Genomic DNA, 72089 nt, shown 5'->3' with positions numbered 1-72089 from the left:
ATTATAACATAGATATGATTGCTTTTAATAACAAAATAATGCTGTGCTAGTTCCAGAAGTTGATTATAAATGAAACCTACTAATGACTATATAGAAATAAAACTCTGAAGTTTTTATTAGCTAAGGTACAGCTCTGAACTATTAAGGATATTTGCACATCAAAGTAATATTAAGAATAAAATGACATTATCTAATTTGCTCTGAGAAAAAACAATCAGTGTTGATTATTTATACTTAGGAGTTTACACATAGAGAATTACTTTATAGTGACAAGATATGATAACAGTAGGAAGAAAGTTTTTATGAAAAGCAATGAGGGCCTCCTGAGATGTCTTCGGCCTCAGTTCCTGACAGACTGAGATCTGTCTTCAGCCTCAGTTCCTAGCTCTCTGAAACTGGGACCTTAAAAACTACTGAACAAAAAATTCTCTGAGAACATAGTTGATTTGTCCTGCCTCAGTTACAATGAAGCACAATTATAAATGTGGGTAAGATCATTTTAAATTATCTCTAACAATAGTTTCCTATTTTAAACACTGATATTTACATCTTCTCTATCAAATCCAGTGTAATTCCGGCATTCCTATGTACTAGTTCCATGTAGTTGGCCTTTTGTAACTATTGCTTTCACATTTGTGGATTCAACCAAACATGGATTAAAAGCACCAGATAATTTTTTATATAGACTTTTTTCTTGTCATTATTCCTCAAACAATGACATAAACAAATAGTATAATGTCTGCTTATATAGCATTTGCAGCATGCAAACTAAATAATGCAAAGATGATTTGAGGTACATTAGGAGATGTACTTAATGTGAAGAAAAAGACATTGTATGAGAGAGTCTTGAAGATTTGTAGGGTTGTGTCAGCCTAAGGCTCCTGACACCAATCCCCTGCAGGTGTTAATAGGGTGGGGGAAGGTATGGCCAGTTGATTACACATTGGGCAGAACACTAACCAATGCCTAATTTGTAATTCAAGGCAATTTATATTTTAAGATTTTATAATTTGAAAATCTTTAGGGTATAGAGTAAATAAATGTAGCTATCAGTACAACAGCCAGTAGTCTAAGATTGTTTAAGGTAACCTTGTATATATTTTTTAAAAGAAACATCTACAATTACACTCCCAATTAAGATTAAACTAGCCTTTATAACTTTTCTATTCCTTTCATGTGGTTCAATGTTTAGGATTTCACAGATGAGGAGGGACGGCTTAAAAAAGGATTGATTTTAATTCTCCTCTACTTCTCCGGGAGGTAAAAAGAACCTGGTTTATTTTGTAGTGTAAAGGCTCTTGCTCAACAAAGATGAGGCAAAGAAGCAAGGTCTTGAATATGTCTGATCTTCAGCATAAACCTCATCAATGTGATGGGCAACAGGAATGCAAACAGAATTTGCATAAAATTTAAATGTGGAATCTGCATCTCTGTAACTTACAGTCCGTCTCTGCATAAGTTTAAACAAAAGTGGAATTTCCATTGAAGCAAAGGCTACTGAAAGAAAAGTGCAGGGTGCTCTGTGCCCCCAGGCTAGGTGCCAAAATGGGGTGGTTTCTTAAGGAAAATTGTCAGTGAACTTAACTTGGAACAAAGAGATATTCCAGACCTGTGTTGTGGGCTCATTTAAACAAGGAGAAAGGCAGAAGTCCAAAGAGTATATCAAACAGTGGTATGGAAGGTTAGGGCTGCCTTCTCCTTCATTGCCTTGTGATGACTGTTAAATACAGAGTCTTTCCTTTAAAAGAATGTGGGTCTGCACAGTGTGGCTTTAGTTCATTCATATAAAATTCCAGCCAGTGTGGTGGCAGCATGTGTGGGGGGTTGTCCACATAAAGATGCCTTCTGCTTTCCAAAGTATATGCTTTTAAAAGGACTTGGAAGCAGTTCAATGTTCTTTTGCTGACTCTGTTGTCTGCATAGTGAATTAGGAAAGACAGTGTTGGTCTTGCTAGATTTTATCTTAATCTTCAGATGGATTCTTTTATTACCTAATGTTCCTGAAGAATGGACCAACACAGGATGCCAGAGTGTCTGTTTTTTTTTTTTTTTTCTTTCTGTTCCTTCTTCACCAATCTCCCCACAACTCTGCTCCCCCGCCCCTTCTTTGGCTGTGCACACAGAAAGCACAGCAAACAGCAGGTTCTAATTTATTATATTTTTTTGAAGAACTGACCTTAAACATAAACTCCACTTTTAAGTTAGATATATTACCTATAAGAAGGGTCTGCCATTTACAGTTGTGTGTATTTCACAAAACTCTGCAGGTGGGTCTCAAAAGACTCTTTTTATTTCTCAGCTTTGATAGAAAGTTGCTGATATTAAACAAGTGATTACCCCACGAGGGCCAAGTAAGGTGGATTTACCAGACACATATATGTAAAACATGAACCTAATTCACAGGTGGAAGAATACATGAAATTTCTATACAGTAAATTGCTAGTGAAACAAATACATCTATTCCAAAGTTTTTAAAGAATTCAATGCAGTTCAAAATATCTGCCACAAAACCTCATTGTAATGACATAACATGGCACAAATTTATAGTCCTAGCACCTATGTGCTGAGACACAGAATTGTAAATGTGAGTCTGAGGCCATCCTGGCTATAAAATGAGAGTCTGCTTCAAAGTCACTCTCTCCTCAAGAAAGAAAGGAAAAGAGAGGGGGTAGAGACAAAGAAAGACAGACAGAAAAATGAAAGGGAGGAAGGAAGGAAGGAAGGAAGGAAGGAAGGAAGGAAGGAAGAAAAAAAGAGAATGAATGGACTGTAATTATTAAAAAAAATGAACCATCAAATTTAATTTTTTAACAGGCATTTCTAAGTACTTCAGTACTTTAACAATGTCTTCATGTAGAATACACTCAATTTTCCCCCAATGACAAGCGAGTGCTTTACCTGCATGTCCTCCTCCCACTCCAAACAGCTTCAGTTTCATTTACATGTTTTCCTGATTTTAAAGTGTCAGTATATATCTAAAGGTAAGATTGGGGTATTTAGTAACATAATGAGGTCTTTAGGATTTCCTCCCCTCATCTCTTCTTTCCCCTTTGTTCTCTTCGTACTTTAGCACTCACATGCTAATATTAGCACTAATGCCTCGGGCCTAAATAGCAATAATTACTGGATGACATTCTGGTTTCTATTTAAGTTGACAACTCAATAACTTGACATATGCATTACATCTCTATTACATTGAATCTGAATGGCACTTTGTGAAGCATTGCTTTTATATATAGTTCACCGTCTGATCACACTAGAACTTGTGCTCCTTGTGTGTCGGTTAAAGACTAGTAGAGATGTCATTATCTCTAAGTTCTCACCACTGGTAGATAATGGGTAGCTGTAGTTACTGAGAAAAGAGTTCTTAATAATGTGTATTTCTTGGAAAAAATAGAGATGAAAATAATTTTATTTGTGCAATATAAAATGTGGTAACTTTAAAATACTTCGTTGAAAAATGTATTCTGGCATATGAGGTGTGTCTATTGAATGAAATAATAAGTCTACTCTTTTGAATTGAAAGTGGAAAGACATTCAATAAACAAATCCACTTTAGAAAAATGTTTGTTATGATTTTAGGTCATTTTTTTAATTATAGCTGTATTTCAATTAGAAAATTGTACAGAAAAATAATTATAAAATGTTTCTATTTACGTAAACTAAGCTTCAAATTGCCTATCCTAAAAGAGAAGAGAATTTATAATTGCTTTTGTTCTCATGCCAATCCTCTCCTTCTCTGCCGGATTTCTAAAATAAAATCTCCTATCTCCTCACCTCATCTTCTCATTTCTACCTTGAAAGACATTAGCCAGGGGTTGCACTGGTGATGGGCAGATGGTGAATGGAAGCCATGAACTCAATTGTATGTAAAAATGGTGAGCAGTCCTGTGGGATTAGCCACCCATAAAGGCTTTAGCAAATATGTAAATACATTAAAGCTAACACAAACCAGATTTCTCACCACTGTAGTTCAAATGTTGAGACTGGGGTGTTGGAGCACTCCATTAACAAGGATTACACCTAGTGTGCATTGGACTTCTCAGCCTTCAAGTTCTAAAGAGAACCAGGAACTTTAGGAACACTAACTGATACAATAGGACAGAGTACATGAGAAAAGGTCTTCTTGCTGTGCCAAGCCACTCAGTAGGAGTGAAGTCAAGGGAACCTGTCAGTATGTAAGTAAGTATGAGGAGGAAAACCATATTTACTGTGCCAAGTTACTACCATGCAAAATTCTCATGAGTTAGAAAGAAAAAGGACAAACCAGGCTAATAACATCATCAAAGGCATCACCAGTGCTGGGATGGAAAATGTGTTCTACCTGATAAGATAAAATAAAACAGACACACACACACACACACACACACACACACACACACACACACACACACACACACACACACACACGCACACACTGTTGCTTTTCCTTAATAACCCTGACTAAAATATATAACATCAGTCTATTTATGAGGAGTAATCTGAAAAACCCAATCAGAAAATAGTCTAGAAAAATGATAGTCTTTAAAATCGGAAACCATGAGTGTCATAAAGTTGAATAAAGAGTGAGAGCGGTTCCCAGATGAAGGAGACCATGACCAGTGCGTAGGTCTATGTTCCTGGGCGGAGAGCTTGGTTGTGTAGGACAGAAATTAGATAGACATTTCAGAAGGGCTGTGAGTGGCTCCTACACAGCATGACTTTGTAGTAGTCCAGCTACTTTTCAGTAGGTTTGGAATTATATCAAAGTAAACACATTAAAGAGAAAACGGTCTACTTATTGATATTACTAAATGCTTTTAAATTGTGTCATTGAAATATAACATCTCACATTCTAAATTAAATGCATTCGATAAGCTCAGACACGTATACATCCATAAAATTATCACCTGCGAGCAAGAGAATAAACACCACCCTTTCCAGCTTCATGCTAAAAAGTTGAAGATAAATTTGTTGAAGTTTACTCTCTTTGAAATTTTTAGGCACAAACATACCAAATTGTTGAAGAGAAATCCCCTTACGTTTGCTTCGTTTTTATTTTCATTTTGTATTTTAAAAGCTTTGCCTGACAGGCGGGTTAGCTTTTGCCTCCCTCATTTCCAGCTCGTGCTCATATCCATGCTTCCCATGACATAGCAATAGAGATACAAGATCAGCAGCCATGGGAGGAGCGCTTTTGAACTTCCCTTTATTTCCTTTGACCTGGACACCTGCATCCGGGATGGTATCGCCCTAAATTCGTCATGACAGTTCAATAGGAAATGGCAATCTTATCGAGTTTCCTGGAGAAAGTTCCTCCACTACGGTTCCCTTTCATTACCTCCCTAGATATCCTCTCACAGTGAATTTCACAGACACCCCGAAGCAATGTTGTTAACCTCATGCAGAAGGCTACATCAGATCCATATTTATTAACTGCCCTTCCAAGAGAGTGGCAATTTCCCTTGAGATTGCCCTCACCAACAGCAGAAAATACTGTCAAACTCTTCATGTAAGACATGTCATTAACTGCAGAACTATCTATCATGTGGTCAGCCTCATTGTGTGTTCATTATTTTGCTGATGCCAAATGAACACGGAATTTCCCAGAAGGCAGTAAACGGAATACCGAAAGCACACAGTACGGAAGGCAGTTCATATGCCTCAGAAAGTGAGAAAGAAGGTGGATGAGGTCAAGAAGAAAACAAGGCTGAGCGGAACGTGGAAGCTGAGCTTTGAAAAAGACTAAGAGGCAATGGGAAGTATGTATGTGTGAATTACCACAGCTGATTGGACATAACGTTTTTCTCTCTGGCAGTCTGAAATCGGACAGCAAACAGCTAACAAGCAGTTTGAAAATTATCAAAATGTATCTAAGTGACAGGTGTTGGAAGGCACCCTAACAGATATAATGAGAGGTGGTAGATAGGTTCATTATTTAAAACTCACGAATGCCACACATCTGCACTTGTGAGTCGCCTATTGTTGAAACAGCATGGGAGCTGGTAATGTTTATTGAAAAATTAGTGTGGTATAATTTCTGAGATCACAAAGCTTTTTACTACAATGTGGAAAATTAGATATTCCTTTGTGTAAGTCTGTGAACCTTCAGAATCATGTATTTTTGAATGACTAATTCAGAGACCTGTTGTAAAATTTGAACAAACCTGTATATGCCTGTCGAAAAAGGTGACTTGGAAAGAAGTAATTTGGGGTAGATACTATAGACAGTCGAGTTAGCAGGGTAAACACCCTTTTGTTCTTTTATTAGTCACTTGAACATTATTGAGTTTGTCCAACCATCAAGTCAAAGATAAATAGTGTGTATAACAAAAACAACCAACCAACCATGGGAGTGAGTCACAGTTTGAGAGCAAGGAAGAAGAAATTAAAGCTGGTCAACTCCTGTGTAGGCCAGTGTTACTGTTATGTCTAGTCTATTAAAATGTGAATTACAATCAGAAGACCCTGTTCAAATAGTACCTCATGTGTACCCTCTCCCCTCCCATATTAAGTAGCTTCCCAGCATTCTATTGTATAAGCCTCCTACTAATAAACATTTTGGTAGAGTTTCTGTTAAAATTGTATCTTTTTTTTTTAAATGAGTCAGTCAGTTAAAGGTTTTGGATTCATTTTTGTTCTGATATGTAGCTCAAGCTGATCCAGACCTTGGCATGGTTCATTATCCCCTTAAGTGCTGAGATTATAAGTGGGCATCACTATGTATAACTTATGTTACATTAAGATTAGAAAGGCTCTAATCTGTTGTCCTCAGGCATAAACCACAATTTTCATTTCAATCCTGATCGACATAAAGGGTCACCAGGCAAAAACTTGATTCTTCCTAGAGAAGCATTTTCTGATTCTCCGATGCTTCCTTTGCCCATATGTGTCTGTTTCTATAATAACTGTACAAATAAGCATGTGTAGTTCAAGAGCTTTGTAAGGAACAGTTGATCAGTGCAAAGCAACGGAAGAAAACTCTTCATAATTATCTATAAATAACCAGCAGCCCTCTCTCAAAGTTCAGATACTGATTGACAGCTGGTAAAAAAAAAAAAAAAAAAAAAAAAAAAAAAAAAAAAAAAAAGATCATGTGGAATTTCCAAGATTACACTTCACATAGTATGTGTTTGAACGGAAGAATAACAATCTATAGCAGGAAGAATATTTTCACAGTTATATGCCATGATGTTTGCTTGTATAGCTGGCTGGTTTATTAACAGGGACTCTAAAAAAAAAATCAAGGCACTTTTGAAAAAAAATTAGGCTAAAATGTAATGCACCCAAAGGGTCAAAAGAACTGCAGTCTCAATGGGAGACTAGAAGCTAGACAGACTCCATGTAGACACACAGATAGGGAGAGCAGCATAGCTTGGTAATAATGGTGGGGTGGCCAGCTTCCTCTTCAGCCGCTGGGATTCACAAAAAAGCCTGTCAGCTTTTGTCTTTCACCAGGGGCTGCCTGCTAACCTGTTCATCCAGTTCCAGACTCATCAGGACTTGGCATACCTCAGTTCTAGCCAGTCAACCATGCTATCCTCAAACTGACACAGCCTAAATTAGAGGGGAAACTCTTCAGGCTTTAAAACCCCAATCACGGAGTGGATATTTAGGGTTCTGAAACCTGCTTCTAATTTGTAGAAGATCTTTTGGTCTCTGTGATTGCTCCCTGTGTGTTTCCTCACCCCCAAGAAATGCCTTTCAAGGGCAGATTCTGTCTTTGGTGCTTGAGATTTTTCTACTACATGTTAAGCTTCAAATTCTCCATGTCTTTTAATTCTTTAAGTGGCCAAGCAAACAGAACAAACATGATGGACAGACAGCTCTACACAGTATCACCAACAAAAGTTCTTTTGGAAAACGCAACTGTAATATCCTGAGTGCGTTCATAAATGCAAGGCTGCAGAGTGCTTGTTGCCGACATGTGAGGCCAATGCAGATTTAGAAATTCTTGGGAAAAACGTAAGAATCTGTGCACTAAATTACTCATGCTAATGGTTATCCCCCACCTCGTGTTTCCATAACACATGTTTGTATTAGAGATCCCAAGTTATTCATAATGATAGCTACCCTTGTCAAATGATCAAAACTGTGCTTAGATGTGGAAGAGCTGAAGACTCACAAGTCACTGCCATACACCTTCAAGCTAGTTTAAATATATATTAACTGATTTCCACAAAACATGGATATGTGCAAAATTTTCTATAAAAAGCAGATACATAATTTTCCAGAAAAAAATTTCACTATATTTTCATTTATTATTTTCATTATTCTACTTATATATTCCATACTCTGTATTAGTGTGCAGGCAATTCCACTGGCCTGCTCTCAGGGAGCCAGCAACTTCTGCCATCCTGGTTCTCATCCAATAAACTCATTTTGAAGTGTATCTGTTGCATGTCATACTTTCTCAGGGGTACACTTTGACACAGATTGCCAAAGATACCCCCTCTCCAGCTTTACATTTTATAACACATTGCCATCATATTTGAGAATAACATCAATGTGAAATAAATACACACAACATAGGCATTGGTTTTATATTTCTGTCTTCTGATAATTGTTTGGCTTAATTTTTTCTTTTGATATTGGTGTCCACTATGAAGTCAAGGTTAGAATAGATTGCAATACGCATTCATGCTGGCCTCAAATGACTGTCTTCCTGCCTCAACCTCTGGAGTGCTGGGAGTTACAATTTACATCACAATGCCTGACTCAGGTGCTTCTTGTATTTTGTGTTGGATGTTTCATTCATCATATATTTATTTATTTTATTTATGTAATATATGTTAATAATTTCATATATTATGTATATGTTTATATAAATATAATTTTGGGGCTAGGTAACATGGCTCAGTGGGTGAAAATTCCTAAGAAAAACTAATTCATGTAATCCTTTAAGCACTCCTTAGTAAAGTAAAAATGAACCTTGACTTCAAAAAATTTATTTACCAAGCCATAAAGAGACCTCACAGTCCTTGCTATGCTCATCATCTTGTGTGAAGATTCCTTCTTCCTTTCTTTGGCTCAATATGCATTCCTTTGTTCTGTTTAAGCTCATGTAAACCTGAAACATGCTCACTAGCTCAATGGCAAATATTTATCCAGCAGACAGAAATGGAGTGCATGAACTCCATCTCGGTACATTGTAGGGGTGCACATGGCTACTAAATTCAAACTGCAACTGACGTGAGTGATGGAGCCAAACACAACATACATCATACTAGAGATGTTCCCGTTTTCTCATTCAGTCAACTTCCAAGTATACATAGGAACACCCAGTTCCTCGGCTCTGGGGTATTCTGTAATAGAAATCGAATTAGACTTCGTTTTGTCTTTTGTTTTTTATTATTTATTTACTTATTGGAAGAGTTAAAAGTTTCATGAATTTTGATTTCTTTTGTTGTTTGATAGAACATTTCATAATGTAACCCAGACAAGGCTAAACCTCATTAATTGTCCCTGACAGGGCCTGAAGTCATTGCGAACTTCCTGTCTCCGTCTCTGTAGCTATAGGGTAGTGAAATGAGTCGCCATGTCTGCCAGTTGCTTTCTGATTCAACTTTCTTAAGTCCATTGTATCTTTTTCATAAGACTGCTGTCTTCTGTTTCTTTTGTCTCTTGGGTGTAAATCCTTCCTTTCATGTTCATGCAATATCTGGTAGTAAAGTAAATAGATATGTTCAACCCAACAATCCCTGAAATTCCTAGCTATTAATTTTACATAAGAACATTTCAGAGCCAAGTTTTACTTTAAAGATCAGGTAAATTTTGGTTCATCTTTTATTGGAAGTTACTTGCAGAAATGCCCTTCTGATGTCTTAGGCATTATTCTGTCAACACTCAATTCTATGACTACATAGAAGAACTTATACGAAGCAGGGTAGAAGTGTGAATCTATTTGAGTTCTAAACGACAATAGACCTGACTTAAGAATCTAGGAAACAGGGAGTATAATGTAGAACTGATGCTAGAACGAACTCTAGGAGAATTGGAGAAGTAGAAGTAGCGAGTATGTAGCTACAACATTAGGGAAAGAGACACTGAAAATCTCAGCTTAGAGGGCAAAAGAGAGTAGTTGTCAAAATCTTAGGGAAAATCTGTGTATTCTCAATAATACAAGAACCATCTCCTCACTGTCTTACTCTACAGCTGTGGAGTACATAGTCCTCATACACTTGTATTTAACTTCTGTATGTACCTATTTCCAGAGTGTTGGTATACAATATATTTCCCTCACCTTCTGGATCATACTTGAGCACATATGAATATCAAACATTGATTTAGAACCACAAAGAGAGAATTCTCACAGTGCAGAGGGATTTTCAGGAGGTGAGCTGAGTTAGCAACCGTGGATCCACATACATTATAAAGGCTATGTGTTCTAGCAAGTCCTGTGGTTGTAAGCTTGTTTACAATGGTATTTGTGGGAATCCATAATAACAGGACACATCTAGAGAGCAATGATTAACTGGGAAAAGCTAGTGAGGGGGGAAGCACAAACCAAAAATATTTCTTTCTATATACATATGGCCTCTGAAATATTCTTCCCTTTAAATTAAGGTCAATTTTAAGGGTACAGCCAAAATAAACAAACATACAGAAAACAAAAGCAAAAATCTCCTTCATACATTTTTTGGTAATGAGCAGAGAAAGTTAAATTACTGTTGAGAAAGAGAGGGAAGGCAACTCATTAACTTCTGGCACTGAGCTTCCAGCCTGGTGCTCACGAGCAGACCAGGCAATTCGGGAAAACAATCTGTTACACTGTCAACCTCAGACAAGACTATTCCAAGGCTATGATGAAGTGAGACAAAACAAAGCTAGTTCAAAACTCTGTCTAAGCCTGACACAAACAGGGTCACTGTGCCAATCACAAAGACCAAACACCTCATGTGTTATCTTCAGTGATTGCTTGCTTATGATTCCTTAGCAATCAGATTTATCTCAATTCTAATGTCTTCCTAAGACTAAAATGTATGAAAGACCCATCACACAATTGCTGTACTTTCTATGGCATTCAGTGTAAAGCAAACTCTCCTACCATGACTGCCTTCTTAAGCCTTTGCCAAATCACTCAACCAGAACTCTCACAATTCTGGAATAGATTTTTGCTAACATGCTTTCAACTGAGACTCCATGATTACCCATTGTGGTGGTTAATTTTATGCTTGGCTAGAAGCCTGATTGTTTGGTCTAACACCAATGTGGATATTGCTACGAAGGCATCTTTTTAGATATGATTAACATTTAAATCAGTAGACTTTGAAAATCCAGATTAGTCTCTGGGATGTGACTGGGCCTCATCCCAAAGTGTCTGTCCTCCATGCTTTATGAGGTAGTAAATTCAGTGTGTTCAACATGTCTGTCAGTGATCTTTTATTGAGGACAATTGCCATTGCTCTTTCTGTGTTCTGTAAAGTTATCAAAAGTATATGGAGCTTAATTTGTCTTCCCATTTAAACCAGACAAACTAGAATATTGGGATAATCTTTGCTTTTAGTTTTTAATTGACTCCTCCACAAAGAAGAATTTTTAAAAATAATTATGTATAAAATTTAGATGTTTTGTAATCTGTGAACCCTCAAAGTTAAGATTCATTAAAAACTATTTCTTTAATTACCGTTGTATGCTAAATCTTCATTATTTTATTTCCGAATGTGCATATTAAGGATCTTTATCTTGTCAAGCCTGATGAAAATACTGCTGAGCAGATTAACTGGTCATCACGAGGTATGCTGAGAGTAACTCCCAGAAAGTAACAGAATTCTCATCAAGATTCCCACATTTGCCTGTCAAATCATCAGCAATATTACAGGAATAACACATTTTACTGAATTCTGTTCACTGTATTTCCTCTGTCCTGTACATTTTTATTTGTATTTCCTGTACACATAACTTGGACAGTTTGTAACTTTCCAGTCTGTCAAAGGACATTTAAAAAAAATGAGAGTATTGAGGTCTATGGCTTGTGTTGAAAGTCAGTCCTAATGGGAACTCAGTGTATTTACTTGCAACCAGGAAACTAGTAAGGAAATTCTGTTTCAAGAACTTCCATTTGCTCATGTGTGTGATTAAGTCACTCTTTACGTAGCCATTAGTAATAACAAAACTTGCTTCCAGAGTATATGTGGCTCAGTACCATTCACCACACCCTGTGTTCTTATCAGCTCTGGCAAACCATCTATGTCAGAGATCTACATTTCCATGGCAACCTTCCAAGAAAAATCCAGGTGCTACAGGAAGTGATGTGGGTGATGCAGTGGGTGCTGATCCGTCCTCTGAGTCAGCTCTGGACCAATTACCAGGAGGCACGGAAGCACGCAAGCAGTGCTGTGTGACAGCTTGTCACCAAACTCAGTTCTCTGGGGTACACAATTTCTTATAGCTAAGTGAAGCAGTTCTGTGCACTGTTGATTTATTATGTCTCCTGGGCAAAATTTTATATATCTTGCATCTTGTTTATTATCTCCATATTTAGTAAGAGTTATAAAACTTGACAATTTAAAGTTTAACCTTCAGTGCTGGTAATGGTCTCAAAGGATCCTGAGGAGTCATTGAGTAGAGCCTTAATTCTGCAGCTAAAAGGATCTCACTTGTGTGTTTTGGGACTTGGCCTATGTTTTCTCACATTTCACTCAACTACTGGGTCCCTGCTGTCTCTCTTCTATTATATTTCACATTTTTCCTACTATGATCTTAACAACTTTATTATTTTCAATTCCAAATAGTTTCTATTATAGGCACTTAATAAATAAGTAGTACAGTTGTTACTTTTACAACATAAAGGACTACACATTATTTTTTCTGTTTTGTTTCTTGCAATTGAAAACCCCATACTTCGTTTAGTATGGGTTTTTGATGAAATTTAAATCTCTAATAGAATCACTTATAACTGACAATCATTCACTTATTTCATCAGAGAAACAAGGTAAGATTTTTTGCATTCATTCAATGCAATTTATTCAACTGGAAATTATTTGATTCTTCTTTAAAAGGAAAAATATAGAAAGCCATTACTAATGTTTATACTTCTACTGAACTCAAAGATGTTTAGGAGATGAATAATTATGAATATCTTGATATTATAAATGTAAGCAATTATGATGCCTTAAACAATAGGATAGACCAGTAATGTTACTAACTAGTTTCTGCTAAATGAAAAAGAACTGCAAAAACAGCTTTGAGTTTTGTGATTATTTTAATTAAAGAGATATGCACAGGCATTTGAGATTAAATTTCAGTGCAATCATTATGCATAAAAGATTCCAGAGAAAAAGCCAGTAATAATGGAATGTCTCACTGGTACATGGCACAGCCTTTTTATTTTGCTAAGATGAAAGTAAATAAATCAGACTGAAGACAACAGATACTCTTTCATCTGTCTATACAACCAGACTGATAGATCCACACGCCAGATTCATTATGGCTTAGGGTCAAAATGATTGGAAATTCCCACATTGTTTTTTATAAATTAGCCTGCCTTCAAGTGCTTTTTCATGTATTGGCTTATTTCAACTCTAGCTCAGTGTATGTATATTTTCAAATTATTTACAATGATATATCTGGTTAGGGTCTTTGACCACACTTTCTGTTATATGGAAATCTTTAGTATAGATCTGTCTATATAACACAGAAATCTATGAATAAGATCTATAAATTAATGTATGAAGAATGTTCAAAAGAAAATTGGAGGGCTGGGAATATTGATCAGTGTATAAAGCACTCACCACGTGTCCTGGTTTGCTTTCTGTTGCTCTGATATAAATTAGCCAAAAGCAACTTGTGGTGGAGTAGATTACTGGGCTTACATGTTGTATTCTATAACCAAGAGAAGCCAAAGCAAGAACTCAAGTTGGAAACTATGAGGTAGGAGCTGAGACACAGACCATAGAAGAATGGAGGAATGCAGCTTACTTTTATAGCCAAGCCCATCTGCCTAGGGATGGAACTGCCCATGTGGGCTCAGTTCCTATGTCATTCAGCTAACAGGAAAATGTCGCTATAGACACACTCAGAGGTCAATATGATAGAAGCAGATGTTCTAGTAGGGTTCCTTCTTCCAAGGTCTGTCAAGCTGATAATAAGTATTACCTATCACACTATAAAGAGAAGCATGGAAATCTGAGATGAATTTCCAGGACCCATGCAAAGCCAGACACAGTATACATCTCTCATCTCAGTGTTCTGTGGCAGGATGGGAGTCATAACAGGAGACTCTCTGGAAGTCTGAAGAACAGCTAATCTGGCAAACACAACAGTGAACAACAACAGAAACAACCGAAAGACCTTGACTCAATCAAGGTAAGAAGCAAGGGCTGAAAATAAAGGTCGTTCTATGACCTGAATATAAACACGGGAACATATAGACATATGTATATGTAAACACACACACACACACACACACACACACATACACACACACACACACACACATACACACACACACACACACACACACACACACACACACACACACTAATAAAAACAGTGATAGAGGAAATTCCTGTAAGGAAGTGGTGGAAAATGATTCAGAAGAGTATGTGACACCTTCTACTCTGACTTGGATGAAGTGAAATCTTAGGTAGTTTTGATTCATGCTTTTCTCATGATTGGTGAATTTAAACATTTATTTTTACAAGTTTGCTGGTCCTTGTGTTTCAGCTAATAGCAATATGTATGTTTACGTATTATCCCAGTTTCTGATTTGTTTGCATTATCTGTATTATTGTTGTTTAGCCTTTTGAACTTTTAAAAATATCTTACATATTAACACTATGTCAAGTATATAACCTGAAACAAGAAATAGCCCCTGTAGAGAAACAAAGAAGAATAAAAAGAGTTGAGAGGGCTAAGAAAAAGGAAGGAAAAAAGATAATGTGCGAAATATAGAATATAAGTGCACAAAAACAATAAATATATTTTAAAAGATAGCACAATGATTCAGAAGACAAAAATTATTTTTTAAAGAATTATTTTTGGTTTTTGTTTTCTGTCTTTTTTTCTTTAAAGATTACTTATTTATTTTATGTATAGAAGTACACTGTAGCTGTCATCAAACAAAGCAGAAGAAGACATCAGATGCCATCACAGATGGTTGTGAGCCACCATGTGGTTGTGGGGAATTGAACTTACAACCTATGGACAAGCAATCAGTGCTCTTAAGTTTTGAGCCAGGAACAGAGACTGTAGGAATGGCCATCCAGAGTCTGTCCCACCTAGGGATCTACTCCATCTGCAGATACCAACCCTCCCCCCAACTATTGCTGATGCCAAGAAGCACTTGCTGGCAGAAGCCTGGTATGACTGTTTCCTGAGAGGTTCTGCCAAAACCTGACCAATTCAGATGCAGGTACTCACAGCCAACCATTGGACTGAGTCTGAGGAGCCCAATGGAAGAGCTAGAGGAAGGACTGGAGGAGCTGAAGGGGATTGCAGCCCCAAAGGAAGAACAATATCAACTAATCCGACCACTCAGAACTCCCAGGGACTAAACTACTAACGAAAGAATATAAATGGAGGGACCCATGGCTCCAGATACCTATGTAGTAGAGGATGGCCTTATCTGACATCAATGGAAGGGGAGGACCTTGGACCTGTGAAGGTTTGATGCCCCAGCATAGTGGGATGCTAGAGCAGTGAGGTGGGAGTAAGGGAGTGGGTGGAGGAGCACCCTCATAGAGGCAAAGGACAAGAAGGATAGGGGGAATAAAATGGGAGGGTTGTGGAGGGGTAACAGAGAAGGGGAATATCATTTGAGATGTAAACCAATGAAATAATTAATAAAAAAGAATTTTTTGTTTTATGCATTCAAGTACCTCATTTGCATGTTTATGTGTGCATCATGTCATAGCTGATGCTTGAAAAGGCCAGAAGAGAATATCAGATCCCTGAAGCTGGAGTTATAGAGGGTTATGAGTTACCAAGTGGGTGCGGGATACCAGGGTTCTATGGAAGAACAGAAAGTGCTCTTGACCACTGAGCAATCTCTCCAGCACTATCAAATTCTTGTTTTGAGAATAACATTAACATAAGGATAAAGATAAAGGAGAAAGTTTATTGTCATCTAATATTCACCTTACAGAGGCATACTTCTGAGGGGATAACTCATAGATATAAAGAAAAATGATCACATAATCATTTATGCTTCACACATGGTCCTGCAATGTTATTTAGGTGGTCATAGATTCTCATTGTATTAGCTCAATTAAAAGGAGGTAAATTAGTACTGACTTCCTGAGAATAACATGAATGATAAACGGAAAATACGCAATAGTATTAAAACAATGTTGACCAGTGTACTGGTTATTGTAAATAGTAATATAGCTCAACAGAGCACTTGAAAGTAAAATTTCTCACAAAGTTTCTGGAAATAAACCATACATATCAGCCTCAGAATTAGAGGAAGGTAAAGGGTTTTTCATATCTTATCACTTAAACATGTCTTGCATTTTAGTATGAAAGGATCAAAGCCTATTATTAATTTTATTGAAAACAAACAGGAGACATGAAATTACTGCCAATAACATAAAAATGTTCCTAGCTACTATTATTTATAAGAATTATATATAGCAATTATAATGAAATATATCTTTTTGTATGTCTATTCAAAATGTGTTTTCTGAATATTTTGACATTGACTATTGCTTTGTTTCATTTTATAGAATTAATAATTACTTAAAATATGAATATTTTATATGATAAGCAATTTACATATAAATGGAACTGTAGTAGAAAATATTTCATTTGATTAATTTGTTAATAAATATTTAGCTTTGGTCCTTAAAGTTGTACTATTTTTCTAAGCTGAAGGGACTTTGGGATACTTCATACAATGCTTCCTGTACTGAATCATGAACAAGAATGTGCAATATGTTTTCTTCTCTAGATGAGCAGTCGTAGATCCATTAAAAGGCATGAGGAATGCATTTTTTTCCATGCCAAATCCTACTGTGAAACAACTCTATGTGTTTCAGTGATAAAGCAACACATAAAAGAAAATCTCAGCCCATATTTGGTGATGATCTGTTGAGCAGAAAGTTCAATTGCTTTGTATTTGATTAAAACGCGAGAGTTGAGATTTTTGCTCCTGAAACTTTTTATTGTAAACCATATCATTCCCACTGAAATACTGTGTAAATGGGTATTTTGGGCTGCAAGAAGAAGTTGGAATTTATTGATTCTAGATTCATTTTATGTAAAACAATGAGCACTATGTTTTAAGCATTGATTACCTTTTTTTTTCTCCCTGGAAAGACTTTACACATTATTGGGTTATTACATCATTCGTGCATTATTAAAAATAGTTATTTTTATTTGAGTTTAGAGGATGATACTGGCATGGTCTCTCTCTATACATTTGGGGAGTATAAAGAAACTGTACCAGACAAGTGCCTGACATTCAACTTCATGAGTCAACCAAGATAACATTATGGAAAACGGGACTAAAACTTCAGGACCCATAAATATTCAAGACAAAAATCTATGGAAAATGAACTCAAGTCAGCAGATCTTCCAGGATCTTTAAATATTGCCAGTGGTGAAATATCTATTGCATTTCATATAATGATGCATAGAAGCTGTAGTGAAGAAAATAATCTCAAATGGTCCTTAACACCACTTTAGGTCATGTATCTAGGTTTCACTAGCCAATATTTTACATGCACTTTAGAATTTCTTATAGAAATAAACTCAAGTTAATCAACCAATCAAAGAAGCTACAAAACCATGATGAAAAAATTAAAAAGTGCTGAAGACAGCACACAGAAGACAGTCACATTGCCATCTAGGTTGCCCTCTTGCTCTGGTTTAACATAGTCATCTTCCAAATTTATGTTTCCATTTCTTTTTTCACTGCAAAAACATGAGGTTTAATGATAATAAGCAGTGCACTGGGGTTCCCTCGCACACAGGCAAGAGGAACCTCGAGCTGAAGCTAAGAGCAGTTTTTATACAGTTTAAGGGGTGGACTAGAGAAACAGTGATTAGGCACAATATGATTGGTGGAACAGTGTGACTTTTAAACTGATTGGTCTTTGGGGATGTTTCCATTTCTTTACCTAGTGTCCACTATCCAACATAACAGAAGTCCTGTGGGTCCGTGTCATTGTAGTTATGTGATCTTATACAAGATCATTTTGTTAATTCCATGAGATTATTCCACTGTGTTCACTGATTGGGTAACCAGTGAAACTGACCAACTCTAATCTTCCTCTATGCACAAGCATATGTAAAGTTTCAAGTCCAAAACATACAAATGAATAAGGTAATCTGTCAGTTATCGATTCCAAATTTGAATACACTGCCCTTATTCAACCCATTCTTCTTCTCACTTGTTCCTTCTATGATTTCTGCACCCATTCATGTATTTCAGATGACTTTTTCATTTTTTACTCTCCTTTAAATTTCATGCCTCCCACCAAGCCCATCAGTGTTCTTTGAGCACTCACTCACATTGTCATTATTAACCCTGCTTCTTGAGATATTTGTCATCTAGAATGTTTTTAAGTTCCTTAAACATTTCTAGTTTGCACTTATCCTCACAGCATTGTTCATGCTAATCAGCATTACTTCTACTATCTTGAATTAAATTATATACTTTTTTAAAAAAATAACAGATTTAGGGGCTGTAGATACTCTTCTGATGTTAAGAGTGCTTGCTGCTGTTGCTGAGAACCCGAGTTCCATTTTAAGCATCCACATTGTTTGGCTAATTTGCTCATAAAAATCTGTATCTATGGTTTCAAAGGTCCAAAACTCTTTTTATGCACACACACACACACACACACACACACACACAAACACATACACTCACTCACACACATATGTGTGTGCATATGTGTGTGTCTGAGTATTTATGCACACAACTAGTTCATTAATTATAAAAATACAAAGAGCCATCAGCTTTTTTTAAAAAAGATAAACTTTTATTTAGTCATAAAGTGCAAACCATTAAATAAAAGATACTTGACACTGTCCACTCATCTCTGTAATGATTTCAGTACCTTCATCTTGTTCACCATCCAACAGTCTACAATTTTAACCATTTTAAATGGCTTTCACTTAATAAGACAGGGTATGTTCTTTGATCACTGTGTAGTGAGCTTCTATTTCCTGGAACAGTTTCTCTGCCTCATTGCTTTTGTTTTTTTTTTTTTTTTCACCAGTTTGTCTCTTTGCAGATGATGTGTTGAATTAAATATTTAATAGATATAGATAAGTCCCATTGGAGTGTTTGCTACCAGCCTCAAGGTTTACGTTCCTGAATGAAAGACAGAGAGAGAAAGACAGAGAGAGAGAGAGAGAGAAAGAGAGAGAGAGAGAAAGAGAGAGAGAGTCTTTAATTTTAATATACCTTATACAGCTTAAAAGCTGTGTCATTGTCTAATCACCAGTTGGTTAATCCCGAGTTATTACTTAGTAAATTCTGTGTTTTATCTTGGCTACTCAAGACCCAGAGGGCTGCTCAACTGGGCTTTGCTCTAGGCCATGCTCTCCTGGTTCCTTCACATGGCACCCATGTCTCTCTGTCATGTACTCTTGTCAGCCAGTCTCTCCTCTCCTCAACACCCATGTGCCATGGCAGATGTCCTTCTTCCTCTACCTCCCTCCAGGTCCCAAGCCCGAAAAAATTTCAAAAGACCACTTCTGTCTGCCTTTTCTAGCTATTGGGTGTTAGAATTTTTATTTACCAATCAGAACAAACTGGGGGCAGGTTCCCAGAAGCTAAGTGCAGATGTTAGGGATTGGTTCTCTGCTTTGACTTAATCTAGGTGCCAAAATCGGGAATCTGTGTGTCTAATGTTTAAGGTCCTTGTCCCGCAATTTGTTTTTAATTGATCAATAAAGGGCCAACGGCCACTTGCTGGGTAGGTAGACTGAGGTGGGACCTTAAGGATTGCCTCGGCACAAGGAAATAGGCTTCAGGCAGGAATCTGATATCAGCTAGAACAAAGAAGTAATCTCAGGCAGGAATCTAAATGTTAGGCTAGAAGTAATTTCAGACAGAAATCTAAATTTTAGGCTAAAAAAAGGAAGTAGGCTTCAGACATGAAAATGACCTTGGGCTAGGACAGGGAAGTAGGCTCAGATACTTTGATCATCCTGAGAAACCCTTAGAAACAGTGATCACGGGAGTGTTCACGTAACTGGGTTAAATGCCTTGCTTTCCAGATAGCTTTTGGTCGAGTGTGTACATGCGGGTGGTTGAGAGCACAAAGTGCACAAAGCAGTTTAACTAATTAACACTACACGCAGACATCCGTGTAAGCAGTTTTGAAGACACAAATTAACATAGAATACAAGCAGCATAGGCCAAATCCACTACAATGGTGCCTCCGCGCTTAATTTTTTTACGTCCAGTACCTGCCTTATTTCCTCATGAATTTTCCTAATTTCACACCAATTCTACATTTTTTAAATGAAACAACCCTATATTATGTTCCTTATTCAGTACGATCAGTGGGGTCCATTGACCCCATGGCACAGAGGATGTCAGGTATTCCACAGATCCATAGAAACTAGAGTGCACATAACTTTTCCCTAACTATAAAATCAATTCCAATCTACCACAATCATGGCAAAAGAAAAAAAAAAAAAAAAACAGAATAAGTTACTCTGCTCAAATACTATTTTCATATATATAAAATAAAATTACAAATTATGAAAAAAAAAACAAATAATGGTACTAAATTTACAGCTCACTCTTAGTATGGACTAAAGTAAATAAAAAGGAATGTTTGGAGGCTTCTCCTGAATCAATGTTTTGTAGTTTTAAGCTGAGAAGTAAGATCATTCTAGAAGTTAACTCAATTTCGATCACTACAGAAAACAGTAACGAGATGTTTTAAAAATAATTCTTATAAACATTATCATTGCTGAACTGCTAAATAATTTTATAGCTTAAATAGAACAATTTTTAGAAAAATATTTGGATGCTCTTTTGTCATTTATTTGAACAAGCCTCGGCTCATTTATTTTGGATTCCTTTTAGAAAGATGGCTTTGGCCTCTATGAAATTTGCTATGTTGTTAGATATTGAATTTACCATTTGTTTGCATGTCATTTAATACTCTTGAATAGGTCAATCTGAGAGACCAAATTTTGGGTTCGAATTCCATCTTAGAGAATCTGACCTAAGTTTAAACTCAGGTAAACTAACAGGCCAGTTTCCATGTTACCACTCAATAAAACCTAGCCTAGCTCCAATTTCTAGGCTAACCCCAACAAGACTTGAGTCTCCATCTCCAGGTTAATCTTCCCCAACAAATCCAGCATTTCCAGGTCAATCTCCAATAAGTCTGCCCCTGTCTACAAATGCAGAAAGAAACAGAAGTTAAGTTTATGGTTTGACCCCTAGCACCAGCCAATTATGCTAAAGACCATAGTAGCATTACAATTAGATGCTTGTCAGGCTAGAAACACTTACCCTCCCCCGACTTGCTGCTTTCTATAAAATGTTGCCCCAGTAGTTGTTCAGGGATCCTTTTCACCAAAGCCTTCCTGTGTGTTGGCACGGGCTGAGCCCAAGTTAGCTTGAATAAAGGCTGTGGTGTGACTGCATTGGATTGACTCCTGTCTTGTCTTTTGGGATTCACTAACACATCCTTGGCACTATAAATCCAAAGCTAACAATAAGCCTACAAATATTTAAAATTTAATGTATTAAAATGTAAGATCAGTAGTTATTAAAATTATTGCCGACAAGAATTGTATCATATAGGATACTGCTTAAATTCACTTGAGTACTCTGATAAAAAGCAGTCATTTTTCAGTTAGCCATGGGATTAGAGATTTTGAATAAAGTCATAAATATGGGGCCACGGAGGAAGTAATACTATGGCAATAGATGAAGTATAAAAATGTGAATAAATTACTAAGATACATTATGAAGGACTTTTTTAGCATGCTCATCTTGACCAATGCCTGTGATTAGTGAAAACTCAACTTAGGTCAATATTTTTATAATGTACAAAATTATATCCAGCATTGCTCATTATAGCACAGGGATTAATGTAGTCAATAAAGAAATATAGAACTTATAAACAGTCATTTCAAATACATTCTCTAATATGTGAATCAATTTCGATTACTATGGTCAAATTTATATTGTGAAAAGTCTCACATAAAGAACATACAAAGTTAGGACTGGATGCTTACTTCGTAACTATTAATCTATTAATTTTCTCTCTCTCTCTCTCTCTCTCTCTCTCTCTCTCTCTCTCTCTCTCTCTCTCTCTCTCTGTGTGTGTGTGTGGTCTGTTTGTGTGAATATGAGTCCACATGGAATCTCGATGTCAATCTTGAGAATATAACTCAGGGACAATTTCCTCTGCCCCCAAATTTTTGAGTCAATGTTTCTCACTGAATCTAGAACCCGATGATTATCCCAGGATTGCCTCTCTCTGCCTCCCCAGCTGTATTTTAAGTTGTGTTAGCAAACTCAGATTTCTGCATGAATGATAGAACCCTAACTCAGGTCCTAATAATTGTGAGCAATGACTTTACTGCATGCCCTTTATCTGTAGCTCTCGGCGTTCTGAGATAGGGTTTCATGTAACCCAGGCAGGTCTTCAATTAGCTTCATAGCTGAGGAACACATTGGACTCTCAAGCTTCACCATCTCACTTGCAAGGAATAAATCCATGAGCAAATGTACCAAGCTCAAAATGTGTTTTGAACCTCCAAATGTGTTAAATAATTGGAGTAACTGAAAGAATAGAGATGACAAGAACACAGCCTTCTCTTAGATCTTAAATATTCCACAGGTGCTCACAGAGCAGCTGTGAATCAATGGTTATTCAGAGTAAAAGATATTAAGGCAATGGCAAAGAATCTGCCAAGAACTCAGATTATATTTAAAGAGATAGTCTAGCGCAAAGGAAAAACAATAAACAGATTCATAAAACTAATTTTTTGTTTATTTAATCAATACTTTAGAAATGTGGGCAGAATTAGTAAAACTCCTCTGGATAATAACAAAAACACTGATAAGATGAAATAGTATAGCAATCAATATTGACATTAAGAAAATAGAAACACTCTAATAAACAGCATATCATTCTTAGGAACTACATAAGCGTGAATAAACTAAACAAACATAATGAGCAATGAAATAACAAAGATCACAGTACAAATGTATGAACTAGAGACTAATAAAACAAATTACTGATCAATGATAAAACCATAAAAATAAACAATTGTTTAGCTAGACTCAATATAAGAAAGAGAATTCAAATAAATAGATTCATACTTGAAAGAAGAAATGTTACATAAAAGCACATAAATAAAACTGACAAAACTGATCATTTAGAAAAAATGGAAATTCCCTGGCACAGGCACCTTCCAAGATTCAATTTAGAATCCATGCAAAAAGTAAGCACAATGATAACAAATAACAAGATCAAATTAGAAGACATCTTAGTCTTTTCTCAAAGAAAATTCTGAGAAACAACTTCCCGTCTGAGCTGAAACAAATATTCAAAAGATAATTAATACATATTCTTTGGTTAATTTAAATATAGTATCAAAAAGATCATATCTCAACATGTTCTATGAGACTAACATTACCTTGATATTAAAAACAGATAGAGATACAACAAAAAAGAAAAATTATAGGGTAATAGGCTCAATGAGTATGATGTTAAAATTCTCAATACAATAATGCTAAAGCAAACCAGACAGCACATTATAAAGTTTATTTATTAGGATGAAGGAAATGTTACCCCACCTTGCAAGAAATTTCCAAGTTTGTGAATCAATTACTGTGATTTTTTTATATCCACAGAGTGTAGGGCAAAAGCGTAGTGATAATTTCAATAGATTATTAAAATGATAGCTGGTAAAATTATATCAATTCATCATAGAAATGTCAAACAAATATGGTATCAAAGGAATACATGTCAACACAATGAAGATAATTATGTTAAATCAATAGTTTTCTACTTAACTGGAAAAACTTGAAACTTTATGAGATATAATACATGGCTACCCATATTTTAGAAAAGTAATTAACAAGAAAAAGACAAGAAAAATTCCAAATTGGAAAACAGAAAGCCAAATTGTTATTGTTTGCAGATATCATTAGCATTTAAACAGAAGGTCACAGGTCTTAATAAGACCTTTCTAGAACTAGTAAAGTTATCAAAGTTGTAGTATATAGAATAGTCAAGTAACCTTTCTGAGTTCAAGTGAGAAACATTTTTTTAATATGTAAGGTAGAGTCTAGTAAAAGACATTTGATATCAACTTCTGACACCTACATGTCCTTGTATACACAAAGCAAATACACATGTACCAACATACCATTGCACCTATGTCTATACATTTGTATATACATGGAAACATACATACACCTATGCACACATGCCACATAAACTCACACACATCACTTATTAAACTTTAATTTATCATGGCAGAAGAGCAGAAAGTGGACCACCAACAGAGTATGTGACGTTCACATGATCTCTACCCTCCATAAACTAAACTTAGAAAATATTAATGTCTTTATGTACATACCTTTCTAAAGCCTCAAAAAGGTAGCTTTTCCTTCTATAAACTCTTGGTATTATGGTGGATCATGAGGGTAGAAACAGCATGTAAGTTACCACAGTCTTTTCTTAACTCAGCGTGGTGTGGCATGCCATAGCTTGCATTCTGGCAAACCCCAATTCAAATGAAAATCACAGTATCCATTCCTTTCTTTACAATTTGTAAAATGAGGATGACAATAAAACCTACATAATTTCAGGAATTGTGCAAACATGTGTTCTGTCTCTAATGTTTCCTGGCATATATGTGGTATGACATAAATTCAGGATGCCATTATTTTAACCCAGAGCCGTTCGTGGCTCTAAAGAATGACCTGATTATGGCAGTAAGAGAATGAAGAAAAGAAAGTCAGATGGAAATGAGGACAGAATAGAAGCAGGAAAGGGGCGGGCGGTCTTGGTCCTAGATCATATAAGTCTCAGCTATTCCTACTCCCAACAGAGAATTTCAGAGTGTTTATTACAGAATTGAACTGAGAGATGTGCTATTAGATGCAGATAAATATTAGATAGTTATTAGAGCAGGATTTATGGTATACAGTTGGATCAGTTTCTATAGTGAGGCAGTGTGGTGGTTTGAATACTCTTGGCCCAGGCAGTGGCAGTATTGGAGTTGTGGCCTTGTTGGAAGAAGTATGTAACTGTGGGAGTAGGCCTTAAGAACCTTGTCTTAGCTTCCTGGAAGCCAGTTTTCTCCTAGTGACCTTAAGATGAAGAGGGAGAACTCACAGCTTTTCCTGCATCATGCCTGCCTGGACACATCCTACCTTGATGATAACATACTGAATCTCTGAACCTGTAATCTCACCCCAATGAAATGTTGTCCTTATAAGAGTTGCCTTTGTCATAGTGTCCATTCACAGCAGTAAAACCCTAAGATAGGTAAGCTTCAGTTGATAATTTTCTGGGAGGAGGAAACTATGGTGTGCATTTTCTGCATGCAGTGTCAATACTGGCACTCTAGAGTGAGGAAGGCTTTGACGTTGATCTATAAGCATCATTGCAAGTAGAAGGCTTTGTCATTTCTGCCATTCACACACATTTACTCAGGACTTTAACCATTCATGGCTTTTTCTACTTCCTACAATTTCACACACACACACACACACACAGAGAGAGAGAGAGAGAGAGAGAGAGAGAGAGAGAGAGAGAGAGAGAGAGAGAGAGATAGATTGATTGATTGATTCTGCCATAAAATAATTATGCATATGCTCTAGGTTTTAAGGTGGAGACAGATGGAGAGTCACAATGGCATGGTTTTTGTTGGTGCTCTTTCAGAATCAACATTGTTGTATATTTTAGCATCCCCTTTCTTCTTTGGATCAATTTTCAGCATTGTTTTATTTTTATTTAGAAAATTTTCTTATTCTCATTCCAGAAAATATTGGTCAGACTATTCAAGTTGCCCCTCTGTAACCAAGAAGGAACTCAACAAGTATCTTGGGCTTTGAACACTTAGAATGTTCAAAAATGAGAAAATGTTTAACCCAGGCTTACTCTCAGCAGTTTCTGTAAATGACATTTGTGATGTGCCCTCCTATGCAATTTTGAGTCTACTCTAATTTAAGCTTCTTTCAGTTTGTCTTTTTGATTTTTGGGAGTTGTTTCAAGTATTTACAGTAATTTTTCATTTTGCTAGCCTTGACTGAGTCTATTGATTGGAGGCAAAACAACAGTGTACACTCAGTGGTTGCGTGTCATGTAGAATGTATTCTAAAATACCTCAGAAAAATTCAGAAACTCTGATAGCACACAGTGGATTCTAACTTCAGGGAATGTGAAAGTTGTGGAACTTCCTGCGGAAATTCAAATATGCACAAACATCATAGTATTGCAAGAAATCTCAGATAGTTCATGAACACCCTGCATCCCTTCCTTACAACTCCTAGGTGCCGGAGAAGCACAAATTAAGACCAGTTGTCCAAATATACAATTCCTTCCATAAAGTAGTAAAACATAAAAGGCATGGTTTACATTTATTTTAATCCTAAAATTCCCTTCAAAATGTAGGTGGTGAGAAAGAATCCAGAAGACAAGAAGACAAGAAACAACATTTGACCTAAGATAGAAGAGTATCAGAAATATTTTTAATGTCAGATGAAAGGGTCTTTAAAAAGAACTTAGAGCAATTTCTTTTCTTCAGGAAACACTTTAATACTTTTTACTTTCTTTTACACAATGTTATTGTGTTTTACATGAAGGTATCCAGATCAACTAAGGTAATATCAAGGATTTAACAGGAAAAGTTGAGTTTGACTTAGAAGCATGTGAAATATATTATCTGTTTATAAGTAGTACTCTACAAACATTCTGCTGTTCTCTGAACTGGGGACATGAATGTAAATGTATTTTGATGTTAATGTAAATACAAAAGGAGAGAACAAATAGGAAAGAAGAGAAAATTGTACTGATGTTTTCTAAGAAGCGTGCTACTTTTCCAAATTTGATACCTAGCAAGTATTAGTCCTGCGTTAAACTAACTTCTGATTATTGGTTCATGATATAATTATATAACTCTGACATAACACATGATCCATGAAACTTTGTAGTGATACGTCTATTATGACTAAAATGTGGGAGATTGGGAAAATTTGGAGATCCTCACATGGGAAAAAGGGGAAGTTAGTTATTTATCATGGCAAAGCTGAGGCAGCAGTTATGTCCTTGTGTTTAGATACACAGAGACACTTTCTCCATGAGCCTGTAGCCATACAAAACACTAAGTTGAGTGAATATTTTAAAAATTCAAGTTGTCTTGTAGTTATATTTAGTTTGTTAAATGTCAAATACATTTAACTTTTATGTAAGTATATATACAAATAAAATATGTATTTAATTTCTCATATTTATTTTTGCTCATATGCAAATTAAATAAATTATGCCTGACCATCTTTGTGGTAGGGCTCGGTATCACTACATGTTCAAAATACATCACATCTTTTTGACAATCATGAAAGTTGTCAATGTTGTAATTCTATCACGTATTTAAAGTAAATATGTAAAATGCATTTCATAAGACATGCCACATATGCAGCCAATGGAAAATAAAGATTGTTTCCGTATGGTGGCTCTGTAGTCAGACTGCATTCAAAAAGATAACGCAGACCTACTAGATTAGGATCATTTTACAGCCTAGATGGTAGCATTTGGATTTGGAACAGACAAAAAAAAACAAAAAAAAAAAAAACCCTGCTTATTAAAGTGACTATGTTACAGCCACTGTAAGCTGTACACAGGATCCTGGGGCTTTGAAGCCAAGATTCTGTGTGCTGAGACAATGCTCAGAGCCATTATCTGTTCTGTGCTAAGCCAAGAGCGCTTGTGTTCCACAAGACAGATGTGGCTCAGAATACAGAATACAGAAGACAGAATACCGATCTGCAGCTCATCAGAAAACGTCTAACATTTATTTTCTTTTTATAGTTAAATCAAACTCTTTTCCAGAGATTTGTGAGGTTGCAAGCCCCTCCAGACTATGGGGAAATACTTGTAAAAATTTTCTTTCCTTCTTCACCTGTTTGAATTAAAAACAATAAACAAGGGCAAAAGTGTGTTGATATTTTACATGTGAAAATCAGGACTTTGCTCACAAAGAAATACCAATCAAGATACACAGAACTAAAACATGGTTAAAAGCATAATCCCTTAGTTGGAGTAGTTCTCAGACTGACAAGACAGCTGAAAAACATGAAAAAGAAGTTATTTAATCCCTAGACAGTGAGCAGGCATTTTTTAGTTTAGAAACTTTTCTCTAAGAATTTTTTTCTGATGTATGGGGAAAGTAGCCCTATTATTTTTGCAATAAAATTCTATTCTTTATTTCACAAACCTCTTCATTTTCATTGTAATGTCTTTAATCATGGAATGGCTTCAGTTTTAGTCTGTGATTTCAGGAAATTGCACAAGTGATTGTCATCACAGACACAGCTTAATTTCTACTGTCATGATGATATAAGAGCTTGCCTAAGGCCAAACCCAAACAGAACATTGTTTTATAAAATGGTGAGTGGTTTCTTCTACTGCTTGATAATTCACTATGATAATAGCAGAGGATGCTAAAAGAAAATTGGGAATGTAGTTTACGTTCCATGTTAAAGCTTTAATGAAATTGATTTCATATTTAGCATTACAATGATGCAAAACTTACAGTTTCCCGCCTCACAGCAATTTTAATTTTTAAAGAAAGATATATTGTTAAAAAGCAGTACATAAAACCAAGACAAGAAAAGCCATTAAATACTTATATTTAACATTATCCACAGGTGGACGTCAAGGAGAATTTGATTAACTTCTGTACTGTTGTTCATTAGCAACAAAAAATTAATAAATTTAAATTAGGGTTAACAATTTTGATATTGTAAGCTATAAAATTAGATTTAAAAATGTCTATAAAATGTTAGCTTAATATTTAGCACTTATTATATATACTCCAAGTGATAATGAGTGTATGATTTTAAAATGATACCATAAAAAGTACATGTGTGTGTATGCATGTGCATGGACGGTTTTTATATCTGTCATCTGGGTGATGAGAAGGAAATCAAGGTCAGGTATATGATATATGCACTAGTGATTGATCTTTGAGACTTATTTATATATTTGGTAGAATTTAATTCCCTTTGTCTAATAAAATTTGAAATGTGTGACACCTAAGATACAATTCTTAGAAACAAATATGTGTATTCAACAACCTAATATATTTTAATCTTAATTAGAAAATGTTCTTTGAATGAAAACAAATTCTGGTTCTACCATACCCCACTCCTTTCTTTTCTCTTTGATGCCTTAACTCCTGGATTTCATTCTCTACACACAGTTGACACCTTATTAATGATTATTGACTCATTTTAAACAAAGGTGTATTTCATTTGTTAAATTTAAAAAAATAACAGTTGAGGACATCAATTTTACATTAGTAAGAAAGTGGAAAGCACAAAGAAAATATACAGAAAAGTAAGCTGTTGAAAGCACTCACAAAAAGTAATGTCTGTTAAAAGTCTCCAGAAATATGAAAACTTGCAGGCTTCAAAAGGAGTTTAGAAGGTAATTTATTTTGCCTTCCTTCCTTACACTAATGTTCTCTAAACAAGCTTAGTCATTTGGCAATCTTTGCCTTGAAAGAATTCCAAGCAGAACAAATACATTCTGGGTAATCAGTTATAACACATGGTCATTTTTAATCCATTGGTTAATTATATGGCTAAAGAGCCCTGTAGCCATCTTTCGTCGTTGTACACAAATACCAAAGAATCTTAAAGGAGTAAACAAATTTTTGGTTCATGCTTTAAGAGGTTTCAGTCCATGGTCAAGTAGCTCCTTCATTGGGTTTATGGTAAAGTAGAATAACTTGATGGGAGTACATGATAGAGATTAAAGGTGTGTAACATTTCTGCATTCTAGCAGGATCAAGTTTTTGGATGTGATTCCTTGCTAAAGAAGCCATGTTGTAGGATTAAAATTCCTCTACCTGTCTTTATTCAGGTTTTACCACCTGTGTTCTGACTTCAGAGAAGTGAATGTTTTGTTTGCAAAGTTATAATTTTTTTTCTTGATTAGATTTGCACACAATAAATAACATTTCACAGGAAAGAGAATTTAGTAAAAATCAAACAGAAAGTTGTAAGTGGAAAAGTAAAATATTTATTAAAACTCACTAGGTAGAAAATTATTTGCAGTGGCAGAAGTTGAATCAAGTTGAAGTTTCTGGAAAATGTCAGGGTTTACATGTAATTAGAGTCCTGTTCAACAACGAGCTTGGAACTTGTCACTAGGCATTTTTTCAACCCAGACAAATGGCTGAAAGACCCCATCATGTCAATGCATTCAACTATTTTCACATTATTATTGCTCCTAGCTTCTAAACAGTGTTGTAAAAAACACTCTTATATATAACATCAAGGAGTCATTAACATCTCTGAGTGTTCAGTATGGCAAAGCTTCACTTTCCAATATGCAAGTTTCTAGACAAAGTAATAAGTCGAATTCAACATCAAATCTTAATTATTTCTAACATAATATAATTTCACATTATCAATATTCAGGGTATAGTAGTTTATTAGATTTAATTTTTTCTAAAAAAATGCAGTACTTTTAAAGGCAATAGATAATATTTGAAAACAGATTTATTTACAACTTGCCTTTAGTACATTTCATAGCTCAGAATATACCTCTTTAAATATTAATTAAAATTACAATTTTTAGAATACTTTAACGGGAATATATTTTCATTTCATCAGTTTAATGTTAAGCTGTTGATGACTAGATAAATTAATCTTTGAAACTATTTACATTATCACTCCCTTAAAGAAACAAATATTAAAAGACAATATTTGTTTACAGTAATAAAGAGAAGGCTAAGAAAAAATGCAATGTACTATATCAAGATATTACAGAACTTATTAATTAATAAGAGCCCAAGAATATGCTACAATTGGTACAAAGATTACTACACATATGGGGAGGATTAAAAATGGTGTAATGTGATCTTTCAATCAATTCTAAACTGAAAAAGTTGTTGCATGTTTCTAATGATATTTATTGACTTCCACCAAACTTAGCTCATATTTTTATTTAAAATAATGATTGGAGCTAAAGAGATTTCTTAAAGTTATAAGCAGTTTCTGCTCTTCCAGAAGACAGGGTTCAATTCTTGGCATCCATCTTAGACTGCTCATAATCCCCTATAATTCTAGTTATACAGATCTTAAAACATTCTTCTGTAAATTGGTATATGCAATGTGTGGAATATATGCACATGGACATACACATGTATAAATTTAAATAAGCTTAAAAATGAACCAACTTGGGGTCATGTGAGTTTTTTTTCATTTTTAAAAAATTTTATTAAACATATTTATTTACTTTACATCCCAATATCAGTGTCCTCTCTTCCCTGTAACCCCTCACTCAGATTTTTCTCCATTCTTCCCTTCATTTCTCCTATGAGAAGGGGAAGCCACCCACATTATCACAGTACCCAGATACCCCCACTCCCACCCTTTGTCACATCAAGTCCCTGGAGAACTAGGCCATTCTCTTCCACTGAGGCCAGACAAGGTAACCCAGTTGGGGGAATAGGATCCACAGGTAAGCAGACAACAGATTGAGAGACATCTCCCATTCTTTTTGTTGGGGGACCCACATAAAGACCAAGCTGGTTATCTTCTATATATGTGCAGGGGGCTTAGATCATGCTCACTCTTTGGTCTGTAGTCTCCCAGAAATGCCAGTGGGGTCCACCTGAGGCGCAGCCAGCAAAGTCCAGTCCCCTGATGTCCTTTGTCTGTTACACAGCTTCTCTGGCCTTCCTGAGAATTCCTATTGTCATTATGATCATCTAGCCAATTCCAAGGAAAACCAGATGCCTAAAGGACAGTGTAAAAGAATACAATCAATGAGAAAGTACTGGGCCAATATGGCATCACCAAAGCCCAGCTATCTTGTTACAGCAAGCTCTGAATATCCTAACAAAACTGAAGTACAAGAAGAAGATCCTACATCCAATCTTATAATAATGATAGAAGCCATCAAGGAGGAAATGAATAAATCCTCTGAAGAAATACAGGAAAGTGCAATCAATTAGGTAGGGGTATTAAAAGGAGAAGCAAATAAATTTTAAGAAATATAAGAAAATACAATCAAACAGGTGAAGGATATAAATAAAATTGTCCAAACCTAAAAATGGAAATAGAAGCAATAAAGAAAACAAACTGAGGAAATCCTGGAGATAGAAAATCTAGGAAAGAGAGCAGGAATTACAGAGATAAGCATCACCAACAGAATAGAAAGAATGGAATAAAGAATCTCAGGCATCAAAGATGTGACAGAAGAAATCAATACATTGGCAAAAAAAAATGCAAAATCTAAAAAGTTCATGACACAAAACATCTAGTGGAGGAATCAACTTATACCACTTTTGTTCCAAAATTGGTCCTGTGTAAAAAAACAAACAAACAAACAACAGAAAAAAAAAAAACCAAAAAAACGCAGGGACAAAGATACAGCAGAGAATGAAGGAAAGGCAATCCAGTGACTGGCCCATTTGGAGACCCATTCCATGGGCAAGTACCAATCCCTCACAATCTTAATGATGAAAAGACCAAACCTAAGAATAATAGCAATAGAAAGAAAAGATTCCCAGCTCAAAGGCTTAGAAAACATCTTCAACAAAATCATAGAAGAAAACTTCCCTCACTTAAAGAAAGAGATGCTTATAAAGGCACAAGAGGCTTATAGAACACCAAATGGATTGGAACAGAAAAGAAAATCCTTCCACCAAATAATAATCAAAACACTAAATGTGCAGAATAAAAAAAAGAATATTAAACAATGCAAGGGGAAAGACAAAGAAACATATAAATACAGATATGTCAGAATTATACTCACTTTCTCAACTGAGACTATAAAAGCAATAAAGCTCTAGGTAAATGTTTTGTAGGCCCTATGACACCACAGATGTTAATCCAGACTACTATACCCAACTAAACATTCAATCACCATGGATAGAGATACCAAAATATGCCATGACAAAACCAAATTTAAACAATACGTTTTTTTTTTTTTTTTGTTGTTGTTGTTGTTGTTTTGTTTTGTTTTGTTTTCGAGACAAGGTTTCTCTTTGTAGCTCTGGCTGTCCTGGAACTCACTCTGTAGACCAGGCTAGCCTCAAACTTGAAATCCACCTGCCTCTGCCTCCCAGGTGCTGGGATTAAAGGCGTGTACCATCACTGCTCGGCTAAACAATACCTTTTTACCTTTCCACTAACCCAGTAGTACAGAGAATACTAGAAAACAAAAAAAAAAAAAACAAAAAACAAAAAAGTTAACAAACCACCAACTCAATGATGATAACTACACTCAAGAAAGAACACACACACACATAAATTCACACCATTAAAACTAATAAAAGAGAAAAACATACACACACACACATTCACACAAGTAAGCTGGAGTAACCATTCTAATATCTAATATAATAGATTTTCAATTAAATCAATAAAAAAGACAGGGAAGAACACTTCATATTTATAAAAAATAATGCAACAAGAGGACATCTCAATTATGAACATCTATGCCCTGAATGCAAATGTAAATGTACCTTCATTCACACACACACACACACACACACACAAAAACCACAATTACTAAAGCTTAAAGGACACATTAAACCACACATTAATATTGGGAGTCTTCAATATCCCACTCTCCCACATGGACCAGTCATCCAAAAAGAAACTAAAAAGAAATAGTGAAACTAATGGAGGTTATGATTCAATCAACCTATAACATCTACAGAACATATCACCCAAATGCAAAAGAATCTGTTCTAATGAAACCTTCTCCAAGACTGACCATATAACAGGTAACAAAGCAACATGGTAACAGGTAACAAATCAACAGATACATGAAGATTGAAATAATCCCTTGCATCTTATCAGATCACTATATATTAAAGCTGGACTTAACAACAGGAAGAATAGAAAGCCTACATACTCATGAAAACTGAACAACTCTCTACTCAATGATCACTGGAGGGGAGAATTAAATAAAGAAACTATAGACTTTGTAGAATTCAAAGAAAATGAGGGCATAACATACCCAAACTTATGGGACACTATGAAAGTAGAGCTAAGAAGAAGGTTCATAGCACTGAGTGCCTTCATAAAAAAATTGGGAACTTCTCATCTTAATGAAATAAAAGTATACCTGAAAGATATAGACCTAAAAGAAGCAAACACACCTAAGAGAAGTGGATGACAGGAAATAATCACAATTGGGGCTGAAATCAATCAATTAGAAGCCAAAAGAACAATATAAAGATCAACAAAACCAAAAGCTGGGCCTTTTTACTTCAAAAATGAAATTTAGATTTTTCTAGACAGAGATGAATTACTAACACTAACAGTAAACTATCTGAATAGTACTATACATCTTAAGGAAAAAGAAGCAGTCATTAAAAATCTCCCAGTTTTTTGTTTTTTAAAAAAGCCCTGAGCTAGATAGCTTTAATGTAGAATTCTACCAGACTTTCAAAGAACTAATGCTAATATTCCTCAAAATATTCCACAAAATAGAAACAAAAGGAACTCTGCCGAATTCATTTTATGAAGCCACAGTCAACCTCAAACCTAAAGCAATAAAGACTCAACAATGAAAGTTAATTTCAGGCCAATTTCCCATATAAACATTGATGCAAAATTATTCAAAGAATACTCATAAACCAAAGCAAAGAACACATCTAAAACATCATCTGTCATAATCAAGTAGGCCTCATCCCAGGGATGCAGTCGTAGTTCAACATATGTGTGACAAGGATTAAAATATCGGTATACCCACTGTATAGAACATTATTGGGAGTATTCTGAAGTGGATGTTTACTTTATGTGGTATGAAGTAACATCATGCCTTGATTGTCTGCCTTGCCAGTATGGGAGGCAAAATTATTGATGTGGAAAAGAATATACCTTTTTAATAGTAGTATATATGAGACACATTCTTAAACAGTTTGTGATATATTTTGTATATACCTTACTGTGGGCAATAAATAATACATTTGAAGATGAGTAGAATGCCTATGGAAAATTTGCCAATGTAAGGAATGAATTGTAAAAGAAAAAGAACATATGAATGCTGTCTATTGCAAGAGATCTTGATTTGTTAGAGTGAAAAAAAAAAGATTTTAGATGACAGGGTATGGGAATCCAGGAGAGCTATTTGATCACAGAGGATTCAGAAAAAGTAACATATTTCTCTCCATTTCAAAAGATTGCTTGTATTACAACTGGGATATTATACTCTACCTATAACCCCAGTTATACTGCACATTATTTCTTTGCAAAAATGTACTTGTAACAAGTTTTTTTTTTGTTTTTTTTTTTTGTTTTTTTGTTTTTTTTTTTTGCTAATCTTATGACATTTCAGTAGCTAGATGTAGATAATGGAATGGCAACAGCTTCATTGCTGACACAAAATTTGTAACAGACAGAGAGCATGCTCCTGTAGTATGCATGGAAAACTATAGTATAGCTTTTCACCAATCTTTTCAACAACAGTACATTTTTAAAAATATACTATTTTTTTCATATGTCTTCTGTGAACTATTGTTAAATCTTAAAATTCTTCCAGGAGCATACTACCCCATTTGCCGTTCATTTAATTTTCTGAAAGAACTCTGCTAGACACAAATTTTCCAACATTCACCTTTGCATCCTGGACAATCTGCTTTCTTTGCTTTGTACTTCTTTCCACCCTGAGCAAGGCAAAACAAAGTGGCCTCAAAGAGACCATTGCAGGTGGAGTGATGTACACTCAGTCTCTCAATATCACTGAGTGAAGTAGCCAGGTAGCTCTTGCAAAATTTGTGTAGATTCTGAAAGATAAGATGTGACACTACCTCTTATCCACGCTACCATACTAGACATTGTTACTCTATTCTGAGTTAACTGATCCTAGTAATAGGAGCTTTTTGTGATGTTTTGGACATTCATAATATTTCTTCCTCAGTCACCCAAAGCCAGTGGGACAATACTGGAATAGATTGATGTGTGCCTTCGGTATCCTGTGCACTCTTTGTAAGAGAATTTTTTAAAAATAATGTTGACATTTAGTATCTTTCTGATTTGGAGAAACATCTGAAAGGACAATAGAAACAGCAAATGAGAAATTTGAAGAAAAATATTATATATGAATAAGAAAGAAATTTTATATTATTGAAGATAGTGTTAATGGAGTGTTAACATCCCTGTGAGTTGTTGTACATGGAAGTCCCTGAGGCCCACAAATCATACAGGTTATTGTCACTGTTGCTTTCTTGCCAGAGTTAGATGCCAAGAGTATATTACTATTAATACTCCATGTTTTGGTTAGAGGACCTGGAGAAATATGAAGTGGTTTGTGTAAAAGGCCCCTCCATATTAGCTGGCTTTTATGATGCCAACATATGTATTTTAAGATACTGTGAAACAATTGCTGTTTACAGCTTAGTTTGGATATAGACTCTGAATGCTACACTGCTACAATGCCAAGGAAAATGGGCCTATACCTAAAATAATGTCATTATTGTTAAAGATGCAACCAATAGGTTTACAATAGGCTCAAAGCATACATACATACATAGAAGGAACTTACACTTTGTAGTGTAATACAAAAGCTATGTCCAGTGACATGATACACTCTAAGAGGAAGGGAAGCAATTGCTGTTATTTTGTTAAATGTTTTCTGTAGATCTGTTAAGTTTCTGTCTAAATTTTGTTGTATGTTTATAGATTATTGTTGTTAGTAGCCTCATTGAGCCACAGAAGTGAACTTTTGTTGAAATGTCTTCGTTTGTTGTGATTAAAATGCCCTACAGGGATTCATACCTAGTGAAGATTTTGAGAATAAGTAAATACTACTGTGAAATATTGCTTGGTCATGAATTGAGGAAGTCAGATTTGAGTTGCATTATTCACTTGGTCTCTCATTGATTCCCTCCCGTTGTCAACCAACTGGTACTGTTCACATTTCTTCAAGAAAAGTCACACAACAGAAAAAATTTTCATGAGTGCATAATTATCATATATATATTCATTGGTCATACATATTCATGGTCAATATGAACTCATGAATATTAATTATTAAATCTGATAAAACAGTGATCTTCTTCTATAGAAAACCTACTACTTGCAATATAACTGCATCTAGTTAGAATCAAAATGATATAGTATTGCTGTTCCACTCAACTTCACTTGGATCCTAGTTGCATCCTGAATTATTTTCCTAGAATAGTCATAATAAATAATCATAAACCTTATGGTTTAAAGTGATATAAGTTTATTATTTTATAGTCAAAGAGCCAAAACACTGAAATCAGTGTCAGCAGGGACATCCTCCATATAGTCTCTAGAGAGACAGTGTTCCTGCCTCTTATACTTCCATGTTCCAGTAGATTCATTCAATACTTGGCTTAGGGCTTCATGACATAAATCTTTGGCACTGTCTTTATGCAGCCTTTTCCCATGCATTCTCCTTTACTCCCTGTCTAAAGTCTCTGAGCTTCACCTTTAGAAGGGTTTCTGATACTAATTCTACAGTACACTGAGGTAATAATGGATGGTTTCATTTTGATATCAAGTTAATCACACACACACAACAACCCCCTTGGAAAGTCATACTCAGGTTCTAGAAGTCTAAAGTGTGAATAAATTTTGGAACCAATTATTTGTGTTACTGCATTTAAGTAGATGAGTGCAATATATTAACACTTTTATGGAGGATTTTGAAAGAAGAGAAAAATGCATCAAGGTTTGTCTGGCATATTGTCAAAAAGATACTTACTTTGCATATCAGGTTCAAACAGGAAACAGAAACCATAATTTGAAAAATAGCATTCAAAATTATTAACTATCATAGTACATACGTGCAATAGGAGATTAGCTTACACAAAAGTTAAGGTGAATTGTTATTGGTGCAGGAAAGGCAGCCATATTAGAACATCTATTAATTTTTGGGTTTTTAGAGAGCACACACAAAAACACACAGAACACTTTTATACAATACAGTAGATGTGGACCCCCTTCAAGTCTTAAAGAGAGTACATCAAACAGTGAAGGATTGGTCTAGTGGATTAATGACAGAACTTTCTAGAAATTTCCTACTAGTATATGACAAAAAGCCAACCTAGGGAAGAACTTCACTGAAGTCTTGGAGCATGAAGAAGATGTTGAAGATGAGGTGTTCTGCAAGGGGCCCTAATCCTAGCAAAGTATACCACAGAATGAGATCAGATAAGGAAAAGCAAGGTTATACAAGCTTTATGGATAAGCTAAGAAGAATCATGGTACAAATCACCTATTAACAATAAAAGTGGTTTAAAAATTAGTTGGAAAATATTTTAATTCTTCAATGAAGTCTGCTCTGAGACATTCAAGAATCATGTTTTACTAATCCTGCTATATTTTTATACCTTTGTAGTATGAATGGGTAGGTATAGTCAATGACTTCAGTATTAATTAGCTATCTATTTTCCTTTCATCTTTTGATGATACCTTGCTAAATTTGTCTAAAAAGGTCACAGTTGGGGCTAGAATTTAGTTTTCATCATTTATGCTAGGAAATAATCAATCCTGCTTAACTCCCTTCATAAGACTTCAGTGGCCTTGGAATTGAAGGGCAAAATGCTTTTCTGCTTGATAGGATAATAAACAGTTAGTGAAATGACTTATAAAGTATATAGTAATTTGCCAAGAAAATTGATTCTTTAATAATTTTTACAGAGAAAACTATTCACCATGTCACTTTTAATTCCAATCAACCAAAGAACTCATTTCTTATCTCACAAAAGAAGTTATAAACAACAAAAGAAGTTATGAATAAAAGAAGTCTTATGAACAAATATCATTTTTCCTTGTTCATAATTTTTTTAAAAGAAAACTGTATTGAGATGGGATTTAGTATGGTGCTCTCAGTCACAGTCGTTTTCTAGTAACCTTAGAAAAAGCTGATAAAGTTCTTGTGTCTTGATGGTAAAACCCACCCATACATAACTGTGGTGTGTTAAATGAAATATAAAATTTATAATTCTATTTCTTGTCCATACTGGATACATTTTGTTGTGTGTAATTTTAAAAACATGCTTCTGTCTTTCCCTGGACCACTGCCTAAGTTCTCACCTTAGTTCTGAGATCTGCTGCTGCCAGCTCCCTCTTGTGACTTGCCAGCTCTTCTCTGTTTAGCTCACCAATGGCCAGCTTCTACCTTTCCTGAGAGCTGCAATCACACCTCTAGCCCCTCCTGGCTTAGGTCCACCAAGACTCCAGCTACTGCCCCCAGCAGCTCTCTTTCTCTGTCCACCTTTGCTCCACTCATGGAAAATATCAGACAGCTTTATTATTTTTAAATTAGCCAGATAGCACAATTACTGGGCACTGAATCTCCTGCACAATTTATCAGCTAGCTCCTACCAATCTCCACGGTCCCCCCTTGTGGTGAAGGCTGCAGGTCCTAGGGACCTCAAGGCCTTACATGACTGCAGCTTTCTTCTCCTTCCAAAGCATTACTCCAAAAAAAATAAACCCTTTCTCTAAGTCCTCTCCCTTCCTGGGAGCCGGAAATCCCACCTTTACCCTTCACCCAGCAATTGGCTTCCATCTTCTTTTATGACCAAATCAAGAACCATTTAGGGAGCCAGATTTTAATATCAGCTCCTCTCCCTACAGATTTGATATTTCTAATAGCTACATAAGGGTAGTGCCTACAAATTTAAAGAATACTGTACTAATGTGAAGAGTCTCATAGGTCAAGTACATCATTTTTTTTGTCTTTCAAATTTATTTTTTTTAATTTTATTTTATTTACATTATATTTACATTTCAGATTTTATCACCTTACCCCATTCCCCCCTCCACCCAGGAACCTCTTATCCCATCCCCCCTCCTCCTTCTTCTATGAGGGTGTGCCCCCACCTGCCCCCTACTCCCACCTCCCCACCCTTGATTTCCTCCCCGATTGGTGTACAGCCTTCATGGGACCAAAGATCTCCTCTCCCACCTATGCCCGACAAGGCCATCCTCCCCTACATATATAGCTAGAGTCATGAGTCCCGTTCTATGTGCTCCCATGCTGGTAGTTTAGATCCTGGGGAGCTCTGGTTGGTTGGTATTGTTGCTCTCCTCTTGGTGCCACCAACCCTTTCAGCTCCTTCAGTCTTCTAATTCTCCTTTGGGAACCCTTGATCAGATCAATGGTTGGCAGTGAGCATCTGCCTCTGGATATGTCAGACTCTGGTAGACCTCTGAGGAGATAGCTATATCAGGCTCCTGTCAGCATGCACTTTCTGACATCCATATCAGCATCTATCTTTGGTGACTGTACCTGGGATAGATACCAAGGTAGAATGGTCTCCAGAAGGCCCCTCCTTGAGTTTCTGTCCCATATTTTGTCTTCATATTTGCTCCCTTGAGTATTTTGTTAATTCTTCTAAGTAAGAGTAAGGCATCCACACTTGATCTTCCTTCTTCATGAGCTTCATATGTTCTGTTAGTTGAATCTTGGCTATTTCAAGCTTTTGGGCAAATATCCGCTTATCAGTGAGTAAATACCATGTGTGTTCTTTTGTGATTGGGTTACCTCACTCAGGATAATATTTTCTAGTTCTGTTGGAGGCCAACTTTTAGCAGAAAGCGGCTATCAGCTTTGCAGCCATCTTGAGCCACATACCCTGACATGAGACTTAGATTACAATAGCCTACAACAGCTGAGCACACTCCGATAATCTTGGTTTAGATACCTTGAGATTAAAGGTGTGTGAGATTAAAGGTGTGTGACTTAAGAGTATGACTTAGAAGTATAGAGATCAGAGTTAGAGACAAGACCTAAGGGCATGATTAAAGGTGTAACTTAGAGGCGTGGCTTAGAAGTGAGACATATAAAAGCCAGAGACAGAACAGATCAGAAATCAGACTATAGACAGAGAATCAGACACATCAGACATTAGGTAGAGTCTGCCCTCACCCTCGCTCTTGCTGAACCCCAACCCGTGGACCAGAGTGGCAGCTTGGGCCGGGATACAGTGGCCGCCCAAACGTGGGTCTGCCGGGCCTCAACATTTTGCCTGGGCTTCAACGTTTTTTGGCCACCCCAATGTGGGGCTAGTGTGGACCCCAACATAGTTTCATCCATTTACCTAAGAATTTCTCAAATTCATTGTTTTTTAATAGCTGAGTAACACTCCATTGTGTAAATGTACCACATTTTTTTTTCCATTCCTCTGTTGAAGGATATTTGGCTTCTTTCCAGCTTCTGGCTATTATAAATAAGGCTGCTAGGAACATAGTGGAGCATATGTGCTTGTTATATGTTCGAGCATCTTCTGGGTATATGCCCAGGAGTGGTATAGCTGGGTCCTCAGGTAGTGCTATGTCAAATTTTCTGAGGAATCACCAGACTGATTTCCAGAGTGGTTGTACCAGCTTGCAATCCCACCAACAATGAAGGAGTGTTCTTCTTTCTCCACATCAGTGCCAGCATCTACCATCACTTGAGTTTTTGATCTTAGCCATTCTGACTGGTATGAGGTGGTATCTCAGGGTTGTTTTGATTTGCATTTCCCTGATGACTAAGGATGTTGAGCATTTCTTAAGGTGCTTCTCAGCCATTCGAATTTCCTCTGTTGAGAATTCTTTGTTTAGCTCTGTACCCCATTTTTAATAGGGTTATTTGGTTGTCTAGAGTCTAATTTCTTGAGTTCTTTGTATATATTAGATATTAGCCCTCTATCGGATGTAGGATTGGTAATGATCTTTTCCCAATCTGTTGGTTGCCGTTTTGTCTTATTGACAATGTCCTTTGCCTTACAGAAGCTTTGCAATTTTATGAGGTCCCATTTGTCAATTCTTGATCTTAGAGCATAAGCCATTGGTGTTCTGTTCAGGAACTTTCCTCCTGTGCCTAGGTATTCTAGGGTCTTCCCCACCTTCTCTTCTATTAGTTTCAGTATATCTGGTTTTATGTGAAAGTCCTTTATCCACTTGGACTTGAGCTTTGTACAAGAGGATAAGAATGGATTAATTTGCATTCTTCTACATGTTGATCTCCAGTTGAGCCAGCACCATTTGTTGAAAATGCTGTCCTTATTCCACTGGATGGTTTTAGCTCCTTTGTCAAAGATCAGGTGACCATATGTGTTTGGGTTCATTTCTGGATCTTCAATTCTATTCTATTGATCTTCCTGCCTGTCTCTGTACCAATACCATGCAGTTTTTATCACTACTGCTCTGTAGTAAAGTTTGAGGTCAGGGATGGTGATTTCCCAGGAGGTTCTTTTATTGTTAAGAATGGTTCTCACTATCCTAGGTTTTTTGTTATTCCAAATAAATTTGCAAATCGCTCTTTCTATCTGTATGAAGAATTGATTTGGAATTTTGATGGGGATTGCATTGAACCTGTAGATTGCTTTTGGCAAGATGGCCATTTTTACTAAGTTAATCCTGCCAATCCAGGAGCATGGGAGATCTTTCCATCTTCTGAGATCTTTTTCAATTTCTTTCTTCAGAGACTTGAAGTTCTTGTCATACAGATCTTTCATTTGCTTGGTTAGATTCACTCCAAGATATTTTATATTATTTATAACTATTGTGAATGGTGTCATTTCCCTACTTTCTTTTTCAGCCTGTTTATCGTTTGAGTAGAGGAAGGCTACTGATTTGTTTGAGCTGATTTTATATCCAGTCACTTTGCTGAAGTTGTTTATCAGGTTTAGGAGTTCTCTGATGGAAGTTTTAGGGTCACTTAAGTATACTACCATATCATCTGTAAATAGACCAATCTAACTTATGAATATTGATGCAAAAATACTCAATAAAATTCTTGAAAACCGAATCTAAGAACATATCAAAACAATCATCCACCATGATCAAGTAGGCTTTATCCCAGGAATGCAGGGATGGTTCAATATTTGGAAATCCATCAATGTAATCCACTACATAAATAAACTCAAAGAAAAAAAATCACATGATCATCTCACTAGATGCTGAGAAAGCATTTGACAAAATTCAACATCCCTGCATGTTAAAAGTCTTGGAATGATTAGGAATTCAAGGTCCATACCTAACATAGTAAAAGCAATCTACAGCAAGCCAGTAGCCAACATCAAACTAAATGGAGAGAAACTTGAAGCAATCCCACTAAGATCAGGGACTAGACAAGGCTGCCCACTCTCACCTTACCTATTCAATATAGTACTGGAAGTCCTAGCCAGAGCAATTAGACAACAAAAGGAAGTCAAATGGATACAAATAGGAAAAGAAGTACATCATTTCTTAATTTTCTTCTTTTTACATTTTAAAATTCTTTTACTTCTCACATGGGAGTACGCACGTATGTTTTGTGTGTCAGCACACTCGTGTGTAGGTGTATGTGCAAGTATGAACCTCCTTGTATACCAACAAATTTGATAGCAGGACTCATCTTTAACTGCCTTCTTAATTTGTTGTGGCAGGATACTCCAACAAAACCGGAGCCCAGTTTTTTAATATAACTGCTAGGCAGATTGCTTTGGGGAGGCCCTGTCTCTTCCTTTTGATACTGGCATTGTAAGAAGGCTGCCCTATCTCTCTGGCAGTTCACTGCATTCTGGGGTTCTGACCTTTAGTATTTAGACTTGCACACTAAGAGCTTTAACTATTTCCCAGTGTTAAGTTTTTTTCTTTTAATTTTTTAAATCTTTTTTTATTGGATATTTTATTTACATTTCAGATGCCATGCCTTTTCCCCTTTTCCCCTCCCTAGAAAACCCCTATCCCATGCCCCCATACCCCCTTCTCCTTTTTGCTTTTATATGATATTTTTAACCCATGGCTTTATAAATTTGGTACTGCTCAATATCAATCAGAAGTGTAACCTAATACCCAACCTAGATATATCAATTATCTTTGCGTTAAGTTTTTATTCATCAAAAGGTTGGTCTATAATTTATATCAGATGTGGCAGATTTATGTGTTTATTTATTTATTTAAACATAGGTTCTGATGCAGGATCCTGAAATGTGGTTGCAAGAGTGCCTAGAACTTGCTATTTAGTCCAGGTTTGCCTCAGACTCACAAATACTTTTCTTTTGCCTCCTAAGTGCTGATTATAAGTGTAAATCACAAAAACAATTTATGGTATTATTTTTATATATTGCTGTGAGTATATATAATGTTATACTTGTTGTGTTTTATAAAAAATAAAGAAAGAATCAGGATATCTTTGGTAGAGGTGCAGTATCGTGCATGGGCCCATGCTGAGGCATCTCTTCCCCTTAGGTACCAACTACATGAAAGATATAGTATAGAATAGAGTTTATTGAGGCCATGGGAAGGGAGAGCGAGAGAGAGAGAGAGAGAGAGAGAGAGAGAGAGAGAGAGAGAGAGAGGAAAGAGGAGGAAGAGGAGGAAGAAGAGGAGGAGTAAAGGCCAGCCATGAATACTTGGAGAGAGAGCAGGAAGAGGAATGCTGAGAGAAAGAACAGAGAGGAAAGAGAGTAAAAGGGTAAGAGAGTAAGAGAACAGGGAGGGTTGTTCATTCCCCTTTTATAGTAAGCCAGGCATTACCTGGCTGTTGACAGGTTATGAGGTAGAGCCTAAAAGGAATGCCAACATTCCACCATTTTGGTTTTATAGAAAAAAGGAAAAACTAGAAAGAGGGGATGGTGAAGCAGAAATAGTGTCATCGTGTGATTTTTGGCTACTTCCTACTGAGTTTGGTGCTATGAGTCTCTGGCAAATCTAAGAAAATGTGCATGGGGATGTTGGTCCAGTCTTAGGAGAGTTGGCTATTTCATTGCTGTCCAGCATCTGTGGAACCATTTGTGGATAAAAAGGAGCAGCTTCAGGAGAACCATCTGTGTTTGTGAGATAGACTGAAGCATCTGTGGGTTGTTTCTCTGGCACTGTCCTGGATGTAGGTTTTTGAGTAAATGCCTGGACTCGGCAAGATGATGAAACACAGACATGTATTTTAGAGGTAGAGAATAAGGTTCATTTGGGAGGAAAAAAAATTAGGTGTACACTTGAAAGTACATTTAAAACACTTAGGTCTTGGTTCTTGGGATGAGGGGAGTCCCAAACCCAGGGCACAGGAATGGAATCCTACCCCCTGGAATAGGTGACAGGTAGGAACATAGGCTATTGATTGGTATGTGTACTTTTCTGGATGTAGTCTATTTGATCTATGAGAGGTAGATCTGAGTGGGTTTCCTATAGCTTGTAAGTTTACAAAAGAGATAAATTTGCTACCAGCATTAACAATCTTTAAGATTAGCTTAGAGAAGACGAAAAAACTTTTGTGGAGTAGGAGGAGCAAGAAGAACCTTTTCTTTTTGTCTAGAAGACTGAATATACATACATTTAATAAGGTGAGAAACAAATTTTGAGTTTACATTTAAAAGACAAAAAAAGAACTCAAAACATTGACCTCATGAATATGATAGTTGATTATATTGTTTAGCATGAAAATACTTTAAGTTTATAGTTAAAAGATCATCAAAGGAAATTTGCATTTGTAACTATGATAGCTGTAGTATGATTTAGCACAAGAAAAAATGTAAGTTTATAGCTAAAAGGCAATTAAAGGAAACTTAAAATCTGAACTTTTGATTATGATGGTGGATCACTTAGTAGAATGTTTATTAGGGTTATGCTAATTTATAATAACTTTATTGGTTAATGTTAGGACAATGACATAGCAATTAGAAGAAATATGAAGCATTTAGTCACTGGACACTGAGATTAGATAAGGAAGTATCAGAAGGTTACATCTGTGAAAGCTTGTGTATTTTTATTGTGAAGCTTGTCAGCAAGGCAAACCAGTCTATCTTTTTAATAAGAGATCTAGTAGTCCTAGCTAGTTAACAAATTGACTAATGAACTAATAAGGTGATGGATTAACTTGGGGTAAGAATCTAGGTCTGTTTTTTAGTTATCAAGCTGCAGTTAGCTAAGCTGTCAATGTAGTCATAAATCTGAGAAGAATAAATTATAATCTAGGAGTCATATAATAATTAAAATGACAGAGGTTGGTTTATAGTCCACTACCTAAATATTCCCAGATCCTTGTGGTCTCCATTGTAACTTAGTCTGAGTCAGTCTGGCCCATAGGCCCAAAAGACAAAAAGCTTGTGTGAGAAATGACCCACTTTAACTTAGGCAGTATGAGGCATCTAACTCTCTGGGCATCCTCTGTTTGTCCACAGTGTAGGCAAAGCCCTGGCAGCAGGGAAAGCAATGGAGCAGTGTTTCTCAGTGCTTATTATACTACAATCCAGGTAGAATCTTGTTGCTATGTACTTATCTTCTGAGATGTTAGGGGGTAAATGTGGTTAATATTTAAAACCGTGCCACCCGATCTGGCTAGTTTCACCCCCCCCCGATGTAATTTTTTTTTACATTTTAGATCCCATCCCCTCTCCCCATTTCCCTTCCCTAGAAAACCCCTATCCCATCCCCCCTTCTGCTTTTTGCTTTTATACAATTTTTAAAAATGTTAATCAAAGGCTTTATAAGTTTGGTAATGCTCGATCAGAAGTGTAACCTAATACCCAACCTAGATATATGAACTATCTTTGACTGGTGGAGACACGTGAACATCAGCCTCCATGCCTCCCCCCACTCTCTTTTTCTTTCCCATCACCTAGCTTCTTCTCTCCTTCATCTTCTCCTCTCCTTACTCCATCTCTTCCTCTCAGTACTCCTTCCCCCTTAGTTCCTCCTACATATCACCCTTCTTGTTAAAATAATATTTTTTCTCAAAATACAACTAGAGCATACTTATTCCTAATTGTACCAGTGAGGTACAAGATAGTCCTAATACCCAATCCATCATTTTGTTGACTAACCAGAACCCCTGTTATCTCTCCTAACTAAAACACTTAGTTTTGAACCTGGCTTTTTTCTTGGCTTTAGAATGAATGGCAGCTGAAAACCATCCACTCAGATCTTTTCTTTCAAAGTAAATGGCCAGGATTGGCTATGAGACTATAGGTCTTCAACCTCATCAGAAATCCAGAATGACTGAGTTAACTGAAATTATGGGAAGCACTAAACATAGCTTCTAAGACTTAGCCAATTTATAGAGACCACTGAACACCTAGAAAGCCCCTATACTACCGAACATTGGAGCATCAAATCTTCAGCCTTCTGGCCCAGAATCATCTGACTTTAGTGATGCAGAATTATTAAGGGCTGATTACTCTGTCTAGGCAGATATAATCAGTCAACTATTCTGCAAGTGTGTCCTTTTCTGGACAGTAATTTGTCTGTAGATGGAAAGAGGCAATTCTTGCCTAGTGGCTGTCACCACACAACTGGAGTAACTCCAAGGATGCTCAATTTCTTCTTAGAATCCACAACAGAAAGCTGTCAGGAGCAGACAGGTCTCTAATTAAAATGAACATTAATATATAAATATTTGTAACATCAATTCTATGGATTTCTGACGTTTTGAAAACCAACTATGCATGTAAGATAACCTGGACTGTTGTCTGTTAACTCTTCTCAGCTATTTCCAAATAAAATACGGAAAACACCCTAACATTAAACTCAAAACCATGAATATGCTCTAGTCCCTTAACTCATAGGCTAACCGTCCCAAATCAGTTAAAAAAAGTTAAAGAAGAACTGGGTCTAAGCCTTGTATTCCTAAATGTGTTATACAGGCACAATGCCCATGAGAGTACCAATATTCATCTCACTTTTATATCAATAAGAAGCTAGTACCAACGAAAACCATAACTTTGAAATCAAAGTAGATTTTGTACCATTTAAGAAATTATAGCTTCATCTTGATATTAATTATACAGATTTCTACCAGTAGGTTATGGCTATGCAATAAGTCCTAGCTAGTCCTCCCTGTTCCAACAAAACCATTACTTTCCCCTAGAAAGACAGACCAATATTAACCACCTTAGTCCCCAAGCCCAGGGAATAGGGGCGCTGACTCTTCTTTAACTTCTTCAAGCTGATTAGGGGCATTGAGATATTAGAAGGGGGGGGGGGAGAGTAAATTGATAAGCCTCTGATGCTGTGTCTTCACTGCATCCAGATGGAATTCCAGGACATCGGAGGTTCGGGCCGGTCTGCTCAGTATGCTTGATGAGTAGATACACCAAGGCTGTGTATTCTGCAATATTCAATTCTCAGAACAGGTTTTAGTATCAAGAAAAAAAAATTATTTTCCTAGAGGGTTGACATTTTTTAAAGATGTTGGTTTTAACAACTTTTTTTTCTTCTTTTCTTTCTTTCTTTCTTTTTTTTTTTTCCAGATCCAGAGAGGAGCAGAAGGGCCAATCTGGCTTGTTCTTAAGCAGCCACCATGTTCCAGACTAGACAAGGCCTGAGGCCACGAGCTGCAGCTGCTCTGCTCAGATCACGGCTCAGGCAGGGCCAGAAGCATCAGCCTTGGCACCCAAGAGACACCATCATGGTGGCTAGATCAGCCAATCCACCACGCTGTCCACAATGCTTGGCTGAGCCCAGACCATCCCACCATCCATGTGGTACCAGGTAGAAATGAGACTGTTAATACTTGAATATTATCCAATATTTATATAATTGGAAATGCTCAATTAACACAATTACAGTTGCTACCCAATACCTATCCTTAGATAAAATTTGTTACCCAGGACTGTTCTTGATACATCCGTAGCTCTCCATGGCTGCTACGTCTCTGCTCCTCCTAGCTCCTCCTCTTCCTTCCCCTTCTCTCTCTTCATTCCTCCCACACTAGCTCCTCCCCAATCGCTCCACTGCAAACAATGTAGCAGCAGCAGGAAACCATCCTGCTACAGGTAAATTGTCAGGATTTGGGAGTCTCTGTATACCATAAGTTTAAACATTTAACATTACATTGAGAAGATTTCTGACAAGATTGAGAGACCTTCTATTAAGCAGTTCTGTGTTAAACAACCTGTGTTTGTTTAATTACTTGTTCTAGAATGTATGTAGCAAATAAAGAGAGCACACTGGTTAGATGACAGTAGCAAAAACAAGGCTAAAGATATATTTAAGACAGGGATCTTTAACTTTTCACTGTTTAGAAATCACTATTTACCAAGAAAGGATAGAACAAAGACCTTATCTTAATTGTTAAGTGACTTTGGAGACCTTATGTCAGGTTATACTCCTGAAGGCAGTGAACTGAGAACCACCCAGAACAAAGAAGTTGCTAAAGCTGCAGCTAGCCATGTGACTGTCCTTATCTAAGATTGTGCTAAAGCAATAACATGGTGAAACCTCATCTGCCTACAACAAAGATGGGGGACAGTCACAGAGCTGCCCCTAGTTAAGATGGTGCTTGAAGCTACAGCCCTGCCTAGACGAAAGTAATATGTTTGTTATATCTTAGAAGAGCTGAAACAGCTATGTATCAGAATAGTAAAACACATAAAGACACGAGAGAGAGAGAGAGAGAGAGAGAGAGAGAGAGAGAGAGAGAGAGCTGAGTTTTGTCTAGTACACACTTTGCTTAGAGCTGATGTGGACTAGAGTGGAAAGAAACAAGAGATCTGACAGCCATGGTGCAGCAGCAGCTCCGCTGAGCCAGGTACTAGGCAGAGACAGAAAGCAAGTGTGCCTGGACCATTTCAGTCCCCTGTCATGGAGTGGCTTTGGGTCGAGTGGGACCAAGGACAGATCGAGGGCAGATCAAGGGCTCCTGGTTGGGCAAGATGGTGAGAAAGCAAGTGTACCAGCCCATTTCCTGGCCTATGCTTGGGAGTGGCTGGCAGTGGTTGCTGGAGCTTAGAAGTGGAGGTAGAGGCTCTGCTTGGTGTGAGCCAGAAGCAAGTGAGTGGAGCAGGCTGAGAGCTAGTGCCTGAAGTAGTTCTCTTAGACACCTAGCAACTCTGCTCCAGTGAGAGAGAGTGTAGAGAGAGGACATCTGGAGCTGCTCTTTCTGCCAGCAACTCCATGGGGAGCAGAGACAATGTGTTGCTGCAGAGGTGGTGGCAGGGAGCAAGTGGTGAGAGAATGAAGGGGAAGGTGGAGACCTGAGGACAGTCAGGAGGTAAACACTAGGAGTGAGAGCGAGAGGCTGGGTGAAAGTGTGCTGCAGGGACAGAATTAGGGGAGCTTGGAACCTAAGTGAGGAAAAAGAAGAAAGAAAATGAGGGGGGAGGGGAGTGACCTACTGATTCGTAGTGAGAGAGTTGACAACGTTTGTTTGTAAAATGCCAGTTACGTGGCCATATAAAGATATTGCTTGGTGTGTATAGGGGCCAAAGTAAACCTGTGAATTAGACCTGGAAGCATCCCATTAGGGATGAGATGGTGAAGACATTTTCTTTTTAGGTGAGCATAGAAGAGGAGATAGCAATTTGTCCATGTTGGTGTCCTCAGGAGAAATGCAATGCCCTAGCTAGAAACAACACCCCAACTAGTTCATCACAAGATGAACTTGTGGGTTGAGTTCTGGGCCAATGCCCTGAGAGATGGCGGGAGAATGATTTACCTAGAACCAGCATAGGATTTTTTCAGCAGCATGTCAGAAAGAAGCTGGGAGCAGGTGAGCTGCTCAGATCCTGAGAATAAAGGTTTACTTAAGTGTATGATTTTTTTTCAGCAGAATGACAGAGAGAGAGAGAGAAAGAGAGAGAGAGAGAGAGAGAGAGAGAGAGAGAGAGAGAGAGAGAGAGAGAGAAAAAGAGATCACCCAAGTAGAGGTCCTGAAATGGTCAATGAGAAGACCAGTCATGACTGTGAATGCCTCCATCCTCAAGGACATCACAGGGTGGTTGAGAGCTCAACAATCCTTTGGGTAGATATGGCTAGCAAGCAATTTGAGGGCTATAATTCCATGTGGCAGCAGGAGATGTGAGTCTGTGAGTTTCTAAATCTGAGTCACATGTTACCAATGTTGTGTTTTGGAAAAAAAGAAGGAAGGAAGGAAGGAAGGAAGGAAGGAAGGAAGGAAGGAAGGAAGGAAGGAAGGAAGGGAAAAAAGAAAGAACGAGCCAGAATATGTTTGGTAGAGGTGCTATATTGTGAGGTGAAAGGGATGCCTCTGCGGCTGAGGCATTCCCTTTCTCCTGAGGTACCAGCCATACTATGGATATAATATGGAATAGAATTTATTTTGGGCATGGGAGTGGAGTTGGAAAAGGAGAGAGAAAGAGAGAGAGAGAGAGAGAGAGAGAGAGAGAGAGAGAGAGAGAGAAATGCTGGCCATAAACATGTGGAGAGAGAGGGGGAGAAAAATGGGGAGAGGAAGGACAGAGAGGGAAGAGATTAAGAGAGTAAGAAAGAGAGGCGGGGAAAAATAAACCCTTTTAGAGTGAGTCAGTCACTCCTAGCTATTGCTAGGTGATTATGGGCTGGAGCTTAGAAAAAATGCTAACAATACTTGTTCAATAATCAATAGATTTTGCTTTATTTTGTTAATATTTGAAGTTGAGTCAAAAAGGCATGCTAAGTCCAGCATGGCCTTGGTGGAGCAGAATTACATGGTTCCCATGCCTGGACCAGGGCCAGTAGACATGAGTCTCCAGGAGTGTTGATAGTTTCAGGGTGGGCATAAGGCTTGATTGTATAAAGATATACATATTTTACATTTCTCCTTTAAGGAATGTCCTGTCTATTAATGTTAATAATTCTATGATAATCAGAGACAGCAGGAGTTAGTTAGACAGTTGGTTAATGTCTTAGTCAAATGGTGAATGCTGGCACCTTGAGGACAACCCTTAATGCTATGGAAAAGAACTCTAAAAAATAAGTTTGAAAATATATAATTTCTTAAGCATGCAAAAATAAGGATGAAATATGAATTATGAGGGGCCTCATGAAACTAGAGCAACAGAGGCAACTACTCTATGAGCCTACTTATCAGAAGAAAGTTATGTAGAAAGGAGATTCCACCCAGGTAAATTTTTTTGTTTGTTTTTTGTTTGTTTGTTTATAATTACAAAGACAGACAAATTCCTGAGTTCAGGGTCAGCATGGGACAGAACAAGTTTAGGATAAGTGTAGTAGAAACGGTAATTTTAGAAGGGCCCACCCAGCTACCTTACTTTCTATGCTTAATAGAGGTAGGCAGATCTCTGAATTCTTTTACAATGTTAAAAAAAATGTGTGTGTTTGTGTCTCCTAAGAATGAAGTCACAGGTTGCTGATTCATAGGATAGTGAAAATAAAACCTAGAGTAAATGACTAGATTGATATATAAAATAAAAGACTGGGCTTATGATCTGCAGGAGAGGAGATATCCAGAGAATTTTTTAGAATAGCAAGAATGAACCACTTGGAGAACTGTCTAGAACAGAATAAAAAGAGTGTTTTGGAGATCTCCAGAGAAAGCAGATGAGAGAGAGAAAAAGAAGATGGGGAAGGGCATGGGGGGGGAAGCACAGGACAGATAGAAACCAGGTTGCAAAGTTTTCTCCAACAAAACATAAGCCTCCTTTTGGATCCATGATTTGACTTACTGTTGTTTGTTTTGCCATTCTCAGACACTCCTTTCTCAGAAGCCCTCTTCATGCCAAGGCTGCTCCTCGGCAAGGCAAAGTCAAAAATTAAGATATAATGAGCATGATAAACAGAAGTGGGAAAGTAATTTTTACTTTATTATATTACTGGATTTTCTGTTTTAACTTCACTAACATCACATTAGAAAATAGAATAATAAAAATTTGGCAATGTGAAAATTCAGGACACAGGGTTTTTATATACTCCTGAATGTATTTTCAAATGATGTTTACATTTTAAAAATATTTCTATACAAGTGTATGCACATGTGACAAAAACTAACATGATTATTGTTTTAGATTGTGGCCTCAAAGTTGAAAAATAATTATTGTGGCAAAAGCATGGAGGAACATTTTCTTTAAAGCCAATATGAAGTTCTTGGGTAGGATTTTTGAAATTGTCTGTTCTGGTTCTTCTATACACAAACACATTCATATTTTAGGTCTTATAACATTATATACCAAATCATGGACCCCCTCAAAAGGTAGGTAGAAATGCTTAACACCAGTATTCAGGAATGCATCCTGATCTGGAAGTAGTCTGTGGATATAATCAAATTAAGGTAAGATCCTATTAAATTAGGGTAGGTTGTTATAATCAATCATCATATACAAGAAAAGATAAGGATGAGATTTCCCCAGATCCTTTGGGATGAATAATGTCTTCCAGCACCAATATTTCAAACATCTTTTCTCTTAAACTAGAAAATTACATTTCTGCTGTTCAAAGTTACCCATCACGTTGCTACACTGCTCCATGAATCTAACAATTATTTTGGGAGTATCATTAAGATTCAAATGTTATGTTCTAAAAGCCATGGTTTTGTCATAAAAAAACGTTCTGTATATAGAATCTACACAATTGTTACTTTCTCAACCAGAACTTTTGCCTTCTCATTGGTGATGATATGAATGACTAAGTCAGGACCTGGTTTCTGAGAGTGGTCATTATCACCATATTGCTCTCATGCCAGTTTCAGTAGTGATTAACAACCTGAATTAAATAAACCAGATTGATATAAACTAAGTATTACCTTGTATTTTTTTGTTTCTATTTCTGTAATGCATCACTGATGTAAAACGTTTTTATATATGTTTCTATTTCATTTTAAGAAAAAACATACAATATAGTCTCTATGGAATTTATAAGGAAAATAATCTTTGCATTACTTGAGGACATAACTGAACAGTCTATTGTCAGCAAGATCGTTTATTATGTAGTGGTAAATACTTTCTTTTGTTATAATTGTATTTGTCACTTTACTTGATGCATTTCTACCTCAAAGCTATCTTTTATAAGAAACCTTAATAAGAAGGGACTTATATTGGCTTGCAGTTTAAACATGAACTCATCATGGCAGGGGAGGTATGGAAGCAGAAGCTTTTAAAAGCTGTTTACAGTAAAACCAAAAACGGGAAGAAGAGAGAGATGACTGCTGGAGCATACCTTTCTTTTCTCCTTTTATGCAGGCTGTTACCTCAGTCAATGGTAGGAAAAGAATGTAGTTGCTTTCTGTCGTTGTCCTATGACCTTGCCTAAGGCTGAATTAAAAATGTATGCTATGGTGAAAAAAACATTAAATTTATACTATAGCGAAGGCTTCTGCAGATATAGGAAAAATAATATATCTGTCTGCATTGGAATAAAAGTTCCTATCAGGCCAAGAGTGCCCCAAGGTTGGTTTCAAAGTTGTGACAGAGAGCAAATATTTTCTGTTCACATAACAACATGAAATAAAAGCTGCTTTGAGTGTCATTAATGGGACCATGACAAATGGTAAGTATGATGTGGAATATTTCTCAGTGATTTAGGAGAATACTGGGGCCAGGTAATGTATGGCAGTGAAGTCTATGCTTGAATTCCCTGAAAGCCAAAGGTCTCAGGAAAGGTCAATACATGAAGCTGTAAAAATAAATTCTGAATTGATTTGGACATTACAGATGTTGACAATGTCAGAACATGGGATATCTACCAAGGATAACTGAATGCAGGGACTAGAAACAGCCCAAGAGGACACGTGCTACAAGTAGTAAAACTGTAGAGGCAGAGCCATCTAAATTTCACATTGGACATGGAGCTAGAGAATTTGTTGTTTGGCATTTTCGACTTTGATCTTGATTTCAACCAGTATTTCCTTAGTATTCCTCCATTTCTTCATTTTTGAATGTCAATGTATATTCTCTATCATTCTATTTTAGAAGTATCTAATTTGTTTTATGATTTTAAAAGGCTGTTACAGTTAAAAGATTATCCCGAGTCTTAAAAAACACTTAGACTGAGTAACTGTGGGGACCTTTAACGTTAGATTAAGTATGTTTTTCATTATGGTATGGTCAGGAGACGATGAGGTCTAGAAAGGGAGTGGAAGATGGTGCTTTGAAGGAGAATACTACTGGCAGGCTCTGACACTTGAATACTTGGTCCTCAGTTAGTGGCACTATTTGAGCAGGCTCAAGAAATATAGCTTTGCTTAAGGGAAAACTTCACTGAGTGCAAGCTTCAATCGAGGTTTCAAAACCACAAGTCATTTCTGGCTTTCTCCTTGCATTGGATGTGTGAGCTCACAATGTGCTGTTTCATTCACTATGCTTTCTACCTTTGCTCTCATGGACTTTAACTCTCTAAAACCATAAGCCCAAATAAACTCTCTCTAGTATAATGTTTCATCTGATTTTGTTGTTGCTTCTGCTTCTGCTATTGTTTTATTTCAGCAATAGAAAAGTAACACACACACACACACACACACACACACACACTCACACACACACACACACACACACACACACACACACACACACACACACACACACACTACAGCTCACGTTGGAATGGTGTGCCCACATTCAATCTATATTTCCTGCTCAGTCAAATCTTTTCTGAACACAATCTCATGGATACCCATTTAGGTGTGTTTTCATGTAATTATAATTCTAATCAAATTGACGATAAGCTTAAACCTACATATATACTGATTATTTATTGTACAATCGAAAGTTAGCTTGAGGAATTTAATACTAACACAACAGAATTAAAGTTTGAACCCTGTCAACTTTTATGTTACTAATTTTTATGTTTTTATTTTCATTTTCTTGAGATCTATCTGTTCATAAAATAGGTAATTATACATTGATAATAGACTATGTCTGTATAAGTTCATAGGAATCAGATGCATCATAAGTTCTTCATTCATAATTCTAACCTCTTTTAAAATTTATTCTTTTAATGTGATCACTTTAGAAATTTAAAAATATGTCCAAACACATAGTATTTCCAGGTTTATTTCCAGGAAAGAGAGGGGGAGGGCTCAATTTTCATTCTTGTTTGTCTTTATAAAACTTTATGACAGAGATGACTGACTGTGGCACAGCTGGATAAAGTGTATTTGAAACCGATCAAAATAAAATAATCTCCTTAAATAATCATACCAACATATACTTGAATCATACCAACATATACTTGAATAATATTTCAGAGAGAGCAAAAATTATTCTACTAAGTGTCTGTTGTTGCATAATACTTATTTAATTAATTTTAAGTGAGATCACCAATACTAACAGCACATCTATAAAGTGCCCCTTACGTGAAGTATAATATCAGGCAAACCCAAAGCAAGATAATCTATTTATACTGGTGGTAAACAGTGAAGATTCTCTCTAGATATAAAATACATAAAAAAAGAACTAGTAGGTAACTTCTGGAATTTAGAACTATATGGGATCAGTAACTCGAAGCACCTTTAAGTCTGATATTCTTTTGCCTAGAAATTAGTTTCCTGCTAGAACATTGTGGCATGTTGTCCATGAAATAGCTACAAAGCCACCATAAAACGCTGCACCAAGAAAGAATGAACTTAAAACGCAAAACTAAGTGCCCCAAATTCAGAGTTTATTATGCCCAGAATGACTTACAAATAAAACATAAGTTCAGTTTTATAAGGCAGCATAAAAGATCATTACTTAAGAGGCAAGCTGATGGGAAAGCTTTATTGCCCTCATAAGTTATTATGGAATTAACCCATGGCGTGTTTGCAGCGGGTCTTTTCACCGAGGAGAACGTGCATCTTATGGAATTCAGATTGAGAAGCACAAGTTGAGAATCCCTAATGGAGTACTAAGCAGACTTCAAAAGCCAAGCATATGGACTGTGTTACAATTTCTAAATGGCTTCACTTGAGTCATGAAATTACTCCCTCAGTATAGACTCTGATACTCCAGAATGACCAGTCATATTTTTACTATTTATAAGTTGATAATCTTGAAGGATTTTATTTCTGGTTGGAAAGATTATTTGTTAAAATTAAAAAGCAAGGGCCTTTGCTTCACCAATAAATTATGACAAAGAGATCTTTCTTTTTTTAAATTTTCTTGTTTTCTTATTCTCAAAACCACACAAAACATACGTGAACGTCTTATCAGTGAAATACGTGAGTTAATGCACACTTTAATTATTAAACTTGGGAATTCCATGAAGTGTGTATTCCAAAACATATTTTTGTACCTAATATTCAAGTTTTGTCCATAAAACTATGAATGTAGCTGTTAGAGAAAGTAGAGAAGGCTTTCCCTAAATGGATATTTTAAAGTTTAAGGCAACTAAGTGGGAGGATTGTGGAAACACATCAGGCTAAGGGTTAAGAAAAACTGAATTTAGAAACTTTCTCATCACTTAGGAATCATTTGGTCCACTATAAATTATGAAAATTGACAATAATGAACCTTCTGAAGAAAAAATATTAAGAAGATCAAAAGAAATATTTGTGAAGACATTTGTATGTATAAATTGTGCTGAGTTGTGAGTCCTTTTTATTTTTTTATTTAGTATCTTTTTAATCCATGAATAAATGACTCAACCAGAAAAGTTCAATTCCATTGTTAGCATTCTGTAACATGTAAGTCTCTATAGTAGTGAGATATATCTTGTACTTTAGTGATTTTAATACTCAGTTAAATTCCCCTCATAGTATGTATAAGTATGGTATACATACTCAACTACATATATAAACACCCTTTTCATATACATGAACACACTCACGCATTCATTTCAAGTTAATGACAAAGATAGAATCTAGAAGTCACATTTGCCAGAAAAGCTGTTATAAGAATTGTATGTATATCATAACCAAACATCCTTATAAAATTTCTTCCAAAAATGCATTCAAATTAAGGTTTATCTTACTAGGAAGTTTGCATTATCATTTAATTTTATTCTGAATTGAACAAGGGGATGGTGTGAGAGTCCAAGATTCCTTGACTTCGAGGCTGTTTAGGTAATAAGGAAATATGCTTTCCTCTTCTTTCCTGCTCACATCCTTAATTTTATCACCATCTCTCCATCATTTACTTTTGTTATTTTTCACTGATAACATGTGTCTGAAACTTTATTTTTTCCCTAATGATTTTAGCTTGTGTTGGTTTATTAAATAGAACTCAGGTTTCAGTCATATCATGAGGTATTTTATGTCTATGTATACTTGAAAGCCTGGTAATTTATTTTTCTCTGTCTCTTATGTGCTACTGCAAGCCTGGAATTTGACCCATAACTTCAACTAAAGACCTCACTCACCTATCACCTTTCAAAATGTTTAACAAAACACTCTTAACTAGTCAAGAGTCAGCGATAGCGGAGTCTCCTACTGTGCATCTTTGGTGCTGTGCAGCTCATTGACAGCTGGAGAGAAGGCTCATGGTAAGCATGTTTGACATGCCCTGGTTTATGTCTCCTGTGTTTTACTGGAAAAGCCTTCAGCAGGTCACTGAATGTACCTTCACAGCTAAGCTCTAAAGATGGGAAGTGTAAGCGATGATTAAGTGTTGGCATAATTCTCAGATTTCCAGAGTTGCAGATTCACAGGTGTTCTTGAGAGAGCTGGAACCAAGGTTTCATTTTATCAGAAGTTACTTGTACATGTTAATTGTGGAGTGCATAAAGATATTGACTGAAAAACTGATTTATTAAATAACAGAAATGGTGAAAAATCTGGTATATTTAGCCAAAATTGTTTCGTAGGTTATCTACTAGAGCCAGATGAAATCTAAAGGGGATTGGTGACATATTTACTATATTAAGTGACACAAAGAAATAGCACCAATCTAAGGATAGTATGCTTGGTAGATAAAGAAAGACATCATGATGGTGAAGGACCTTGTCAACTGTGTTGATAAGTTAGAAAATGATTGCAACACCTGGGAGACACTTCGGGAGGCTAGATTATTTTTAAATATTTTAAAAAGTTCCTGATGTAACGAGGGAGGTAGAGTGACAGAGAGAGACTGAGGGAGGGTGACAGAGATAGATAGATAGATAGATAGATAGATAGATAGATAGATAATATATTCAGAAGTATATTAATAAGATAGAATTAGAGCTATGGAGTGAGGTTATAGATTTCAATCCAAATTAGATAAAAAAAATTCCTAGTAATTATGTCATATGTAAGTTAAAACTCCCATCACTGATACTCTTGAAACATATATAAAATGACTACTTTCTGTGGAGGTTGCAGAAGTCATTTCTATGTTGAATAGTAGTTGGTGTTCAGTAAGAGAAATTTATGATGTTTTGACAGCATGATTTAGTGTTTCTAGAACAAATTTAAGTTTAAAGAAAGAAAGATGACATTTTTAGACCAGTATGAATATTGAGTAAACCAGAGAACACATAGGTATAAATTCACAGACCAGTGATTAAATATATTTACTTACTAGTTACATAAATAAATCATTTAAAATCAACTTTACCATATCTAAATATATCGTTAAAATTGTAGGCATTGAGTTAAAATAAATTATCAAGATTGTTTCATATAATAAGTATTCAATACAAGGTATCTTGATACCTAGCATTAGTACTATCACAATATATTTTAGATATTTCAACATACAACTACATGTAACATTAATGTATGTTGCTGTTTCATGTGTATGTACATGCATGTGCATATGCATGAATGTATATATATTTCCTGGATCTGAATATCTCTATCTTATATATATCATATTATTCTGGTAGTGTTGAAACAGCCTATCTCATACCCTTGATGGTTGTTAGGTTTTTACAGAGATTATTATAAAATTTTCATTCAATTTGCATATGGGATTCTATAATTCAAGTCTGTCTAGTTGATTTGTAGTTTGAATATATCACTTAACGCATGTTAGATATTGCATAGCCTTGAAGATTACACCCAAATATGTGATCATGATATATAAATTCTTTTAATTATTTTTAACAAGCAACTGTTTTATAGTGACACTTGCTCATCTTGTCATTCTAATTGTTAAGGCTTCTCTAGTTCTCTTTCATTACTCCTGTTTAATATCAAGGAGCTCTTGTCCATGCCATTTATTTATTATGAAGACTGTCTTCTATGATTTATAAAGCCTAATAACTTTTCTATAGTAGCTCTTCCCACTAAATATGTTTTCTAAAGGGTCTTTCCAGATGAACACTAGAGAGACCACCCTTGTCAGTAGTTGACACATACCTTGTCTTATTGAAATTATGTCGGCTGCTTCAATGTCTGTGTCTCTTTACTGTTTTAATACCTATTATTAGGTTATACATTCCATAACAAAACACATAGCCTGTGCGCCTTTAAACATTTATTAGTCTCTAATTTGTGAGACTAATTGAGCTTTACAATTCACAAGAAAAAGAAAAGTTGTAAAATTAGAGCTATTCCTGAATAAAGGAAGTTTGTAGAAACTCTTCACTAGTAATTGAGGTGCAACAAATCTGAATTCATTAACGTGTCTTTAAAGAGCATTTGCTAATATTATATAGAAAGAACATATACCCTTCATAAATGTTAATTCTTTTTTTTTCCCCCATGTCACACGGGGAAAGCAGAATTTGAACCGGGAGAGAGCAAAGGGTGTGGGCTTGCCCTCTGCAGGCGGCCACCTAAGCCGCTGCACCACTGCTGGCTTGCTATAAATGTTAATTCTTACATCTTCAGTAGATGATGTTAGTGAATATATGTATAAAAGTAGAAATATTGTGGCAGGTAGTGATATATCCTCCTAAAGATGTCCAAGTCTAACATGAGAATTGTGTGTGTTAACCTACATGACAAAGTGAAGTTCAGATAAGACCAAGTTATGAGGCAAAGTAAGTAGGTCATAGGTAAAAAAGGGAAGTGTATGTAGGCTCTATGACATTGCTGTCCCTTGTTCCCAGATAGACATTTTCAGGAGAAACTTTGAAAAGCTTCTAAATAGAACCAGTAGAGAAAAGGGAAGAACCAGGAGCCAGATAAAATACTCAAGCCAGGCTCATTAGTAGACTTTAGGCCTTAAGCTTCTCCCATCCGAAATGTATAAAGCTGTTACTTTTTCTTTCTCTGTGGCTTGGTCTTTTTCTTTCATTCTTAAATATTCAATCTTAGTTATTCAATTCTTTATTCATGTCAGGGAAGACACCAACAATTTCCAAGACAACCCCTAGTACCCCAGTTACATATAGGGACTTTGACCAGGATTATACTGCCTTATCCAAGATGGCAGGTATGATCACAGAACTATATAAGAGTTTAGACAGTAAGATGCAATAATTAAAGTACAGGGAGAGAGGGTGTGCCTGAGATTTTAAAAAGTTATTCTCTTGGCATTAAAAATATAAAAGGTGTCATAAACCAATAAATTCAGATGGATTCTGAAAGTGAAAAATAAATTAATCCAAAGTAAAAAGAATAATTTTAAAAAGGAAACAGAACTTTTATTTGCCTAGAATCTCTAAAAAGAGCATTGGCATTTGACACATTGATTTTAGTTAATGAAATTAATTTCAACCTTCTGAGTTCTACAGTAAAATGATTGATTACATATTTCTCTTGGTTCAAGCCATAAGTTTGTAGTAATTGAATATAACAGAAATAGGAAATTAATGTAAATGCTAAGAATTTTACTATTTAATACTAATACATTGTGGATCTCTATAATGAGTGTAGAAAAGAGGTAGTCATCAAACTACTCTGATAAATTTTTTCTTATGAAGAAATTATCAGGCATTCAGAAGAAAACAAGATGAAACAAAAAAGTTTTTTCCCTCTAATTAGGGATTTTTTTCAAAGTACAATAAATGGTGACTTGTAAGTACAGGATATGTACTGTATTATGATACTCATGCTCAGAAAAGAAATAGACTGTATAATCTCTGTCAAGTGGTAAAATTCTAACATTTTTAAAACATGTATATGTTATGGTTTGAATATGCTTGGTTCAAGGAGTGGCACTATTAAGTAGGAAGTGTGGCCTTGCTGGAAGAAGTATGTCACTGTGGGGGTTGCTCTGAGAGACCTTTCTCCTAGCTGCCTGGAACTCAGTCTGCTTTGGCTTCCTTTGGATAAAGATGAAGAACTCTTGCACCATGCTTGCCTGGACACTGCCATGCTCCCACTTTGATGATGACGGACTGAATCTCTGAACCTGTAAGCCAGCCCCAATTAAATGTTGTCCTTATAAGAGTTGTTTTAGCCATGGTGTCTGTTCTCAGCAGTAAAACTCCAGAGAGTATCTTGCTGTTGTTTTCTTTACTCTGTTTCCCAATTCACTTAGGTGTGAGGAGTCCTAGGGACATGTTCCGACCATCATAACCTCCATCATGCAATCTAGCCATGACAGATGCCATTGTCTCAAAGTGAGCCCAGGCAAACCCTTCCATTAAAAGGAAAACAATTCAAATAAGGAAAAGAAGATACAATGTTTACTTGGAAATTGGATAAGTGATACTGAGAGACCAAAATTTTTAAGTTCAAACTCCATTTTAGAGAACCTTACCTAAGTTTGAACTCAAGAAAACTAAGTTTTCAAGTTACCCTCCTACAAAACCTGAGCCTAGCTCCAGTTTCTAGGCTAATATCAACTAGACATGCATCTCCTTGTTAATCTCTCCCAACAAATCCAACGTTTAGCTTCAGTTTCCAAGTTAACCTTTCAACAAGCCTGTCCTCTGCCCACCAATCACCAATTAGGAAGAACTCAGAAGTTAAATTTGGCTCCCAGCACCAGCCAATTATGCTAAAGGCTACAGTAGCACACCAATTAGATGCTTGACAGGCTAGAAACACTCATCCCTCACTTGCCCCTTTCTATAAAACCTTGTCTGTATGAATATTTAGGGCCTTTCCTCCACCAAAACCATCCTGTGGGATGATGGTGATTAAAGCCAGAGCTAGCTTGAATAAAGACCCTGATGTGATCAAATCAGCTCCTGACTGGTCTTTGGGGGTTTACAAACACTCCCGGTACTATAATACCAACTTGGAGAAAAATATTTGTAAACATCAGAAAACCAAATATTTCTAACTATTTTCACCAATGTAATTAAAAATAGACAAGCAGACAAAGAAACAAACAAAAAGTTTTCATAGCAATAAAATGATTTAGTAGGTAAAGGCATTGATAGCCAAGCATGACAAATATAGTTCTTTCCCTAAAACGGGTATGGTAGAAAGAGAGAATAGACTAAAACAATACAAAAATTTAAAAAAAACAACAATTTCAAGGCAAAGAAGAATTAAATGACAGTATTATTTGGTTGAATTTAACACAAAACTTATTCTCCAAACTATGCTTAAAATATTCTTGATATCAGAATGATTTGGTTGAGAAAGAATTGCATTGTAGAAGGAAAGCCTAGGTTTGATGATCAGCACACACATCCCTGCACCCTCAACCCTGCACACACAGAGAGCATAAAATAAGCCATTTTTCTATCTGGATATGTCGTTTCATTTTTCAAATATTTCTGGAAAAAAAAATCACTGCTAACATAGTTTTACCAAATCCAATGCCATTTCTAAGGACTTCTCAGAACTTATGGATACTATGAAGAATAATGAAGCACAGAAGTTCAGATCTTCCTGGGTTACATGACAACAAATATTAACATGCAAGTTCAGAAGTGACCTAAAGAAATGCTGAGAGAAGGTACCCATAAAGATGCTTATGGTACAAATGATTCAGACTCATGAATAAATTTGATGACATAAATATGTTAATGACCACATAGTTGTTACTCAGTTGCAGTAATTATCTGTTAATCTATAATAATAAGTTTGGCCCTTTCAAAAAAAGCTGCCTTGGTTTTGAAATTTGCCATCATATATTACCACATGACTAATGTCAAATTGACATTCAAAATCTTTTTTTTCTTATCACAATAAAGAAGAATAATTTTAATCATATATAAACTCATATTAAAAGATCATTTTCTATTTGAAACAGCACTTGCAAATGTTTATTTGACTTAAGAAATAGTACAAACTTACCCACTAAATAAAGCCCATATATATATAACCTGATATTCAAGAGCCTATGGAGCTTGGTGCCAACCTATTTTTGGAATTTATATTCTAGCTAGACACCTCAGACTCTTAAGCCATTTACTTTTCTAACTATCTCTTGTGTTCCTTTGCTTACCTATCTTAGTTCAGCTTATTGCTCCTGCCATAAATGGTTTCCAAGCTACCCTGACATTTGCCAATATAATCCATTACAAGACTTGGATCTAGTCTATGGTTATTAATGAAATCCTAGATACTGAGATTCCCTGCTCTCCCTTCATCACCTACATCAGAGTCAGAAGCCTTTTACCTTTGCAGTTCTAAAACAGCCTTTTTGTAAAAACACACTAGAAGTTATTGATCACATCTTTTATATGAATCTTGTCTTTTGTTAGATTGAAAACTACTTTAGAGCAGAGAGCATACTATTTAGCTCTTCAGATTCTTTATAACAAGTGGGCTTTTTAAAGGAATGTGTATACATACAAAATAATTTATGGATGTGTACATATCAAATGAAAGAGACTGAGAAATGGCATGATGCTTAAGTTATGATGAATATTAGTAAACAGTTCTCCAGCATCTTGCTTTTAATTACAATGGCTACATCTCGCATTACCCAATATGAATATTTTTATGTTGTCCAGAGGTAGAGTATCAAGGTAGGAAGTAACAGGCTTAAGAAAACTCTATTTTTGAAAACCTTATACCCTTGAAAGTCAAGTCATTTACCTTTGAACCTCCCTGTCTTCAGACTTATCCCAAGGCTATAACAATGTTTTATTATTTATATGGAGATTTATATTTTCAAGGCATTTTAGAACTGTTCATTTGTTAGGGGAAATCCCGCAGAGCAGAACAAGGTAAGTGTGATTAAACACATGTGACAGATAGGAAAACAGCAGCAGTGCCCAGGTGGCCTGGCCATAGAACTTGGCAGTCTGGAGCTTCCTTTGGTGCCAGAAGTCAATTTTCCCTCTCCTAGACAAACCAAACCAAACCAAACCAAAACAGAGTAACCAAGCAATGGGCCTGCTCTTTTTGGCTTTTAGATTTTTTTCATTTTATCATCAAAATATTTATCAGCAGTCCTCATCTAGAAGATAGTTCACATCCATGGCTAATCATTACGTTTCAAATCTTGTTGAAACAATTGCTGAGAACAGATATTGTTTTCTGTTTTTAGTTTAACATACTATAGACGTACTACTGATCAATGAGCATACATTTTCATTATTGCATGCCACCAACAAAAGTGATAATACTGACATTTATCACATACATTCTACAACTCCATTTAATGGTGTCGATTGTTTGTTTTGGGGTGAGCCATAAACTTACACAAAGTTTTCAATAATTTTAACTGTAAAAGTAATGAACACATATGTACATAATAAAAATATCACATATAAAATACAATATACATTTATTTTTAGAGATATAAATCTTCATCAAGGATAACTTTCCTTGTCACAGTCTTTGTCCCACACTTGTCAATGCAAAATTGATTTGAAAGTAGATTTTCTCCTTTTATGTTGAAGGTTGTGATTTGGGGCAATGAGACAATAAATTATTTAAAGTTATTTTCTCTCTACTCTTGGAGGAAACAAATCTTCAAAAATTTGTCTGTCTCTAGTCAGCATCTCAGGATTGCAGTGTTATTTTATCCCACTGGGGAAGAAGGGTTTCTTTCTTTTCTTTCCTTTCTTTTTTTTTTTTTTTTTCCTTATTTATGGCTGGCACTTTTCAGTCTCTCACCATGATACCATTTACATTTCCTGAGAAAGGTTGAGATAATTTACTATTGATGGATAAATTATTTACTCTTACTGATGCAGAGAATCAGACTCATGACTCCTGTTGGTGTCAGTCCTCCTGAACCATAATGTAAAAATCAGGACTTACATTAAAAAAACAAAACAAAACAAAACAAAACATCTGCAGTCTTTGATTTCAAACTTTAACAATGCTCATATGTATTCATATACTCAATTACTGGCTTGCACAACAGGATGGGAGTTAAAAATTTGAGCAGAATATACAAAACATACTCTATTTTTGATGCTAAGTGTTCATTGGAACCAAGAAGAATGCAGGGTGATGGTTTAGCTGACACATTATGGGGAGTGGGCCAATTCTATTTTGAATCTACATGTAGATTTAAAAAGACAATGAGTTATAAAAGTTGATCCATTGAAGAACTTACCTCTAGGTAGAGTACTAATATCATTCTGACCTATGGTGTTAGCCTTTCCACTTCCTATGATGATGGTTTAATGCAAGGTGGAAATGAAATTGAGCATCTGGAGATCATTCTTCTTCCGGTTTCACTGCCTAAGCAACTCAGCCTATTGTACTGAAGTTTAAATATGCCAGTGATTCTATTACTATCACTTTAGTCACTGTCATAGACTCACAAAAGAGATTTTCAACACTTGAATCTCTCTGGCCAGACAGCCCAAAGAAATACAGCATCCTCTAAAACGTCTGCCTCAGGCACCTCCTTGAAGATTTAACCATCATCTTCCATCAGAACTCCAGCAGGTTAAACTTCTAATATCCTCAATCTGATCTGTTTTCAAATATCTTGAGGGAACACGAGGGTGTAAGGGTCAAGCCTACATCTGATTTTAATTATAGGACACTGTATTGGGATACCTCAGGGACTTTTTTTCTTCAAGTTACAACATATGTTATGCTTAAAGGTGGAAAGGCTATTTTCTGCCTCCATATCACAGAAAACCCACATGCTTGCAGCAATTTGATTGTTTGATGTTTTCATTGTAGATGCACTACTAAAGAAATTGCTGTAAAGGAAACTTCATTTTAGTGTCATAATTTCCTTAAATGGTAAAATAATTGTCAAATGTTTGACTCAAACCAAGGTTTTGAAGACAAAGAGATACTAAATCCTTTGATTTTTTAAAAATGGCAATACAGCAATTCCCCTTTCTATCTCTGAAATATTGACAAAAGTAAATTTCAATTCTTGGGCACAGAAGAAAATTCACTCAGATACATATGTGTGAATATATACCCACATAATTGTACTGCAGAAGAGGAATATATAAGCCCTAGATGCTGGTTTCTTCTTGAAGTAAGTTGTATGTGCTGCTTAGTGACTTATTGTTTAGCAGCTATTTTTGGTACCCAGGTCAAGTCAAAAAGCACTAATCACTAAAGCTAACTTCTTGGTTGAATAAAAGAACCATGCTGATCTATGCAATCAGCCTTTCCACTTGCCGCAATGATGTTTGGTTTTTGTTTGGTGTTTGTTTTTGTTTTGTTTGTTGTTTCTTTAATTGGATATTTCATTTATTTACATTTCAGATGTTATCTCCTTTTCAAATCCCTACCCATAGACCTTCTCTCCCATCCCCCCTTCTCCTTTTTGCTTTTATGCCATTTTAATTACTTGCAAGTATTAAGGTCAGTTCTCGGTTGAGGGTCTAGTAATACAATAGATGCAAATAGTCAAGGAAGAAGCAAGACAATAAACACAAATAGTCAAAGAGCAAGCAAGGCATTAAACAAAGTTCCATGATCATGCCTGTGATAACTATTTCTAAGGGCTTATCAGGAAGACAAAAATAGCTGAGCCTACTTCCCTGTTCTAGCCCAAAGTAATTTTTCAGTTATTTTTCCTGTCTGGAATCTAAAGCTTATGCTAGAAGAAAGAAGTAATTTCAGGCAGGAATGATGTTTCTTAATATAAGGTGGAAATGAAGCATCTGGAGCACATTCTTGCTCTTTTTATTGCTTCTAAGCACTTGTAGCATATTGTGCTGAAGTTTACATGTCCCTGATCATTACTTGCCATTGGTTAGCTCTAGGATAGAGGCTAATAGAATAGGGTTGAATTGCTAAAACGTAAGAAAGATTAGAACAGTGCCTTGGTGTACAAGCTGATTGTTGCACACTCTATAACAATCAACTCTAACTAAAGTAAACCACATAAATAGAAGCTCTTTAAATTATATTCTTGCAAAAACCACGCTCTAATCAGTCAGAGCCAAGTTTCTAATGTATGTTCCCAACAAATAATAGGTAACAACTGTGCAACTGAATTCTGTTGATTTTAATGTTGTGCAACTGGCCAAGATTTGTAATTGCGCTTTCCCACCTCTTTCTACCTGTGTTGTTTAGAAGTCCACGTGTGCAGCTGTTACTTAAAAGTGGGGAATTGTACTGTAGTCTTCCAGAGGCAGAAAATCTTCATGAATAATTTAAAATTATTTTTGTAGTATAGATATTTGTTGTATCATTGAAATACTGGTATGGTCACACAGATAGCATATTTATACTTTAGGTAATAATATGATGCTAGTTTATTTATGCATTTGCTAAAAGTTATTCAATATTTGAGGTCTGACATTTGTTTTAGAAGGCTTCTGAGTCCATGTATCTATCCTGCATCTCCAAGGCATTATTCTAATCTTTCTTACTCTTTAGTAATCCAAGTATTCCCAGCAGCCTGACTGTGCAGATTTCTTTAGTGAAAGGCAGATTTTATCAAAGGATCCTCAATTACTTTATGATCGTTTGATATTAGATGGCCAAACAGTAGTCAAGTGTGATGGTGCACATATCTAGCATAGCACATTACTGGGAAAGCTGAGGCAGGAGGATCTTTTATTCAAGGCCTGGACAATCTATTGTTGTTTTCCTTAATGAAATCATGTATCTAGAAAGAAAGAAAGAAAGAAAGAAAGAAAGAAAGAAAGAAAGAAAGAAAGAAAGAAAAGAAAGAAAAGAAAAGAAAGAGAGAAAGAATGAAGAAAGAAAGAGAAAAAAGACGCCGGGCTGTGGTGGCACACGCCTTTAATCCCAGCACTTGGGAGGCAGAGGCAGGCGGATTTCTGAATTCAAGGCCAGCTGGTCTACAGAGTGAGTTCCAGGACAGCCAGGACTACACAGAGAAACCCTGTCTCGAAAAACCAAAAAAAAAAAAAAGAAAGAAAGAAAGAAAGAAAGAAAGAAAGAAAGAAAGAAAGAGAAAAAAGACTAAAAGAAAGAAAAGAGAAAAATCCAAAACTTAAAAAAAAAAGGGGGGGGGGAGAAAATCCAGATAGAGTGACTGAGTAGAAATCATTTGGGACCAATGACTTGATAAATAAATATACGAGTGCATGCGTGTGTGTCTGTGTGTTACCATATATTATCTGTTTTTCTGTTACTTATATGAGCTGCTATTCAGTTCACTCATAATTTAAAAGTTATACAGTCATTTTTCAGACATCACAAAATAGAAATAGCATGCTGTTCCATGAAACATATTTGATTTACAAAAGGTAAAGGTGGAAAGGCATGTTTGAAATCACATCCATGCAAATGAATGTTCTCACAACCAGTTTCGTTTTATCATGATTATTTTTAGTTCCTTGTCATCATAAAATGAAAATCCTTGATGGAACTTCCTGATTTATGTGAGGAAAAGTGAAAATTAATTCTAGAGATGTCATATGACTAATGATTCACAATGGAAAATACTTTGAAATCTTGAGTAATCAGGGAACTGCCAAGAACTGAAAATCATTGTAAAGTCTGTTACAAACATTTCATCCTTTATAGTTACCATTTTCACTACCAACCAATCATCATGATAATTAATTTTACAGAGAAATTGAAACTGCTTGGGTAAACATCTCATTCTATGTTTAGTGAAACAGAAAAATAGGGAAAGAATTGTATACAGAAATAAATCCAATTATTTTGGTCTGATTGTGTTGCTCCAATGTTACTTGTCAAAATCCTAACTGTCCCAACCTAGTGATATTTAGCAGTGGCCACTGGAGTAGTATAAAATCAGTAATAGTCAGCCCAGATGGATGTCTTTTAAAAAGCGGTCACAGGAGGCTACCCAAAGGAGAATGCAAAATGTCAGAATGCATGCAGAAGGTAGTCCCTAGGACAGTCGTATGATCAGTGTGCTCTATCACTTAAAGGGGACTGATTTTAATTTTTATTTTTTATGTAAATTCCATATGCCTCAAGAACAGCTGTGGAATTGAATTAATGTTAGTGTGTATCTCAGAAATATAGTAAAGAATCACTTTCCAGGTAGGCATATGTTTTAGGGCAAAATTTATTTCTTCAGATCACTATTATTTAATAGGGAATATAGCAGAGGTTGAGTAGTTACAATTTCTATTACCCTAGGGAAGGCTATAGTCTTCAGAGATACCAATACATACATTTGGTGGATCATTCTTAAATTCAGAGTTTACTTTGGTTTAATGATTCCCTCTGCTTTTTCAATATTTGGCTATTGCAATTTAAGCAATAGTCAAATGGCACAACTACTGAAGGAACTTATTGCTAAGCTTGACCATCTGAATTTTATCCCAGGAACCCTTGTGGTGAAAGAAAGGACTTCCTTTAGTTGCCTTCTGGCCACCACACATATTGTGACACACATGTATATTCATAGACACATAAATGAATCGATCCAATAAAATTACTAAAACTAAATTACAGCAACAGTTACATATTCCCTGTCACAGTTTTCCTCAGTCATGCAAATATTGATTTCTGTGTGCTTGTGATGATTATTATGCCTTCTATAAGAAAAGTGACATTAACATGAGAAAGTTACTTAAGTACTTTTATTTATGCCATTAAATATGAATATGTTAAACAAACACTAAGTTTGTAAACTTAGAAGTAAGTCTTAATGTGTGTGTGTGTGTGTGTGTGTGTGTGTGTGTGTGTGTAATATGCATATTTGTGCCCACATGCACGTGGTTACATGTGTATTTGCTTGTATGTGGTGACTTTGGGTTGATGTTGAACATCTTAATCACTCATTTTTATCAACTCAGGTAAGGTCTCCATGAGTTAGGAGCTAACTGATATATTCATCTTCACTTGTCTAGTTAGCAAGCTTTCTCTACTGCTCTGTGTCTGACATCTGAGTACTTCAATTACAATTAGGCTATGATATCTGCTTAGGGTTTATGTGCTTGCTTGGGAGCTAAATCAGGGTCCTCGCACTGGCTACATGAGCACTTTACACTGATCACTGTCCACAACTGCTACTTAAATTTTACTTACAGAATAATTTATGTTTTGAAGAAGAAACTAAGCTCCCATATTAACATACATTAAGCATTATTGCAAAAGGCACATCATCACGCTCGAGTAAAATTCAAAACAATATGAAAAGATAATGAATATAAACAGATAACAAGAGTAAATGACTATATTCTTTTGGAAATGGCATGGAGAAACACTTTGATTTGAAGACAACGTCATGTGGAATTGTAGCTCTGTTGAACACCAGCTTTTGTAAGAAGTGATAAAACCATCCAGAGTCTATGACTTTTACCTGACTCATCTCTAACACAGGGTAGATTTTTGTAGAATCAAGGCAATGTACCTTATACACTTCTTCATAAATTTTAGTAATGCAGCAAAATGCCAGTTATAGGCTATCAAACGGTGGAGAGGGTAATTGTATTCCTGTGTGATAAGAAAGCTAATATACCTTCAGAGGTGTGCATCCATTCAAGTGTTTCTTGAGAGTGGTTGAAATACATTTGTGGAAAACAAGAAAGGGAATTTTCCAGGAAGAAGAAAAAATAACATGAAATTAATCATAGGGTTGTTTAAATGCAGATCATGCCTGAAGAGTTTAAAGTATATTTGTCTAAAGAAACTATATCACAAATCGAAGATTGTTGGAAAATCACACTGAATAGAAAGACTAGGTGACAAGTCTTTGGAAAGCTTGGGGGATTGATCTAAATGGAGTGTAGAGAAGATGGAAAAGAACACCCGTGTGGATACAGAAAATCAAGGACTGAGTACACTGGGCTATCAGATAAAGAAGCTGTACCCTACACGATCCATGCATGCCCAGCTTGTTTATTATATATTGTTGAACAGGGAGTCAATGTTATTGCATAGAGCTGAACAAATAAGCAGAGTTATTTCATAAAAAAATCAAGGAATAAGGGTCATTATATACAACTGAATACAAAAGAATCAGGTTTATCAATTCTCTGTCTGAGCAGTCTTCAAGTTATAATGTTTCTCTGAGGGGAGAAAGTGCCAGTGACTTTTTCTGCATGTACCGTTAACATTCATGTTCAGACCTACTGACATCCCTCTGTCCCTCAGCTGGGAAAGGCTTCTCCATTCTTCTAGGGTGGAGTCCTTACAGTTCTTCACATGCCTGTGCCCATGCCAAACAGTACACATTCCAACAGGACTACATCCTTACCGCTAGGGTCATGGTGCCAGAATAGTAAGTGTTTTAAAAATATTTAATCCTGGACCAGGGTTTCTACTACACCTATGACTAAT

The sequence above is a fragment of the Arvicanthis niloticus genome, chromosome 15 (genome assembly GCF_011762505.2).
Source record: "Arvicanthis niloticus isolate mArvNil1 chromosome 15, mArvNil1.pat.X, whole genome shotgun sequence".
Taxonomy (NCBI): domain Eukaryota; kingdom Metazoa; phylum Chordata; class Mammalia; order Rodentia; family Muridae; genus Arvicanthis; species Arvicanthis niloticus.
This window is presented reverse-complemented; position numbering follows the sequence as displayed.